This window comes from Chenopodium album, chromosome 10 (genome assembly GCF_948465745.1).
Source record: "Chenopodium album chromosome 10, dcCheAlbu1.1, whole genome shotgun sequence".
Classification (NCBI taxonomy): Eukaryota; Viridiplantae; Streptophyta; class Magnoliopsida; order Caryophyllales; family Amaranthaceae; genus Chenopodium; species Chenopodium album.
This window is the reverse complement of record NC_137843.1, coordinates 22,791,132-22,863,220: the sequence shown is the minus strand read 5'-3', so window position 1 is coordinate 22,863,220 and position 72,089 is coordinate 22,791,132. Positions and strand designations below refer to the sequence as shown.

The 72,089-nt window shown below is 36.0% G+C and overlaps 4 protein-coding genes and 2 pseudogenes across 5 annotated transcripts; 3 read left to right on the top strand and 3 right to left on the bottom strand.

Moving 5' to 3' along the window:
* Nucleotides 1-17,989: 17,989 nt before the first annotated feature.
* On the top strand, nucleotides 17,990-21,841 carry LOC145565061 (uncharacterized). The gene is made up of 3 exons (XM_081625170.1): nucleotides 17,990-18,823; nucleotides 19,010-20,457; nucleotides 21,262-21,841. The coding sequence occupies exons 1-3, from the start codon at nucleotides 17,990-17,992 to the stop codon at nucleotides 21,839-21,841; spliced, it is 2,862 nt and encodes a 953-aa protein (XP_081481296.1).
* Nucleotides 21,842-22,269: 428 nt separating this feature from the next.
* Nucleotides 22,270-24,037, top strand: LOC145563811 (GDSL esterase/lipase At3g62280-like; annotated as a pseudogene).
* Nucleotides 24,038-24,604: 567 nt separating this feature from the next.
* LOC145563810 (F-box protein SKIP28-like) lies at nucleotides 24,605-26,281 on the bottom strand. The gene is made up of 2 exons (XM_081624232.1): nucleotides 25,875-26,281; nucleotides 24,605-25,448 (listed from the first exon to the last, which is right to left on the bottom strand). Exons 1-2 carry the CDS (start codon nucleotides 26,175-26,177, stop codon nucleotides 24,885-24,887), a joined length of 867 nt encoding a protein of 288 aa, XP_081480358.1. The 5' UTR covers nucleotides 26,178-26,281; the 3' UTR covers nucleotides 24,605-24,884.
* An 18,948-nt stretch (nucleotides 26,282-45,229) lies between these two features.
* LOC145565060 (uncharacterized) lies at nucleotides 45,230-46,038 on the top strand. The gene is made up of 2 exons (XM_081625169.1): nucleotides 45,230-45,850; nucleotides 45,997-46,038. The coding sequence occupies exons 1-2, from the start codon at nucleotides 45,230-45,232 to the stop codon at nucleotides 46,036-46,038; spliced, it is 663 nt and encodes a 220-aa protein (XP_081481295.1).
* A 2,078-nt stretch (nucleotides 46,039-48,116) lies between these two features.
* Nucleotides 48,117-49,150, bottom strand: LOC145563809 (21 kDa protein pseudogene; annotated as a pseudogene).
* A 2,719-nt stretch (nucleotides 49,151-51,869) lies between these two features.
* Nucleotides 51,870-65,065, bottom strand: LOC145562356 (phosphoglucomutase, cytoplasmic-like). Of its 2 annotated transcripts, XM_081622609.1 has the most exons (19): nucleotides 64,958-65,065; nucleotides 64,794-64,885; nucleotides 63,056-63,137; nucleotides 61,020-61,075; nucleotides 59,226-59,339; nucleotides 59,084-59,146; nucleotides 58,864-58,983; nucleotides 58,361-58,461; nucleotides 56,428-56,487; nucleotides 56,230-56,329; nucleotides 55,983-56,140; nucleotides 55,815-55,910; nucleotides 55,325-55,388; nucleotides 55,076-55,157; nucleotides 54,809-54,984; nucleotides 53,761-53,837; nucleotides 52,535-52,667; nucleotides 52,312-52,428; nucleotides 51,870-52,223 (listed from the first exon to the last, which is right to left on the bottom strand). In XM_081622609.1, the coding sequence occupies exons 2-19, from the start codon at nucleotides 64,872-64,874 to the stop codon at nucleotides 52,152-52,154; spliced, it is 1,752 nt and encodes a 583-aa protein (XP_081478735.1). In that variant the 5' UTR covers nucleotides 64,875-64,885; nucleotides 64,958-65,065; the 3' UTR covers nucleotides 51,870-52,151. The 2 variants fall into 2 exon arrangements, with proteins under 2 accessions (XP_081478735.1, XP_081478736.1); XM_081622610.1 differs by lacking the exon at nucleotides 64,958-65,065 and having other exon boundaries at nucleotides 64,794-64,951.
* Nucleotides 65,066-72,089: the final 7,024 nt, after the last annotated feature.

Here is a 72,089-nt window from a genome sequence, read left to right as displayed (position 1 = left end):
AAAGGCACATACCCAATAACCATATTTCTTGCAAAGGTTGTCAAGAAGATCCATGGCAGTTGTACCATGATTGTCCTTTACCTGTTGCGTAACCTCACTATCCATGAGTAAAGTCTTGGCTAGTTGTAGGTTCTTCCTTTTAAGTGCTCGGTGCAAAGGCGTATCACCTTGAAAATCAGTTGTATTTTTAAAAACCCTGATGGATGGATTCTTCAAGAATTCCTGGTACTCTTGGTAACTTTGTAAATTGATGTGATGCAGAGGAGTGTCATTTTGTACACGAAAATCTTCAAGAACATATTGACAGTTATCAATGAAGGAAATTACAGCCATTGTATCACCTCTTAAGCATGCTTTAATCCAGTTGAAGGGTTCTATTTGGATCATTGATAGGTTCCTTAACAATTCCATAAGCCATGATACATTTGTGTCATTGGCTTCATCAAGGGCAGTTTTTCCCTCGTTGTTACGAACGTTAATGATCCACCAGAATTTGGCTAGTAATTGCTTTGCAGTTTCCTCTTTATTCACAATTAATTTATCATTAGTATGCAGATTACAACTTAATGCATAATTGCTATTAAAAATCTTAACAAGGAGAAAAGTAGAGAACAATAATTATTAATTAATAGAACACTACCAACTAAGTTAATAATCAAATTGCATCTTACTTAATTAATACCTAAAATACCTAAATCGTCAAGTCAAAAAGGTTAAATCGTTAGTGAATGTGGTATTATTAAATTACCCTAATTTAAAGATAATTATAAGTAGTGTTTTCTCCTTTGTCTCCAATCTTGTACAGAATAATTAATAATACTCCTTCCTATTCTTTTTTAATTGAATCATTTGGGTTTGACACAAAGTTTAAAAATGAATTATATAATAACAAAAATACTCATTTGACTATAAACAAAGGACAAAGAGTAAAAGTGACCTAAGAAGAGTAATTATCAAATGCGAGTAAGAGTGAAAATGTATTTGGTGCTTGAACACAAAAAGTGTATGAAAGTATGCCCATCATATAAATGGTGATTAATGTGGGACTTGCCAACTTCCCTAAAAGGAAAATGGTGCAATAAAGGAACAATAATGTAATAGAGGAAATACATAGTATTGGTGCTATGCTTTTACCTGTACAAAATTTTAATAGATAAAGCATTGTTTGTCCGTCATTGCGACGTAGAATGCTAAAGTCGGGCTCCTCCAAAATTCTCAAAAATTTTTCTACAACTTGAACACATCCTGTAGCAACAGCAACAAAGAGGGGGCTTTCACCATTTTTGTTACAAATTTGACATAATGTTGAGTTTCTGTATAAAAACTGCAATGCAATCTTTTCATGTTTTGAATATAAAGCCAAGTGCAAAGGTGTATCTCCTCTTTTATTCTTTGATTTCCAAGGAGGAAAATTAGACTTCTTCCATGATTTATCAATTAGTTGAAAGTAATGAATATTCAACATTGGTGCCACAAAATGGTTATCATATTTGTTAAACCTTGCTACAATGTGCAATGGATTGTCACCCTCATTCTTATTTTCTTTGTATATTAATTCCCTGAAAGCTTTAGCCTGCATAGTATGTATTTTGAACATGAAATGACAGTCTATTGTGCCGAAACCTTCTATTTTTGCCCATGGATGGAGCACAGTGAATCCTTTTTCATCAATCGTTTCAAATAATTTTGAATACTTCTCTTGCAATAGTTTTGTAACAACACCTGATGAAATATAAAAACGATATAATGTCAAACATTTGTAATTAGAACAAGACAATTTCATGTGTCATTACCTAAACATAAATTTTATATCATGCCGTATTATTTAATTAATGTGTCGTTAGTAAATATCAAGTTTAAAATTTGGGCTACAATCAAAGTGAAAGTCGCATTATAAGTTCAACTTTTAATGAGTCTATCAAAAAACAAAAAAAAAAGTTCAACTTGTAATGAGAATAATGGGTAGAGTAACTTCTCAGCCGTATTAATTCATTTATCCCTCATTGTTTTTCAAGATGAGAAAAATTCCAATATGGATCTTTATTAACAATGTAAAATTTAACATTAATCTAATCCCTCTATCGAATCATTAATATATTAAGTTATATGGGATATTATGAAAATCAAAGCACACATTACAGACAGGAAAAAGGTTATGTGTGTGACACATTACACATAAATATGACAAGATCTAGTTGAATAGTTGAATCCTGTGAGTGGATTTCCAAGAAAAGGTTTGCAAATGCTATTAACTATTGTACTTATTCGATTGGATTTTGGCAACTAAGTTTAATTATTTAATTATTAGCTTAAAAAAGAAGTTGAAATATTAGTTTATCTAACAACACTTTTACGAAACATATGGAGTATCTCCCTTATTTATATATTTTAATTAATAATATTTAATCAAAGTACTACATTTGTCCCCAAATAAAGTCTCATTTTCCTTATAAACATATTTTAAGAAAGGATATAAATTAAAACAAAGATAGCAAAGTTTGGTAAATTTAAATGAATAATAGTAGGTGGTGCATTGATGTTTAAAAGTAAATAAAACAATACAAGATATTGAGGTTTGTTCAATTGATTAAAACTTGATAAAAAAATTTATCATTAAATTGATTATAGGTTAATATTTAAGAAAAAATTTTAATTGAGATTTATTTAGGACAAAGAATTAGGTAAATCTTGAGCCATGCTCAAAATTTTGAATTATTACATAAATATGAATTTAGTCGATATTGATTGGTTACCTATTGCTATTATTGTATAAAAACAATATAATGTGAAATAAAATGTACTTTGTAATTTAGAGCTGTCAATTCAAATATTTGGGTCAGGTTTGAGATGGGTCAATGTGGATCGGGTTAATTAGGTCGAGTTAATTTGGGTTAATATCATTACCTTTGTGCGTTGAGTTCAGGTCGGGTCACGTGGGATCATGCATCATATCAGGCTTGGGTTAGGTTTAAGTCGGGTCAATAACATGACGGGTTAAAATTTGGGTCGAATTAATAACAGGTCGTATTAAATTTGGATTTTAACAGGTTATAACAGGTTAGTAGAATTCTTGAATTCGAGTCGGGTTTTGATTCAGGTCAATAATTTGTGTTTTTTATTCTAGTCAAGTAAGGTCATGTCGGGTCGGGTCTTGAAAACTTGGGTTAACTTGGGTCTTGGGTTGCTTTTAAGTTGAGTCGTATCTTATTCGGGTTACCAATTTCTTGAATTTAAACACGTCGAGTCATGATCAGGTTCATATAGATAAACTTTATCACTTTTTTTTTTCTTTTTTTTTTTTTTTTTTTTTTGGAATAAGGAATTTTATTACCAAAGAGAAACAATTACAACTTACAAAGAAGCTAAGCTTTAAACCCCAAACTATGAAAGCCCAAAGGCAAAAAACCACCCAAAAATCCCAAACTGAAAAAGGCCACCTTCTAGGAAGTAGCTAATCACTCGTTGAAATAAGCTAATAGCTATAATTTGTTATCATAAGGAGTAGTATGTATTAACTATTGAACTTCTCATAATAACTCGTTGGCACAAACACACGTACAACTGCCACAAATTGTCATTAAATTCATTTAATATTATCTTATATTTTCATTTGCGCAGCAAAGGTCATATTCTAAGTAGAATTAATTTAGAAGGGAGAACGTAACATTATAATTGTATATGAATAAGGTGGTCGTAAATAAATTTAGGATTTTTTGTGAAAAACTACCTTTTATATACAACCTTTTGTGAAAAACTACCTTTTAAAAAATTTGTTGTAAATGACTACCTCTTTTTTAAAAAATTGTTGTAAATGACAACCACTTGCCGGAATCTCGCTGTTGACTCACTTTTCCGACGTTGACTAGACCACTTGGCAGCTTTTTCCCGTTTTCTACCACCCCCCCCCCCCCCTTCTCCTCCTCCCTTTTCTAGTTTTCAACCACCCCTACCCTCTCGCCATCACCTCCCCCTCCCTTGTCTAGTTTCTGACTACCCCTACACACATGCCGACTGTCGTGCTTGTTGCCCCTCCGCCTCCCTTTTCCAATTTTCGACCATCCCCACCCCCTGCAGCGCTCCTTTTCCGACCCTAGCCCTCTTTACCCCTTTCCCTCGATTCTTGATTTTCGGCCACCCCTCAAACTAATTATCAATTTCCAGTCAAATTTCATCCCACCCACGCATTTCTCACCGTCGAAATCCTGCCCACCCTCCTTCGACCCCCTCGAAAACCAGAACCTTTCCCTTCCTTTCCTCAATTGTTTGGTATTTACAATAATTAATTTTTAAATTTGGTTGTTGCGCTATTGTTGTTAGTGTATCGTGGTTGGGATGGTGGTTAGTATGGCTGCTACTTGCAGCTTGATGGGGTGGTGGTGTTATTATTGGTGGTGTCAAGAGGTAAAGATGGAGTGTGGTGGTGCGGTGATGGCATGGGAATGAACTTAATGATGTTGCTTTTTGAAGGTCGCGGAATTGCGAAGCGATTGAGGGCTTGTGTTGGATTCAACGGGGTGGAGGCGGTTTCAAGTGGGGTTGGATTGATTATGGGATGCGTGAGGGCGATTGTAAGGGTGTTTTGAGGTGTTGTGGTGGTGGGGCGGTGGTGAAGATGGCGGCATTGCTGGTGGTGCATGCATAGAAAAAAAGAAAAAAAATGAAAGGTCATGTGACCGGCACGTGGGTGGTCAACGCCGAAAAAGTGAGTCAACGGCCAGATTCCTGCAAGTGGTAGTCCTTTACAACATTTTTTTAAAAACAGTTTTACAACATATTTTTTAAAAGGTAGTTTTTCACAAAAAGTAGTTTGTAAAAGGTAGTTTTTCACAAAAATCCATGAATTTAAGGTGATTTAAAATTGGGTTAGGTCAATGTGGTTGAGATAGAGATGGGTCAGGAACAAGTCAGGTTAAATTTGGGTCAGGTTAATAAAAAGTCAAGTTGAATTCGGTTCAGGTTAGTTATATGTTGGGTTGAATTCGGGTCGGGTTAAATTTAGGTTTCGACGGGTTAAAAGAGGTTGGGGTCAACTTGGTTCAAGTCAATAATTTATGGGTTATATTCTGGTCGAGTCATCTTTAGGTCGGGTCATATTCGGGTTCGGATCTCAAACACTCAAGTAAACTCGTGTCTAAGGTTAATCTCAAGTTGAATCATATCGAGTTCGGGTCACCATTTTCTCGAGTTCAAATAAGTTAGGTCATAATCAGGTTCAGTTAAATTTTCCGGTTTGAGTCAGCTTTTGATAGCTCTCCTTAGTATGATATACTATATATTTTCTCATTAAGAAATTAAAAGTGTGATAACAAGAAAAAACATATTGATGTATTCAAATATTGAGATGTAATTAATTTAAAAAGTATGCTGAAAAAATAATTTATGATTAGAAAAATTGGTAAAAATAATCTCAACTTTCACCCATTCGCTTAAACAATTCCAATTTTGGATTATTATTTAATAATCTGAAATTTAGGTCATGTTCACTTTTAATGGCCCCAATTGGCCACCTAACATGTTATAATAGGTAACTTGACACGTGTCAACACATGATTGAATTGGTAGAAAATATTTCAAAAATAAGGAAAATTTGCGAGAAAAGACCTTTTTAATATGACTTGTTTGTGAAAAATGACCTTATATATATATATATATATATATATATATATATATATATATATATATATATATATAAATAAATAAAAAAAGTGGCAGATTGAGACCTTACTTCAAAAAAAAAGTTGTGAGATGGGACTCTATATAAAAAAAAAAATTGCGATATGGGACCTTTTGATGGATTTTGGCATGGTGGAGGTGATGTTCAGGGGTCGGTGTTGGAATTTAGCTAAGTGGAGGTGGTATTCGGGGTCTGTGGGGGATTTCGATGAGGTGGTGGTGATTTTTGCTCGGGGTGAGATTTGGGCCTGGTGAAGGTGTTTTTTTGAGGGGTTTGGTGTGGGATTTCAGCGAGGTGGAGGTGGTTTTTGAAGATCATTATGGGATTTAGGTGAGGTGGATGTGGTTTTCGAGGGTCAATGGACAAATTTTGTCAAAAGGTCCCATCTCACAAATTTTTTTTGAAATAAGGTCCTAATTTGCCACTTTTTTTTTATAAGGTCCTTTTTTATAAACAATTCACTATAAAAGATTCTTTCTCGCAAATTTCCTAAAAATAAATATACAATAAAAAAATATACAATGCCCCTTCCAACTTGGGTAGCTCCCTTAACCTGGCCCCACCTGTCAAAAATGGCCTTCACAACATCCCCAACAGTCAAGATTTCCCCCCTCCCCAATAGAAAAAATGCTTCCCCTCCCAGCTCCACCCTCGAAACCTACCTCCTTGTCCCACCCTAAAAACAACCTCTTTCCCCCACCAAAAAATCCGTACTTTCCCCTACCTAGCCACATAACCACCCTTACAAAGCCCAAACCCTGAAAATTGCCCTCCTTCCAAAGCATCACCCCTTAAAACTGCCTCCACTCTTTTCCAATAACCCTCAAAATAGCCTCTCAAGCCACCCCTAAAATCCCTATTAACCACCAATTAAAATAGTAGAAAAGAAAAAGGGTACAAGAAGTGGAAGGGGTTATTGGCTGAAAAGGAGAGGGGTAGTGTGGAGGGAGCGGTGGTTGGTTGGAAAGTGGTAGAGGACGTAGCAGTCGAAAAGGGGGAGGGCAAGCAATGGTTGGCTGAAGAGGGTAAGGGAAGGGGACTAGTGGCCAAAAAGGGGGAAGGACGGGGCTGGCTGAATAGAGATCGGAGGGCTACCATTTATTTTAAAAAAAAAAAAACAAAAACAAAAAACCTTACCCGTTCATTAGGTTACTACTCAACTAGGACTTATAAAAGCAAACAGGCACTTTCTAAAGTTCGGATTATTTAAAAACAAACAGGCATCTTCAAAAGTTCGGATTATTTGATAATAATCTTCTAGTGGGGTAATTACTTAAAGCAAATGGGTGAAAATTGAGATTAATTTTACCAAATTTTCCTTTATAATTTCATACCACCTCTATTTTCTAAGTTATACCTATTTACTATTCATAAGGTCAAAGGTTTCATATTTTGACCATGTATACTAATGTTTATATAAGGAAAAACATTATCAACTCAGTTCTTATTAGATTTGTATTTTTTTTATGAATTTTTAAGATATCAACTTTGTATAATTTTTACTAATGTACAAATAAAGATATTAATGGTCAAAACCTCAATATAGTGCATTATAGATTAGGCATAAAATGCAATTAGAATTTAGCAAAACAAAGGTAGTAAGATATTGTGTGTCAAAATTGATTTATAAAAAATGTAATAGATTTATTATTTCGAATATAGACTAGAAAATTAATAAAATAAATTGGGTTTATGAGGGAAAATTCCTACCAAAATATGTTTTTACTAATTTTAACTTTGAATGATTTGCTTTTATAAATGCTTTTATCTGCAAAGTTCGTTGCTCTCAATGGCAAGGGAGAACATGGGGGTGGTTTCTCGACGGTGAAAATGGGGATAAGGGCGGATTTCAGTAGTGATGGAGTGAAAGGGAAAGGCCAAAAGGGTGGTTTATTAATGATTATGGAGGGGATGAGGTTGGTTTTATGTGTAGGGGGAAGGGAGGGGGTTCACTATTTTCGATAATTGTAGAGGTCGGGGAGGGAAATTGGGTGCTTTTTCGTGGTGATGGAGGGGAGGGATGGTTGGAGAAAGGTGTGATAAACAGGGTGGTTGTGGAGGGGAAGGTGATCAATTAAAAAACAAATGTCATTGTACAAAATTATTTTGAGTTTGGGTTGACGGGTTGTCTCAGTTCATTTTAGACCTAATAGAACTCTATTGTGTATACTTCCTTTATTTCTTTATTACATTCTCAAATTCCTTTTATGGGGACCAAAATGTTGTGCTTATTATATTTAATTAAAGGGTAAATCTAAATTAAATAAGGACTTTTTGTAAAAAACTATCTAATAAAACCTAAATTTTTTGACAAACTACCTGATAAAAAAAATGTTATAAGAAAATACCTAATAAAAGGTAAATTGTTGTAAAATACTACCTATGGCCGGATTTCTTTCATTGACCAAACTTTCCATCTTTGACCTACCTTTAAACACCCTTGAAACCACCACAAGGGTTGGTTTTCAAGGTGGTTTATTTTCGAGGTAATTTAGGGATATTCCGAGTTCGTGGGGGTAGTTTTGGGCTACAAAGTGATAGATCCGGTGATGTTTTGAGGCGAGTCAGCGCCGGAAAATTAGGTAAACAATGGAAATCTGGCGACATGTAGTATTTTACATTATTTTACCTTATTAGGTAGTTTTTTACAACATATTTTTTATATTAGGTAGTTTCTCACAATATCTAGATTTTATTCGGTAGTTTTTCACAAAAAATCCTATAAATATTCTAATTAAGGGTCTCAATACTACTCATAAAAGTTTAGTCATATCTTTAAAAAGGGTAAATATGTAAATAAACATTTTAAGAACATAATCGTATCGACGCTACTCATAAGAGTTTAATTATATACTTTTAAAAGATAGTGATTTCTTCTCCTTTGACATCCCTTATCAATCAATAATTATATATTAAAAGACACACCAGCAATGACACGTGTCATCGTCTGGTATGTCCTTAAATATGTACTCCCTCTGTTTTTTTTATTTGCATCAATTTGACCGGCACATCTGCCAAGACCCAACTTTGACCATTAATATCTTTAATTTTCTATTAGTAAAAATTTTAACAAAATTATATTATGAAACTAAACATTACGACTACTCTAATGATATATTGTATAATAACATTTATTTATTTATAGAGGTAAAAAAAATTAAGTCAATCATGGTATGTGAATAGTACAAAAATCAAAGTGATGCATTTAAAAAAAACGGAGGGAGTATATTTTTTACTTTCTTCTATTTGCTTGGAGAAAAATATTCTTTTAAGTAAAGTTTAATGATGAGGTAAAAAAAGTTGACTAAAACGTAATTAACCTTAATTGTAAAACAAATATTTATTATATAGATCTATAATTATAGAAAGAATAAAATAAAATAACTTCTTTAGGAAAAATATCATACTCCCTCCGTGTTTTAATAAGTGTTACAGTTTGACCAAATACGCATGCCGAGACTTGACTTTGACCATTAATTTATCTAATCATATGTTAATAAAATTATAGAAAAATTGATATTATGAAAGTATACATTATAATGAATCCAAAAATGTATTATACAATAACATTTGTTTTTTATATATTAGTAAATTAATCAACTCAAAACCATTATGTGAATAGTGAAAAAAGTCAAACTATAATACTTGTTTAAAACACGGAGAGAGTATACATAGTAGATTATCAACATAAGATCTTTAGTACTAATTTTTGTTAAGTAAATTACCTTGATAACCAATATTTACATAAGAACATAAATCAATAACTATATAATTTATTGATTGATAACCACTAATTATTATACAAAATTTCACCAAAATATTATTTAAAATATATTGATACCTAATTAGAGTTCATATCAAGAGAAAAGTTGAATAAGAAATAATATGTTGTCGGGATCATATGTAATAATATTATTTTAGGTTGCACATTTTTGGATGAAATAATAGAGTGATTTTAATAGTGTGTACAAAGAAAAATTATTCACAAGGTTATTACATAACTTTAAAATTTTGCATTTAGTTAACAAGAAAAATAACACTTTAACAATACCACACTGAAATATATAAAATAACCATATGCTCAAATGCTTAACTTTAAAGTACTCCCTCCGCTTTTAAATAATTGATCCACTTTTCGTTTTCGGTCATTTTTAAATTTGCTCCATTTCCTTATTTGAAAGTCTTTTACAATATTTAATTCATTTCTCTCACCTAGTGGACCCAATATAAATCGTATTTTATTAATTTCATATTATCTTTCCTTCAATTCTCTCAACTACTTTTGTTTTTTACAATTTTTTATTCTATCTCCTACCCCACTACCTCCATATTTTATTATTTTCTCCAATTTCTCCTAAAACTCCGCGCATAGAAAATGAAACTAATATTTAAAACGGAGGGAGTACATATTTAGCTAATCGATCTTCATATGACTATGTTTCATTTTAGTAAATGTTTCGGTAGTTTAATTCACGCTAATTTTTGACAATTATTTTACATTGATTAAAATAGTTGTGAATTGATAATAACATTGAAAATTATCGTGCATGGAACAGGACCTAAACTAGTTTTTGAATAAAATATTAACCACGATATATCTTTTTTTATAATTTTTAAATTCCCCTACTCCACTTAAATATTTTTAGAGAAAATTGTGAAAAATGACCTTTTAAGTAATCGACTTTTTGAAAAAGGACCTTTTAAGTGAAAACTTGTGAAAAATGACCTTTTAAGTTACATTTTGTTTGTATGGGGTACTTGGGTGAGCTAGCGTGGTGGTCTATGTCGGAGCTCCGACGTTGACTATCACATGTTAGTGACGTGACTTTTTTTTATAAAAAAAAAAAATCTTTACAAAAAATAAGTCACGTGACTAACACGTGATAGTCAATGCCGAAGCTCTGGCATTGACCATCACGCAAACTCACCCAAATACCCCATACAAACAAAATGTAACTTAAAAGGGGGAGGGCACCCTAGTTGCTCTTCTTGAGGAACAAGAAGAGTTTCTCTAGTGGAAATTGTGTAATAAAAACGCTTTGGGAATTGTAAACAAATAGTATTATAATCTGAATATTTGTTGGATGTGGGTTCCACTAATCTCGCGAGGTGCATCATTGTAGACAACATTAAACGGTAAAATTAACAACGTTTGCTCAACATTTTTCAAAGTTATTGTTGCCCCACAGTAGAAATTTCATCATTCATATTCAACTATTCAAGGTTATTTCTCAATGTCACCGGAGCAAACCAACAAATCTGATCCGAGGATCAATCGGAGAAGTCGAACGAAATTGTTGTGTCGCTGTATGTAGTAGTCTCCAGATTTGAGGTGGGCTTGATTATTCCAGATTTGAAGGCTTGTCTTTCACCTCCACCGACAACACCATCACCTTCCTCTTTCGTCTTTCACCTCCAACGACAACAAACACCAACACCATCTTCTTCCTCTTTCGTCTAAATCGTCTCCACCAACGATAACCACCATCATCAGCGGCGAACATAGGCGGATTTGCCGCCAAAATCAAATTAAAAACCCTATAAGAAAGGGTAAAATTTATGGCATGGTCAACCCAAAAAGGTAAGGGTGACCGTTCTCCATTGAAGCTTCGCCGCTAAAACTCGAATTCCTCCATTGAATGGCGGCTTCGCCGCTGGAATTTAACGAAAAACCCATAAAGAAAATATTGAAATTAAGGGTATGTTTAACCCTTTATGGATAGGTGTTAGACACTTCTGAGCTTTCTCTCCTCCATTGAAGCTCCTACATACGAAGTCTGCATCACCGCTGCAAACGACACCTCTTTGGGTTCTCCAAGTTTTGTGAACAGAGATGGACCTCTAAAAGGGAGTAGGTAACAAGGGGGTAAAAATTACAAGTTAAAACACTTAACATTCTGTCAAAATTGAGATTTAACGGCTTTTGTCAATGAAAATATGCAGTCATACAAAAATGACAGTTAAACCCTCATATCCCAGCAAAAACGGACCAAATTACCCCCATGAGAAATGCTCCTTTTTTATCAAGAAGAGAAACTAGGAATTACCCCTTAAAAGGTCTTTTTTCACAAGTTTTCACTTAAAAGGTGCTTTTTCAAAAAGTCGACCACTTAAAAGGTCCTTTTTCACAATTTCTCATATTTTTATAATCAAGTCAATTAATTTGTCTAAAATTATATGCCAATCAAAGTGAAACACTAGCTTAAAAAAATTGGAGGGAGCAATAACAACAATACTTTGTACATCCTAAAATATTTGACATAGTCAAAGATGACATACTTTCTTTGTTTGTCTTTAATCAATTAATCTACCAAACACTATGTGACGGTCCAAGTGTAAATTTTACTGAAAAAAAGAAAAATTAAAGATAACGAAGGAAGCGATTATTTCTAAAAAAACAATGAGTAAAAATAAGACAAACCTGGACATCTAGGTGCAAAATGAAGAGGGGTGGAACCATGTTTACCACTGAGACTATAAGAGCCATTAGACATCAATATCTTTTCAGCAACATCGTTTAACCCATTTTGTACAGCAAGAAAGAGTGGACTATTCCCATATATGTCTACCACGTTACAAACCTCTTCTATATCATTATCATCCATTGACAATAATATTGCCATCGCACTCTCTTCATTTTTCTTTTCAATAGCCAAGCGCAACGACGTCTTCAGGGTCCGTGAAACTGCTAACCAGGGCTCGTTATCATAAAATCGTGCTTGCCGTGGTCCTAGCCATGGTTTGCCCATGTCAAGGATTTGTCGAACGAGTTCCACACTTTTCGACTTTACCATGGCGGGGGCTAGAGGTGTTAATTGGGATAACCAAGTGACTAGGTCTGGTTAGTTATATTTTAAAGTTGAATCATGTAAAACTATTGTGTTCATATAAGTTAAAATCTTAATCATGTTGTCTAAGGTCAGATAAAATTGGGTTGATCATGTCAGTTTTTGACACCTTTAGATGGGTCAATTAATAAGATCCGCTCATACAACTTTTGAGAAAAGAAAAAGGGAAAGTTGGCATTTACTACCACAAATAAGGCCATTTGAAAATTACTACCGGTAGGGAATATTTCAAACGTCCTACACTTGAGCCCCACAATGATCATACACTTAAGTATGGTGGCATCCAAAGGGAAGGAAGCTAGAGCGAAAGAGTCGCCAACAAGTTTTAGGAAGTTGTAAACCGTTCACAGAGTGAAGGTTACACCCCTTCACGATCCATGAGATCGCTAACTCCATAGTGGTCTGGAACCATGACTGGATATTCGGGGATGAAGGTATAAATCCAACCTAAAAGAGATTGAACCTGCCCTAAAAATAAACCTCTACTTTATTCTTCTCATATTCATGTGCGCTTTCTGACTAACATACAGTTAATACATTAATCCTAAACCTGTTTAATCTATGTTGGTTGAATATTAATGCACAAACAAATCAATTATTGGCGATCACTTAAATTAAAATCACATTAGCCTAAATAAAATTATTAATTATCTTATTAAGCGTGATTACAAGTACAAATTCCCTTTAAACCTGCAAGGGAGGGCGTGATCAACCAATAACATAATATATCAAGCAACATAATATTATATTGATAAAACAAATCATCATCATCATCATAATCTCAATCTCAACAAAGCATAATATTAGCAAGATCCTAGGCATGATACTAACAAGATTAATAACAAATCCTAACATGTCACTAAACATTAAAAGAATCAAAGCTTTATCTCTAACATGAATCAAAGCTTTATCTCTAACATGATACTAGCATGATAGAAGAAAATAGGAAGCAACCTAAACATAATATTAGAAACATACATAATATTAGAAATATTAGTTATTACCCTAAACATGATACTAAGAATCATAAAGACTCCTAACATGATACTAGTATTTAATATAATCTAAACATGATTTCTATAGAAATAAAGCAATAAAACAACTTACTTTGTTACCTCGTATCTCTTTCTATCAAAACAATACACGCGTTAGTAACTTCAAGGAAAATATCAAATCAAACAATTAATTTAAATAGTTGAAATAGGGATTTGGGACCAAACCCTCATAAATTATCAACCTTTCACGTCTAGGGTAAAGGCAACTTCGAGCTTGGCTAGGTGTGTCTAAGTCTCATGAATGAGGAATATTGTATTTTGAAAAGGAAAGGTTTAGAAAGAGGGAGAAAGAACAAGCTATTGCTTAAGAGAGAAAAGAGAATAGAATTAGATGATTGTTGATGATTGTAAACGAGGAAATACGACCCTATTTATAAGGAAAAAGTCCAGAAACGATCAGAAAAAGATCGAATTTGATTCGGAGTAAAACTGCTTTCATCGTGGCGCGACATGCTCCATCGTCGCGCGACAGGGTCCATCGCCGCGCGACAAGTCCATCGTCGAGCGACAGGTCCATCGCGACTCGATGGGTCCTGTCGTTACGCGATGGAGAACGCGTTATCTAAAATTCGTATGGAATCCTTAATCTAATTGAATTAGATTAATTAGTCCGCACTTATCTTTTAAAATTAGATTTATTCTTTTTAAAACACTTGTTTTATTCCAAATAAAACTCTTTATTTTCTAAAAGATATAATTACTAATCCTAATTCCACTAGAATTTAAGATAACCTTCTAGATTGTTCTAGAAGATTAAAATCAATCCTAATGATTTTAAGAAGGATAATTAATGGGCCCTCCACTTGATCATTGAGTCGTATATAAAACTCTTTTAAGGCCCAATTTAGTGTTTTGACCATAACTTCCTCATTATTTATCGAAATTGGGCTTATAATATATCATTGGAAAGCTCTTTTCGAGCTCAATCCAACTACACTATTATTGGACCCTTATTATGGACCAACTAAATTGGACTTAACATTTTCAAAAATAGAGTACGAAAAAAAAAGAAATATTTTCGAAAACAGAAAGAAGTATTTTATTAAAACGACCACATCACAAGACTTTTCACATTTCACCTTGTTCGATAATCAAATGACGTGAAAAATATTCATCACTGGGTTTGGTTTTTGGGGAGACACAATCAGGTGTCTACATTACCCATTTGCAATCACACCAATTACTCCCTCTGTGTTTTAAGTGTTACACTTTGACCAAACATTTATGTCAAAACACAACTTTGACCATTTATTTATTATTTAATTACATGTTAGTAAAACTATAGGAAAATTGATATTATGAAATAGATTTGTATTTAATATATTATTAAATTAATCAAGTCAAAGTCATTATGTGAATAGTGAAAAAGATGAAAGTGTAATTACTTATTAAAACACGAGGGAACATTGGTTTTGTGGATAGTAATTTTCAAATAATGGCCCTATTATGGGGTAGTAAATGACAAATTTTCCAAAAAAAAATTATCAAAGATTTACGCTTTACTATCTAGTCTCTACACCTTTAACTTTTGACAATAACTAACTCTAATTTGACTAGTTTTTATGATTTATATACATGGTATACGAATAAAACATAGTTAAATGATCAATGTAGAAAGGGTTCAATCTCGTATTCTCGTATTTTGGGTACTATTGTCATTCATCAAATTTGTTTTAACCAATTAATTTAAGTAACATCCATCCATACTGGTCAGTTATTGTGATTATACTATTTTAATGTTGAAGTTCGGAGTTCTTTTGAATAAAATATGTCACCTTCAGTGCTATGTATGCATGTGATTGTTTAGACCTAATGCATTATGTTATTATTCATAGTAGACTTCCAAAGTTGACGGTATATTTTTATCATTGCCAGACATTTAATTTGTCTTTCTTTGTTTTTAAATTATAATATGAGCTCATATTACTATGTTAATGTCAATTTGCTGATTTCAAGCTATAATTAAGTTATCGAAACACAATACAATTTTGAATAACATATGTTACATAAGAAGTTTAATTTTTTATTATCAACTAACCAAATTAATGTAATTAAAACACATTCATGCTTTTGGAAAGAAGAATTCTCTAGAGTGAGAAAAAGTCTTAGTGAGAGAATTTTCTCTGTTTAGGTCTTAGGGTTTTAGTTTCATCACTTTCTTTTCGTGGCTTCAGCTTAAGTTTCTAGTTCTAGTATGGCGCAATATATTCAACCTCATACCTTTATTTACCCTCACATTATAGGAGAGGAGTTCGTTAATATTCCATCTTTTGCAGAAGATGATATTATCAATTGGGATTGTAGTGTTATAGGTCGAGTTTGGGACGACCGTGAATTTTCCCTTTCTTTAATTCAAAGGCTGGTCTCTCGTTTCTGGCATCTCCGAGCTCCGGTTCGAGTTCACCCTTATGGCCAGGACTTCATATTTAGCTGTGGTACACAAGAAGATGCTGATGAATTAGACACTCGTGGTTGGGTACACTTTAAAGGAAGTCTTGTGGTTCTTCAAAGGATACGTGACTATTCGGTTCCGGACGCCATGAATTTACACTTGGTGAACATGTGGGTTGGTGTTCAAGGGCTTCCTATTCGCTATTCTACATCGTTGGTGGCGTCAGCGGTCCTTGCTCATGTAGGTGAGGTCACCATGGTTGACGACAGTAATGGTCAGCTTCCTATCCCTTGTCCTCGTGTTAAGATTCTAGTCAATTTATCCTTGCCTTTGATTGCGGGTTGTTATTTTCCGACACGTGAAAACCGTGTCACATGGGTGCGTTTTAAATACGAGGGTATTTTTAGATTTTGCAAAAAGTGCGGATTTGTCGGACATGGTAAGGACTCGTGTGGAAAAACTCAACAAACGATCACTCACCATTTGGAAGCCCGATTTCGTAGGTTTCACGAATGCGGCGCTCGTGTGTTATATGGCCCTACGGACACTAGTTTATACTCTAATGCTATTCGAGGCATTTTCCCGACCCCTTCGGTTTGGAATACGGAGCTTTGGTTCGGTTTTCACATAGAAGAGGACCCCTCGGAATTTCCGGCGGATTCACACCCGTCGGACTATGACAGCTTTGGTACCGGTTTTCCTAGATCTCCAAATGACTCCAGGTCGGGTTCCTCGGCTCAATCTCGAGGCAGAAACACGATTCCGGGGTTGTTTCCTCCATTATCTCCAACCGCTTACCGTAGTTCTATTAATGAGGTTTGGTGGAGGGATTTAGGTATTAATCGAGCTGTTAATGAGCAATTAGAGGTCCTACTCAACAACAAAGGAATGCTGCACGTGTCATACATGCAGGAGCTAGGGAATCAAATTGGCACTATATGGGAGGTTGGCATACCTCCCCGTCACGTGGTGATGATAGACCACGTGTGAATCATCTGTTTAATGCTGTCATGCGGCGCCGTAATTCTTCAACAGCTGGTATTAGGATACAGGAAAGGTTTCAGCCAAATCCAATTCCCAATTCTAATCCAAATCACGTGAGCCCAGAAGTTTCGGGCTGGACCTTGAACTCTCAAATAATTTCTTCGGAGATTAGTTCGCCACTTGGCAGATCTTTTGATCAATATGGTTCTATGTTTGGAAATCAGTTGGGCCAGTCCAATTCTATTAGCCCAATTCAAGGGGAGTCTGGATCTGGCCGACTCATTTTGGACCAACAAGTTCCCTCGGTTTCACCTGATGTGCCGTATTTCTCTCCTCCTCCTCTTGGCCCAATGGGGCCCATGTTTGATGATCCATTTGGGCAGGGCCCAAGTAATTGGAAAGGTCCTCAGGGCGGTTCGGAATCTTCTTCTGAGTCTGCTCCATCGTTCTCTGGTTCTTTCCCGACGGATCGCACGGAACACTCAGGCTATGTTGCGGCCTCACCGGTGGAAGCTTTCTCATTTTCTCCAATTCAGAGTCCCGAAGTTTCAGAAGTGGCGTTAACACCTTCGCAGCCGCAGGATCCCGAGGTGGTGGACAACCCAGGAGCTCTAAATTTGGAACGTATGCCGCCGGTTCAGGAGGTTGATGAAGTCGTTCCGATGGATTGCTCCCCTCCGGCATCCCCTCCTTCACAAGATATAATTGTCGGTAATCAATCTGATGATGATGGGGATTCACAAAGAACAAAATCGGATGTGGGGGTGAAGCCAAAATCGGTTCGAATATTTGATAGGGGTCGAGGTATGATGCGGTGGATGGCAAATAAATGCCCGGCGAAGCGCGGTGGTGATACTGTAGCTCCCTCGACGCCTCCTATCCCTGGTTCTCAGCAACAAAATGGATGTTCTTCGAGTTGTCTCCCCTGTTTGGTTCCGTTCAAAAAGCTCAGGGGTGGTGATGTATCTGATTCAGACTCTGTGGTAGCTTCTTCGGAGGGATCGGTGGTTTCCCCTAAAGGGCCACCGCAGCAACAATGAAGATTGGAGCGTGGAATTGTAGGGGTATTGGGCAAGCGGACACCCCTAAAATTCCTTATTTGGTTTCGTTAGTCCGCTCTTTTGGTTTGGATGTCGTGTTTCTCATGGAAACCTTAGCTACTGTAGATAGTGTTGCTCGGAAGTTAGCATCTTTTTCCTTTTTGGGTTCTTGTGGAATAGATGTTGTGGGTCTTAGTGGGGGCTTGTTTGTGTTTTGGTTTGCTCCGATTGTTTTGGAGCCTGTTTATATTTCTCAACATATTATCCTATGTAAATTGATGATGGGTAATGAAATAAAGCATATAATGTTTGTGTATGGGGCCCCGCACTTAAGTGATAGATTATCTGTGTGGAATACTATTTCTTCCTTTATCCATTTATACCCTGATATGGCATTAATTGGAGATTTCAATCAGGTGGAATACCTTTCAGATAAGGTTGGTGGTAATAGTTACATCCCGAGACGCCTGGAATTCATCCAGTGGCGTTTGGATATGGGATTACAAGATATTCCTTTTTCAGGACCCTCATTTACTTGGACAAATAATAGGTCTGATACTAATCCCATTTTTGAACGACTTGACAAGGCGTATGTTTCCCCCGCCTGGCTTCAATCTTACCCCGAATCCTATGTCCTCCACCAGCCTATTCTATTTTCAGATCATGCAGCCATTGTGTTTTCTGACTCTAAGATCTCATATTACCATGTTCGGCCTTACAAGATTGAGAATTGGTGTCTTTCCGCTCCGGAAATTGTTTCGATGATTACACTAGTTATTTCTCAATTTATAGCTGGTTCTCCGATGTTTTCGCTATCCCGTAAACTGGAAGTAATTAAGGGGAAAATGTTACATTGGTGTGTCTCTAACAGGAAGGCTTGGGGTATAAATTGGCGTTCTTTGGTCATGACTGTTCTTTATGATGCCTCAGCTCTATTCTCTCCAGTTCAAAGGTGTCATTTCCTTAATTCTCGTCATTAGCGGATTGAGGAGGCTCATGCGGCTTTTATGTATTAGAAACAACGAGCTAAGGCTAAATGGGATGCGGTGGGAGAGTCTCATTCTAAATTATTATTTTCGTTGGTCCAAGCTCGTCGTCGTAGGAATGTCATTTTTTGCCTTAAGAATGGTAATGGTGATTGGGTTTCCAATTCGGCTGATATTCGGTCCACAATAACTTCTTATTTTAAGGATTTATATCAACCCGTTTCTTCTCCCCCACCGATCGATTCTTCTTGGTGGAAGGATATGTGCTTACCACGAATTTTGGCTGCTAATCACCGGTTCCTGTTACAGCCTTTTTCACCTTCCGAAATTCGTCACGCGATGTTTTCGATTGGAGATGACAAATCTCCAAGGCCAGATGGTTTCTCGGAAGCTTTCTTTAAACAACATTGGGAGGTGATGGGACCCTGGGTGATAATAGCGGTTCAATTTTTCTTTGCACACGGTTACTTGTTGAAGGAGTGGAATCGTACTTTTTTGGTCCTGCTACCGAAAGTGGATAGACCAGAACAGGTCTCTCAGTTTCAACCTATTGGGTTATGTAATGTTCTATATAAGTGCATTTCGAAGTCTCTTACTATTCGTCTGAGGCAAATTCTTCCGACTTTGGTTTCAGATTTTCAGCATGCCTTTATTCCGGGTCGACAGATGTATGATAGTAGTCTCATTGCTCACAAGGTTCTTTCTTTTTTGAATTCTTCTAGGGCTAGGAAACGTTTTTTTGCGGCTTTAAAATTGGACATGAACAAGGCCTATGACAGGGTTAACTGGGAGTTCCTCTTTCAGGTCTTACATGGGTTTGGCTTTCCTCCCCATTGGATTCATTTAGTAAGGCAGTGTGTCTCAACTGTTTCCTATCAGATCCTTATCAACGGTGAGCCCTCCTCAGCTTTTCGGCCCGATTGTGGTCTTAGACAGGGCGACCCTTTATCTCCTTATTTGTTCGTGTTATGTATGGAGGTGTTGTCTGCAATGTTACGACGGGCGGAAGCTAATTCTCTTTTCCGAGGAATTCGTGTTTCTCGAGGAGCTCCTTCAATTTCCCATTTGTTTTTTGCTGATGATTCCCTTCTCTTCTTTGAGGTGAACCCTTCGGCTTGTGATACTTTGTTGCAGATTCTCAAGGATTTCTGTGATAAATCAGGCCAAATGATTAACCTACAAAAATCATATGTTAAATTTATCCCGAATACTCCTTCGGACTATACAGAATTTTTGGCAAGGAAATTGCGGCTTCATCAGGTTGAGTCGTTGGACTCTTACTTAGGTACTCCTGTTGATTTTGGACGAAATAGGATTTCTGCTTTCGGGTTTCTTGTGGACAAGATTTCTCAGAGGTTGTCGGCCTTTTCTAGTCTTGGGCTTTCGGCTGCAGCTAAGTTGGTGGTTATTAATTCGGTTTTAGTTGCGTCTTTTAACCACATCCTTTCTGTCTTTCATGTTCCGTTAGAAATCACAAGGTGTATTGATAATATGTTTGCTAGGTTTTGGTGGAAATATTCTCCTAATTCTAAGGGTATGGCTTTTCGCTCGGCTTCTCTTTTACATCTTCCTAAAGGCTTGGGGGGACTGGGTCTTCGTAGTTTGGAAATCTTCAACTCTGCCCTACTTGCTCGACAATGCTAGTGCCTCAGGCAGCATCCCCAGCTTTTGACCTCCAAGATTATTTCGGCTAAATATCCTAGTCTCCTCTCTTTGACTCCGGACAGGTTGCGTCGCCCGTCTTGGGGATGTAGGAGTTTGATTTGCGGGGCTTTGACTTTGGCTTCGGGTTTAGCTTGGAAGGTGGGTTCCGGTTCTCGTGTTCGTTTGTTGGAGGACTTCTGGGTTCCCGGGGGGTTGGTACAATTTAAAGCTAGTTTGGATGAGTCGGATCTTCCGACTCATGTTTCTTCTATCATTAATCTGCGTTCTAACGCGTGGGATCCCTTGAGGATTCACCGGCTGTTTGATGATGTTACAACCAATCGTATTTTGTCCCTGGATCGTCCACAAAGTCCGATGGACGATTTTGTGTATTGGAAATTTAGTAGGGATGGCAAGTTCACGACTAAGTCGGCTTATGCTATGTTGGTTCGCCGCTCGTTGGTTTCACTCCCCAGTGCTCCAGCTTCTGAGGGTTGGTGGAAGTTTTTTTAGGGTCTTCCGCTTCTTCCGAAGTTGAAGATTTTCATTTGGAAGCTCCTTCATAATGCCCTCCCTTTGTTCCATTCTCTTGCTCAGAGAGGGATTCCTGTGGATGATATTTGTGTTCTATGTCGTAGGGGGCTGGAGACAGCGTCCCATTTGTTTCGGGATTGTCCTGCCGTGGGCGGTGGCCTAATGGAGGCTCCTCCGGGGTTTGAGAGGGCAGGTCCGGCTATTCTCTCTCTGGAGGAGTGGGTCACCGTACTTATTTCTGATTATGTCCGGAATAACTCATGGGATTCTTTGTACTTTTTTTTGGCCAGGCTATGGGCTATTTGGCTGACTCGCAATCATTTGGTTTTTCGTAGTGCGGTGTTCTCTCAGGCTACCATTTCAGCACTGATGGATGACTGGTTTCTAAGGAGTAAACGGGCTGCATATGTTTCTTCTCGTTGGTTTTCAGTTTGTCGGTATCCTCTTCATCCGCAAGGAAATGGTTCTTCTCGGTGGCTTAGGGGCTCGGTTAATGATTCCTTAACGGTTTGTTTGGTTTTAGATGGGGCTTGGGACAGTAGGACTTATTCGGCTGGGACGGGCTGGATTTTTCGACAATTGGATTCGGATGTTGTTCAAGGTGGTGGTTCTCGGGCTTGTTGGGCTTCGTCTGCTCTTCAGGCAGAACTACAAGCTTGTTTCTGGGGCTTCAAGCGCTTTTAAGAAGAGGGTTTCTGCATGTGTCTATTTATTCTGATTGTGCTCAATTGGTTGATCTTCTTTGTAATGCGGTTGCGGAAGATATTAGCTGTGCGTGGCTCCTTCGGGATATTCGGGCAATTATTGTTAAGTTTCAGGCTTGTTATATTCAGAAGGTGGATCGCTCTTGGGTTGCTCCAGCCCATTGGCTTGCGGGACAAGCTCGTTGTCGGCATTTTCTTTTATGGTCCTTTTAGTTGGTTTGGTTTTGGTTCTGTTTTGTTTTCTTTCTTTGTTCTATTTGTCAAAAAAAAAAAAAAAAAAAAAAAAAAAAAAAAAAAAAAAAAAACTAACCAAATTAATGTAATTTAAAATTTATCAAATAAATTACCAAGAAACGAAATAAAAAGGTGAGATTATGCTTAGCGTAATGATAATAAGCTTATAAGAAAATGAAGATTAAGATGAGTGTAATAATAAGGTGTTATATGATCATGCTACTTATTGTACTAACACTCTCAAATGTTGTAAATGTAGCAGGAAGTCAAGAAAGGCCTCTTCTTATTAATTTGGGAGACGCTAATTCAGATACCGGAGGCGTGCTAGCCGGTGCTGGACTTCCCATTGGCCTGCCCCATGGAATTACATTCTTCCACAGGGGTACCGGTCGATTTGGTGATGGTCGTCTCATTATTGACTTCTACTGTAAGTATATGTACACGTACACCCGTTGTGCACAAGTTTTTGCCATTCAATTTCTAGTTTCGAAAATTTATATGAAGTAATGTAACAATATGTTCCTGCAGGTGAACACCTTAACTTGCGTTATCTAACCCCGTACTAGGATTCACTTAAGCCTAATTTTACTAGTGGAGTCAACTTCGCCGTTGCAGGTGCAACCCTGCTGCCGAAGTATGTTCCTTTTACCTTGAGTATCCAAGTTCGCCAGTTTATTCACTACAAAAATCGGTCATTGGAGCTTATATCACACGGTAGATATGTACCTTACATTTCTTAGTAATGCTCATTTTGTTACATAACAAGTATATGTTACATGGAAGTTTCCTAAGCTCTAAAACTGATATATATTTCATGCAGGAGCAAGGGACTTGATCAATGAGAAGGGATTCCGTAGAGCACTTTATATGATCGATGTAGGACAAAACGATATTCTACTGGCCCTATACGCATCAAACATAACCTTTGAACCAGTTGCTCAAAAGATCCCATCCTTTCTCGAAGAAATTAGATTGGCTGTCGATGTAAGTTCTTAACTTGTGCATTATGTGCTCTCTTCATCAGAAATAAGGTGATCTAAAATGACTTGATTAAGATCTAGTTTGAATGTACGTAGTCTAGTCTGGTATGGTTTGATTATAAAAGAAGAAACCATGTAATAAATCTTGTAAACAAGAATATATTGTTTTTGGATCAAATTTAGTAATGAACTAGACATAAGGTGAAGCTTAGCTTTTGTTTTTGGACAGCTTTCAAGCTCACTCTAAGGTGAATGGTTAAAAATTGCAGACAATCTACCAATATGGTGGACGAAAATTTTGGATCCAAAACACGGGGCCTTTAGGCTGTCAGCCCAAAGAACTTGCCCTGCATCCTCATACTGATGATGACCTTGATAATATTGGATGCTTTCGTGTTATAAACCAAGCAGCAACAGGCTTTAACGAGGGGCTTCGGCTGCTCTATGAAGATCTAAGATTGGTGTACAAGGATGCTGTTATCGTCTATGTCGATGTATATTCTATCAAGTACAGCCTATCTGCCAACCTTGAAGAATATGGTAATAACATTCAGAGCTTAATCTTAATCCTGGCTGTTTTAATCAACAAATTTCATCCTCATTTTTGTTGTAACCAACCTAATAGATAGAAATCTTGCTCTTTCACTGTCATTAGTTAATGATACGGTGCATTGTCTTAGGATTCAAAAAACCATTTACTGCTTGCTGTGGTGGTAAGCTTCCAAACAACTATGACAGAAACGCAACGTGTGGACAGCCAGGCTCTACGATCTGCAAGAATGTGTCACAGTCGATAATTTGGGATGGAGTTCATTATACTGAAGCAGCTAATCGCATTGTAGCAACAAAGATACTGTCAGGAGAATATTCTACCCCACAAATGAAGCTTGAGCAGTTCTGGGATCTGCACTAGGAGCAAATCTGAGCTGCACCCATAATGTATTTTCTTTAAAATAAAAGCTTTTTTCTTCTGTATTCAAGCCAAAAAAGATTTATGAATTCCCCATAAGTAACGCTATCTTAGAGTTTGGATAAGAGGATAAATTATCGAAAATCCTACAAGCAATTTGTTCAGTGAAAATGAGAACCAGAAGTTTAATCCATGAAATTGAAGTTATCAGTGGAGCTAAGCAAATGCCATTAATTTCAAAGTTTCACAACTCTACTAGTGTTAGTTATCGTCTACCAGCAGTCATTTAAACTGCATAAATTTTAGAAGGCGAAGCCACCAGTCCAAATACACGGCGTCAATGATTAAATTTTGATAACTTAAATGGCAATTTAACATAAGCAATGGCAAGTATGTACTCACTTAGCTTGGTCAAGAATCAAAATGAGCAGCACAGCATGTTTAACCAGACAATGATTGCAAAGCTCATCAATTATGTAGCATAAATTCAATAAACAGGTCTGTTAAAAGAAACCCAAGAAGTCTAATTGCATAAAATTTGATTTTAAATCACATGATAACACTTAATCAAAAGGCTACTAGCAATGACAAACTATAGATGGGTTTAGCTAGTCAAGACTTGTAATAATTATATTGTATCACAAGTGCTACTGAGATAAAAACCTGCAAAATCTGAAAGATTTTGAATGGAAATACACTATCATAGCTTACAATACTGATGTGTTTTGTCGGACATGTTTTAGCAGCATCTATCATCTATGAGTTAACTGTTAAGTATTGTAAAGTCTAAATTTCTCTGCAAATAACTACCGTCCTACATTATAGTAATGCTAAAGAGTAAGTTGGACGAAGGAAAAACCTGCATTTGTTTTCTGTACATCTTTGGATTATACAAAGCATTATTCTTGCCCATGTGTGTGTAACTTCGCCTGACAAACCTCGCATACAAATCCTTGTGAGCCAAGAGGATCAAGTTGCTCATCAGCATGTTGAGGACAAAATGGCTTGTTACAGTGATTACATTTTGGAAGGCGAAGCCAGCAGTCTAAACAAACCACGTCATTGCATATAGTTTTTCCTTGATCATCCTCGTCTTCGTCAGAAACGCACCTGCCACAAACTTCACACCTCGGTATGCACTGGATGCAGCCAATGCATTCAGTCTCCTTAGGGCAATGGAAGACTAACTTGATCTCTCCGCATTTAGGACATAACTCTACATCGAACATTCTGGCATCCTCGTCTATGCTACGAAAAGAGGAACTCCAGTATTTGTGATAGAACCTAGGCTTGTTTTCTGAAGTTTTAGTGATACAGGACTCCAGTATCAGAAGGTGTTCTTTCTTGATATTGTAAATACCATTGATCTTTATCCTAATTAAGCCGGTTGATTTCGCAGCTAAAGTTTCTACTGCCCTGAGTACTCCTTCTGGAGTTAATCCAGTACAATCAGGTACATAGACCTGAAATATATAGCAAATCAAAATTTATACTACGGGATTTATAAACTTAGATATTCAAAAATTCATTAGTCTAACCATTAAAATGATGATTAAATTAATATGGTTTACATAATTTTTCAAACAAAACCTCTTAAAAGAGATGGTTTATCACATTATAAATTGAGATGATCATATTAAGAACAATGCAAGAACACAAGCTATATTGCATTTATAACAAGTATTGTAGCTAATCTTATTTTATATAAATAAAACATCCTAATACTCGCTAATTGATCGAATTCTCTAAACAAACCCGAAACCCCCTATTACCTGAAATCAAATCAGGTCTACATCATTTGCTTTCTCTTCATCAAATGAATGCCTCGTACTTGTTAAATGAAAAAGCTTATTAAAAAAACAAAAACCAATAAAGGTTATAAAAGTTACCTTAGTAAGAAGTGGATTTGCGATAACAACCTTCAATAATCCATCATCCGTAATCTTAAAACAATTTAGCAGAGCCAAAGTTCGAAGCCTACCATGAGCTTTAGAGGTAATGTTCATCAAAATTCGATCGGTAATGCGTCTACTTAACGGCTTTTCCACCACCAAATTGAGCCATACTAAAACATCATCTCTGATAGAATCTCTAAGTGACTTGCAAACTAGGCTCATTTGCAGGAGTTGCTGTAATGAAAGATAGGCTAACACAAAGTACAGTGCTTGGTGTGGTGGTTCACCTACTTCCATCGCTTCTATTCTATGCTATGTGAAAGCTGGATAATTTGATTGAATTGGAAGGTTGGTAATGGACTAATGGAGAGAAGAGGGATAGGATGAAATAAGAAGGTAATGTTTTGGTCCACACGTATAGTTATTAGTTGATGAACAAGGATGTATAGTTGAACGTGATGTCGTTGACATACTTACTATTTTAGGATGTCTAGAAAATTAACAGATAATACTTAAATAATACTTTCTCTGTTATTCTAATGTTACAACATGGGGTTGGACACGGATTTTTAGAAAAATGAGAAATATATACAAGAATAAAGATAGGGACTCATGTGATGAAAAGAGAGAAAGAGAGAAAAATGTAGAAATAAAGAAATATTGTAATATTTGTAAAACTTTCTAAAATGGTAATTATTGTAATATTAGGGGAACAGAGGAATTAATAATTAGAACATTATTTTTAATCGAAGGTCTGTGAATTAATGGTTTAGATTGACTTTCCATCCCTTTAATATGACTTAACCTGAAATAGACTCAAATGACTGGAAACTCGAATGAGATCCATAGAGAATCAGCCAAATAGAAACTAATCTGAACGACCCATTTGACACTCTTGATCAATTATCCCTAAATTAAATGGAGTAATAAGTATAACCATATTCAAAACTTCAAATTTTTCAAGTCTCTTTGGTTAAGCAACATTCAAATCACGCCTGGCAATCGACAAACGTAAACATTGTGGCAATTAAAAGACAAGATCACAAGAGTAGAAGTTAGATTTACTTTAAACAAGGCGTACAAGAAGCCACGTCAAAAAAATTTCATCCTCCACCTTGCACAATCTAAAAATGCAGTCCAGATGAGGTTTATACAAGGCCTCCTTTATCTGGCGAAAATTCGATTACAACACAGATGCCATAATTTTCCAATTATTCAGCATCACACTGATGGAGATGTGAGCAATTTAGGAATGCGGAATTGCCAACATCGTTCATTTCGTTGAGGAAGATTATGGTAGAAATTGGATACAAAAGCATAGACATCTTTACTGTTACAATATCGGAAACATATGCAGAAACACACCTTTCAGACATGAGCATTGACGTTTAATGGTTAACATATGCAGGTATCACTGCTGTAAAGGCTCAACTGCTGTTCTAAAGAGGAGGACATAAACCTTGTCGATTGAAAAATACAAGAAACCTCCAAGTGAGTGAGTGACATAAGAGCCGAAGCTTGTGCCCACTATACAATGCCATGCAGGCCCATATGCTGAATCAAATTCCTGAGATTCACATGCACAAAACTTACGATCAGTAGCTGTAATACTGCAAGGTACATTGTGGAATAACATACAAACTTAAGACTATACAAAACTGGAGCATCTGTTAGGGAATAGGGTGTAAGCGGTGCAAGATGAAATGTGAATTCCCTAACGCCTGTATCAACTAGGATTTAGGAAAGTTTCAAACACAGGTAACAAACTTAACAAAGTTTCACATCCCCTGCAAACATCATATCAATCAATCAATCAATCAATCAAAGCCTTAATCCCAAAAGTGGGGTCGGCTAACATGAACCAAATTTGATTATTCCGTGTAGTCATCAACATAAATCTTTCTCCTCCATCCCTTACGATCCAAAACTTCATCCTCACGTAAATCCATGCACTTCATATCCTTCCTCACTCCTTCCAACCAAGTCATCTTTGGTCTCCCTCTTCCTCGTTTAATCCCTCCATGGTCCCACTCTTCCACTCTTCGCACCGGTGCACCCTCGGGTCTCCGTCTTACATGTCCAAACCAACGCAGACGATTTTCCCTTAATTTATCTACAATGCCCGCCACACCTACTTTCTTGCGAATAACCTCATTTCTGATTCTATCTCTTAAAGTGTTTCCACACATCCACCTTAACATGCGCATTTCCGTAACCTCCATCTTTTTAATATGCTCTTTCTTAGAAGCCCAACATTCTGTACCATAGAGCAACACTGGTCTTATGGCAGTCCTGTAGAATTTTCCCTTCAACTTTAAGGGAATGCTGCGGTCGCATAGCACTCCCGTGGCCGCTCTCCATTTAAGCCACCCTGACTTAATCCTGTGGGTCACGTCTTGATCAATGTCACCATTCTTCTGGATGATCGACCCTAGGTACTTAAAACATTCACTCATGGTCAAATCCTTTCCATCCAAACTCACCACTTCATTGCTTGTCCCCCTCTGAGTGCCAAAACGACATACCAAATATTCAGTCTTACTCCGACTTAGCTTAAACCCTCTAGATTCCAACCTTTGCCTCCATTGCTCCAACTTGACATTAACCCCATCCTTAGTCTCATCCACCAAAACGATATCATCTGCGAACAGCATACACCATGGAACCTCATCTTGAATTGGTCTAGTTAATTCGTCTAGAACCGTTGCAAAAAGAAAAGGGCTTAATGCAGACCCTTGATGCAATCCGATTGTAATAGGGAAATCTTTTGTCAACCCTCCGCATGTCCTCACATTTGTTGACACATCCCGATACATATCCTTAACTAGGTCTACATACCTTCGTGGGATACCTTTCTTCAACATTGCCCACCAAAGTATCTATCTTGGCACCTTGTCATATGCCTTCTCTAAATCAATAAAGACCATATGAAGATCTTTCTTCTTTACCCTATAAAACTCCATCATTTGTCTTATCAAATGGATTGCCTCCATAGTAGATCTCCCAGGCATAAAACCAAATTGGTTATCTGAAATGCTTGTGCATGCCCTCAACCTTTGTTCAATCACCCTTTCCCACAACTTCATAGTATGGCTCATAAGCTTAATTCCTCGATAGTTAGAACAATCTTGAGCGTCTCCTTTGTTTTTATAAACCGGGACCAAGGTGCTCTTCCTCCAATCTTGTGGGATCCTTGTAGCCGTCCATATCTTGTTGAAAAGGTTTGTTAACCAATCAATACCAATCTTACCCAAACACCTCCACACCTCTATCGGTACCCCATCAGGGCCAACCGCCTTCTTAGGTTTCATCTTCCTCAGTGCAATCTCCACCTCTACTCTCCTAATCCTTCGCACATACTCCATGTTGATTTCTTCATCACTCATAGAGGTATCTCCTATCACAACTCCATTACTTCCATTAAATAATTCATCGAAGTACCCCTTCCACCTGTCCTTGATGCCCTCCTCTTGCACTAGGACCATTTGGTTCTTATCTTTGACACACTTCACCATGCCAATATCCTTCCTTGCCTCTTGTCTTCTCTTTGCCATCTTATAAATGATCCTTTCTCCCTCCTTGGAATCAAGCTTTTCATAAACCTCCTGATATGCCTTTTCTTTTGCTTGGCGAACAGCTGCCTTTGCCTTACTCTTAGCCTCCTTATACGCTGCAAAGGTTTCATCACTCCTACATTTTCCTAAGGCTTGATAGCATTCCCTTTTTTGCTTAATTACTGCTTTCACCTCTTCATTCCACCACGAAGTATCTCTCTGTACCGAAGTTCTTCCCCTTACTTCCCCTAAGACCTCTTTGGCCACTCTTAGGAAACAGTTCTTCATTCGTAACCAGGTCATGTCCGGATCCACCTCTCCATCCCAATCCGCTTCTTCAATTACCTTTTCTGTAAAAACCTTAGCTTTTGCATCCCTTAGGGTCCACCATCTTATCCTTGGTTCTTCTTGTCTAACTTTTTTCTTCGCCTTCTCTTTCAGACGAATAGTCATTACCAATAGCCGGTGTTGGGTGACCACACTCTCCCCTGGGATAACCTTACAGTTTATGCAACTTTGTCTATCTATGCTCCTTGTGAGCAGGAAGTCTATTTGAGTTGCATTTGCTCCATTCCGAAAAGTTATCAAGTGTGAATCCCTCTTCTTAAACCAAGTATTAGCCAAAATTAAATCATATGATTGGGCAAAATCCATAATAGCTTCACCACCGGCGTCCCTCTGCCCATACCCAAAGCCTCCATGGACACTCTCATAGCCATCTCGGCTCGCCCCAACGTGCCCATTTAGATCCCCTCCAATATATAACTTCTCTGAGTGGTGGACACCCTGCACCACCTCGTCTAGGTCCTCCCAAAATTGTCGTTTCTCTTCTGCATCTAAACCCACTTGGGGAGCATAAGCACTGATAACATTCACAATCTCCTTGCCACATAGCAACTTCAGCCTTATCAACCTATCGTTCTTCCGATAGACCTCGATCACCTCTTTTGCCAACCTCTCATCGAGAACCACACCAACTCCGTTCCTAGCTCCACCATTCCTTGTTCTGTGGCTCGTTTCTTGCCCAACATACCATACCTTATACCCCAAAACCAAGCCTCGAGCTCCTTCTCCTGTCCATCTTGTCTCTTGGAGGCACATGATGTTCACGCGTCGTCTTTTCATTACTTCTACCAATTCTGCTGATTTTCCCGTAAGAGACCCCACATTCCAAGAACCAATCCGCAAACTAAATTCTTTTCTCCCACGCTCCCTCCTGATCCCAACTCCAAGTCCTTGATTATTTGACACCACAATTGGGCAATATGGCGCGTCGCTTCTGGGCGACGACCTAGCAACCCTTACATACTTATCACTGCACCCGGGTCTGGGAAGTGCAGCGCGTCGCTCAGTAGGGAACGCCCCAATGGCACGCCCTTGCTCATTCGACGCCCCTGCAAACATCATACCCTAATGAAAATCATCAACAAGAATCAATTTTGTTTTGAGTAGATGACAAAGTGCTATGGGTAGCCCTTGGTGTAGACTGCATTAATGTTTAAGTATTCAGCACATGTAGGTTTGTGAACCAAACACAAATCAATAACAAGGTTACATAAAGCTATATTCAAGTGCTGAATACAATGTTCTGTATTGTAAAGCACCGATGTCAAAAAAATAAGATTAATAAATTTATGAATGATATTTTCCTTTTCATAGAACAGAAGCATTTTATATAAGCAATAAGACCGATTAGTACTATATGTCTACATGTTTAATAAATATGTGTGTCAAGGGACATAATAAGGCTTTCAGATTATAATTATGTCAATAGACTAAATGTCACATATACTGTAACTATCTAAGACCCTGAGATTCCAAAGAATATAAGAACCAGAACTAATGAATACATGAGAGTAAAGATACATCCCATTAGCATCAAGCCTCAATGAATCCTAAGCTTCCATTCTATTGTCCACTGTTTGAGATTTTTCACTTTGAAACATTGATTCAGCCTTCTCCCCATCATAATTTCCTAATACGTCAAAATCCCAAAGAGTGGGCAAATAATTTTATGACTAAATTAGTACGTCAAGGCTGAGCATTTCTGCTATTACAGACATGGAGAAAAACAACTTTTTAATGCTGAAGCAACCATTCTTTGGCTCTTTTAGTTTTCTTATTTTTACCTCCAGGAAAGTTAGAAAAAGCCATCAGAAATCCTGTTCCAAATTATTTGAATTACATACTCCTGTCAAAAAAACTCAAGATCTAACTAAGAACCAGCTAAATTATAAGGATTCAGCCATTTAATTGTACAAAATACAGATTATAACATCAGAAGCAATGAATATGGAACCTCTATGTCAAAGAATGTTCACTGATCATGGTATATTTTGAAGTAGCTTATCACAGTTATTCTGGCTCAAGTACTCTTGTTAGATAAAGGTACAAGTCCAAGTGTCAAACTCTCAAACTAATATTTTATTTAAACATCTATGTGCCAGGTCCCAATGAAGTGTTCATACCTATGTCAAACATCAAGCACCCAGCACCAATATTTGATTAAAATGAGGAAATATGCTCCAAACAATATGAGAACTACAATCTATCTTTCTTAATAATTTTGGAGACAAAAATTGGCTGTTGGAGGATAGAATGAGCAATGCAATATTTTTGTTTCCAGGAAAGAAGGGATAAGGATAGGTTTGGGTGATATACATATAAATATACAATGATAATCAAAAGTAATGCAGTGCCTCAATTGAAGCGTTTTGCATAGGGGCCACTGGGCAAGTGGGATTATGGTATATACATTTCCCCTGGAAAATAGCAAAACCATCATTAGGTTAGACCCTTGATTTAAAGTGCATTGACAAAGAGCAACTTCACAGAACTTCATGGAGCATATGATCGTGATAAAGTTAACCCAAATGAGGTCTCAGCATTACAACAGATACGAGAAAGACATCAATAATGATAAAGATTTAACGCGGCTCATCTATAATGTATTAACTGTAAGAGGGAGAAAAAAATTATATGGTAGGAGTTCAAACTTTCAAACAAAGAAATATAGTAAGGAGTAGCTAGGGTTCTCAAAGGAAGTCTATACACCCATATCAGAAACAGCAACTGATAAATATCATGGCCTTCTAAAGGGGCTGCACCTGAGCCCCAGCCAGTGTGAATGCTACCCCCCAACCCCAAAGCCAAGGCACACCGCCCCTCGAACACTTGTTTGCTAACCAAATAGCGATAAACCGGTCATGGGTCGCCTGAAAATGCTTCTAAGCAACTGTCCACGATTTCAAGGTATCCCAACATTATGTACAACAAAAGAAAATAAAAATAATCACTAGCATTTCAATATTCTGCCATTACAGAAAGAAACAACTGAAACAAGTGTTGAAATGAAAAATATAAAAAACTCTTAAAACAGCAGAAAAATTAAAATAACAATAATTATTCTATTCCATATAACTTACAGAAACAAAATAACCAACACCCACAAATCTAATAACAACCAAACAAATAAACAGTCCTAACACAAAAATGCTTCTGAGTAGACACCAAAACAAATAAAAACATAAATAATTAATACTACAGATCCAGTTAAGAAATTTCCATTAAAAAAAATAAAAAATAATAAAAAAAAGGAAGAAAGAAATGACCTTTTTAAGAGCAAGAGCAAGGCGTTTGGTATCAACCCTTTTAGTGGGCATTGAATCAAGAAGATCTCTAGCACATTGAAAGGCTTTATTTTGTAATGCAATGGGCATATCAGAGGCTCTAATTCTAACATTAAAAAGCTCATGATTTTGATCTTGTCCAACTGATTTCTTCTTCTGTATTAAACTACTCAAAAATTTACTCCTCCTCTCTAATTCTTCTTCTGCATTAGCCATTTGGGTCACCAACAATATACTCAGATTGTGGGTTTGCTTTTAGTGCACTCCATGTGTTCGATAAAATGCGTGAGTGAAAATGATTGAACAGAGCAAGTCTATTTGAATATTTATTTTATTAAAGAGAGTAGGAAGACAAAGTTCAGAAACAGAAGTCTCGATTTCGAATGGAATCTTTGGCTTTTGCTTTGGATGTTTTTAAGTTGAGTCATTTTCTTATTGTTTTTTTTAAAGCAAATTTGGGTTGGGGATGAGGGTTTGGTAGTACTAGTAGGAGACAGAAGTTCAATTTGACCACCATCATTGCGGTAACTTTCTGCCTTGGACCGAGCTTATTGTCATACTCCCTCCGTTTCCTATTATTTTTTACGTTTGGAATTATATGCGATTATTAAAAAATTATGTAAAATTGAGATAAATTGATATAAATTCAATCATTGAAAATACAATTTTAATTACAAAAAAAAATTGTATAATAGGGTAAAAAAAGTAGGAAGAAAGTAATAATTAGAGGTGGGCATGGGCTAGGTCGGCCCGCGGGCAACACGGGCCCGACACGAAAATGGCACACCAGCGGCACGACACGGCATGATGATTGAGGAGCTGGCCGTGGGCCGTGACGTGAACACAATTTCGAAAATTCGGCACGGACATGGCACAAACCCAAGGGCGGCACGGTACTTTGAACCGTGAGCACGGCACGTGGCACGGCCAGCACGCCAAGCACGACTCGTGCAAAACGGCTACTCATTCGCTGCTTTAAATAAATTAATAATAAAAATAACATATATAATAAAGAACTATAATAATAAAAATAAGAATAACAAAACAAACAATAATAATAAAATAATAAAACAACATAAACATAAATTAATAAAATTATTTAAATGGTATATCCATTTTAAAAGTTGTTCAAAAAAAATATATCGAATTTTAAAAAAAAAAATGTCAGCACAGTGACCGGCCTGGGAGGCACGCCAGGCACATGGGCTAGGGTATGCCAAATGGTGACCCGGCATGGCCCGCCAAAATGCAAGCATGGCACGGCACGAGCCACCACTAGGCACAGCGAGGCACGGCCCGCGGTGGCCCGGCACAGCATGATGTCCATCTCTAGTTATAATGGGTATTAAAAACCCAATAAAAGATTATAAATAATACAATTACACATGAAAAGAGGAGGGCAATTGAGTATTTAAATTGTAAATAAAGGGTAATTTTTTCCAAAATTAATGATTTAAAAAGGAAAGATTATAAATGTAGAGAATTAAAAGGAACATCTGAAATGAACACGTAAAAAACAAAAGGGAACGGAGGAAGTACTAACAATTTTTATAGCTTTATCTCACTCATTTTAATCTAATGTACCACTACTAATCCTTCCGATATCCTAAATCTTACTTAGTTTTTTTTTTTTTTTTTTGATCTAAATCTTACTTAGTTACCGTAGCTACTCAAATTTTAAGAAAAAGTTTCAAAAAAAAAATTAGAAAAGATAGTAAAAAAAAAATTCAAATTTTGGCCGCTCTTCTAAAAATAAAATGATCGTTTGATTATCCCAAAATAAAACAACACTATATGAAACCCGTGCGATACATGGTTTGTTTGAATTTTTTAAAACAAATTTATTTTTTTTGTATTTAAGTGCTAAAATTTATTATATATTTAGATAAATTTCCTAATATAAAAAGATAATATTTAATATTTAAATAATTTAAACTTAAAAATCTCATTTGCCAATTTTGCTTACGTGGCATTTGAATTATTTAATTCTAAAAGAAATTAATAACCTTTTATTTAATTGACTGCAACTAAAATTTATAATCATACATGACACGCTATGAAAATTAATTCTCCGTGGCTCTCTAAAAACTCGGGAAAAAACTCCACTTTATATATATACTAGTTTTGTGCTCAGGCGCTGCCTGAATTGTCCAAAACATTTTAGCCTTGAATGTTAAATACGATCACATAACCCCGCTTGATAATTTAAAATATTTAGATTTACGATATCATATTGCTTATATTTATATAAGTGTACTTTTTTAGTTTTATTTGTAAATAAATACCTATAATAAAACACTAAACAACATTATTAACTTGATATATTTTTATTCCACTTAAATTATTTCTAATGAAGTGAAAGTGTTTTTACCAAACCAAATGTTTTTTTTTCTTCTCATTTTCTATTTTTTATTAAAATATATCATAAATGGATCTCATTTTAAAGAACTTTTTTAAACGAACTTTATCATGAAAATAGTAATGAGTTATAAGATATTTATTAAAAGTTATAATTAATTTTGTATATATGAAATTTTAGAAGTATATCGATAATAAAACACTATACAACATCTTATCTTAAAAAAATATATCCAAAATTCACTTAATTAGCATCGTATGTGTCACAATAATACCTATTTGTCGCCTAAGACCTACGTAGCTCGACACTGGGTGAAAAACTGAAATTCAAGTGTCTATATCTTGTGGTCTGGCTACGAGACCAGCTTTATATATTAGTGATATGATATATTAGATTTGACAGGTATTAGTTCAAAATAAAATAAACAAACGATAACCTGTTTAAAAGGTTGAAAATCAAACACTTATCGTATTATGAATGGTTATTATTTTTTAATTAAATTTTTACAATTTTCTTTTGATAATAATGATTTTTATTTTTGTAAAAAAAAATAATCTTATTATGGAAAAAAAAAAACTCCCCCGTTTGGCCCTTCCCTTTAACCCACCTCAACCTCCCCCTCCGCCTCCCCCCCACCCCGACCCCACTTGCTCGCCGAACTACCCTACTGTACTCCACCCGACCGTACTTGATTGCTAAACTATCCCTATCCTGACCCCCGATCCCTACCCTATTTCAATTCCATGAGGTTTCAACAATGGTGGAGGCCAGGTGGGAGTAGGGTTTTGATGCTCGTGGAGGGGTACGCGTGGGGGTTTTGAGGCTTGTGTAGGAAAGGGTGGGAGGATTCACCTAGTGCGTGGTGAGGTGTATTGGAGTTTTAATTTGGTGGTGGAGTGGGGTGGAGTTCTAGGCCGGTGGGGGTAGGCAGTGCCACGTTGTTACAATCAATAACATACTACCTCCGACCTCCATATTCTATTACTTGTTCCGCTTTCCTTTTATGGCCAAAAATTTATTATTCACTCCATTTTCTTTTTTGGAAACTTTTAATGTAATATTACTATTTTCCTCCTCACTACTCGTCTCCTCATATCATATTTTAGTATTTTTATATTCTCTTATCTCTCCACTACCTGTATTCACTCTTGGTTTTTCATTTTTTTTTAACTAACCCCGCTTTTATCATAAAATAATGCTCCATCCATTTCATAATGTTAGTCTCATTTATGTCGATGCAAATCTTTGATTGTAAATACCTTTAATCTCACACTAACAAAAAATTTTCAAAATTAGATATTAATAAAATACTCATCGAAACGAATAAAACTATATCTTATATGACTATGTTTGTTCTTATATAGAGAGAAACTTAGAAGACCTCTTTCAAATTTTTAATAGTAAAATAAATTCTAAATGTGACTAACATTAGGAAACGGAGGGAATACTTTTTACTATTTCTTCTAAGCTCTCTTCACCTTAAAAAAGTAATATTCAGTAAATATAATTTAAGTTTTAATAATTTTAGTTTAGTAAAAAGGTAAGTTAAGTAAAAAATAATTTCAATTCATCAGTATAATTAACTTCAGCTCATGATCTCAACCTAGATGACAACAAATGGACTCATCGTTGGAGTTGGAAATTTCCACGCACCAAAAATCCAAATCTTCCTATGGAAAATCCTACATTTATAATAGTATTAGTACCCACGACATTTATTTATAGTTGTCGCTTACGTGGGAGGCACTTGGCAAAAAACTGAATTGCCAAGTGTCGATGTTACATGGCCTGGCTGTGAGACCGACTTTATATATTAGTGATATGATTAGTTGCCACGACATTCTCCATAAATAGCGGATAGCCTCTTGTGGCACTTGTATTCTATGCAATAGTCTTAGTGAGACGATAAACCTCTATTCCTAACAATCTAAAATGCTGTCTCATTAAAGACGTTTGGAATATTCTATATATGGTTAAACTATGATTAGGCTGTACCATTCCCTGAAATGATTTAACAGAAGCATTCATGAATACAAAATTGCTACTAAGAAATTTGGAGTATTAACTTCCTCATTTGGAGTATTTGGAAAGAGCAAAATTCCATCATGTTCTAGCAAGACTCCTTTGATATACCGAGAATTTACCACCGAGCGCATATTACGTTCACTAAGTGGCATTATAGAACTCTCACGGATACCTTTTGTCTCCTCGAGGTCTCCTATCCAGAGACTCCCCCCCCCCCCACACCCTGTAACACTCCAATAATTCTCTCTTTAAACCTGTGAGTACCCTGAACAATATCCAAGAGAATTACTGACGTGCTACCACCACGTATTCAAACGTTAAGGCTATATCAGAAATTAGCAGCGGAAAAACTAAATCAGTTATAAATAAGTTTCAAAACCATCAAACAAAACCAAATTAAGTCTTACAACTTAGAACCATTAAGGCCCTTATTCAAAACTCAAACCAGTAGAAGTAGTATAAAAATGAAATCGAGTTTAAATAACTTCAAAAGTAAGTAGCAAAATAAATTGTGAAAAGCAACCAACACTCCACTCAAAATCCACCACTTAGATGCGAATGCTGCGTGTGTAAAAACCTGTGGTTAATCTGCTCCCCAATATTACAAGCGTAAAAATTGGATCGTCACAGGGTCATTGAAAGGTGAAGGTCATGACCAAAGAAAGACACACAAAAGCACGTAATCAGCAAAGCTAAGTACATACCGGCTACGAAATATAATAAGAAATCCCTAGCATGCTACTAACATTCAATCATCGCACACAATTAAATTATAGACTCAACACACAACTCAACTGTCAGTTTTACTAAGACTTCACTAGTTAACAGTACTTAAATAATTTCATTTTATTCATTGGATTAAGCAATAGACAAGGTTGTCCATCCCATGCTCCATTTGAAACATCAATAAAAGAAAAACTCCATGCCTCCTTTCGGAAACATCAATAAAACATCCAACGACCACGGGTGTGACTCCGTGACCGTAGCTAGTATGAGATCTCATCTAACTCCTAGTTTTTGAAAAGTATTTGAAATAAGAGACTCGTAGATCAGACGACCTCTAGAAAAGTGCACGGCTAATACCCCGTGTACCCCAACCCCTGATTGTTATTACTCCAGATGTGCACAAATCCAGAGTTTTATTGCTCATCCATCTTTGCACTTTACGTGATTTACAAGTTTAGACTTGGTGATGACTCATATGCAAAACAATACAATCAATCCAATATCAATTCAATCAAGTAAAATAAGTTTTCAATTTCAATTCTTGATTTATTAGTGACAAGTAATATTTATTATTTATTCCTTTAACTACCCGGTGTATAAACAGCTTGAGTGCATAAAGCACCCCATAATCTTAACCTCGTCTTATAAGACTTAAATTCTTCCTTTACTCATTCTATCTCAATAATCATGAACGAGTAATAAATGAATCATTTCACCAAATCACATACCTTTGCCTCTAAGCGCATCTTGCATAATTAGTGCATAAATAATACTTGCAATATAGAATAGTGCACAACATACGGAAATCACAATGCATAACCAAACAATTTAAAAGTCTTCTCTATACATGATATTAAGTTCTCGATACATCCCTAAACATGCATCTAAAGGCAAGGTTTCGTAACTCGTACGTACCTTGTATAAACGAGTTGGTTGGCCACTTTAGGAACTAAAAGTCGCCGTCTACAAAGTCCTCTCCTATCCATACAACAAGAATTGAATCAACACCCAAGCAAATAAATTTACAGCAATACCAAACTATTTTAAAACCTCTTAAACCATCAAAATAATGGCTTTAAATTGTTCCCATTAGTCAAAGTTAATAATATAATATTCCAACTATAAGTTTATATGCTAAAATCATGAAAATATAGCGTATAATACAAAATTACAGCAAGTTTAACTTACTAACATATGCTGAAAATTTGTTTTATTAATAGTTTTTGCAATTCAAATAATCTATACTTAACATATTGCATAAATAGTTGTTTAAAACATATACAAGCATTCTAAACCTTTATTTTTGGCTCAAAACTAATAAAAATCAGATTATATAAAATCTGAAAAATAATTTAAATTATAAATTTCAAACTTTTAAAGATCTACATTCATAATTCAATAGTTAGAATAGTGTATTACACATTAAAACCTTAAAATCCTTCAAATAAACAACATAAAACTCCAATTTCACAAATATATAATCTGGAAATTAATTTTAAGTATAAAATTGTGGGTTTTGTCATTATGAAATTATAGTATTGATAATTAACTTGCTTAACACGTTTTCAAGCCCTAAAACATGAAAAATCAACATTTAAACCCTAAATTATACATAATATAAAATCTGAAATTTTGTATCATAAATTAAACATGTCAAAATTCATAAATTCATAATCTTTTAAACCCATGTATATAATCAAATCATAATAATAATAATTTAGAACAAAATTTAAACAAAGATTGAAACTTTAATCAATTTAATAAAATTAAAAATAAAAAAAAATTAAAAAAAAGAAGAAGTAAAGAAAAGGGAGGAAGAAGGAGGCGAACTGCATTAGGGCTGCGGGGTGGCTGGTGGTTGTCGCCGGTCAGCAAGGTGGCACTAGAGGTGGGTGCGTCGGCGGCTGGGAAGCAAGTAAAGGTGAGTTCTTTTTTTTTTTCCCCTTTGTGAAGCCGTGAAAGAGGGAGAGAAGTGAGAGTGAATGAGTTTTACGTGAGAAGGGAAAAGGGGGGAGTTTAATATGGGGAATTTAGATGTCATTCTGGGGATGGATTGGCTAAGTTTATACAAGGCCAAGATAGACTGTGAGATACAAAGAGTGCACATAAGTGATACTTTGGGTAAGTCAGTGTCCTATAGATGTTTAGGGAAACCTAAGGGTTTTGGGATTATTTCTGCTTTGAAGGTTAAGAAGCTGGTGAATAAGGGGTGTCCGTTGTACTTTTGTTGTGTCCAAGATTTGAGTATGAGTGAGAGTAGGCGGATAGAAGATGTACCCATTGTGGGTGAGTTTTTAGATGTCTTTCCAGTTTAGATTTCGGGAATTCCACCTAAAAGGGAAGTCGAGTTTACCATTGACTTAGTTCCAGGAGCTGCACCTATCTCAAAAGCACCTTATAGAATGGCACCAGCTGAGATGAGCGAGCTGAAGGCTCAATTGCAGGAATTGCTAGATAAGGGGTTTATTAGGCCTAGTGCATCACCTTGGGGAGCACCAGTCTTATTTGTGAAAAATAAAAATGGGAGTTTGAGGCTATGCATTGATTATAGAGAATTGAATAATGTGACTATGAAGAATAAGTACCCTCTACCTAGGATAGATGACTTGTTTGACCAGTTGAAAGGGGCAAGTGTGTTTTCAAAGATCGATTTGAGGTCTGGATACCATCAGTTGAAGGTTGCAGATAAAGACATTCCAAAGACAGCCTTTAGAACTCGTTATGGGCATTACGAGTTTACAATCATGCCTTTTGGGTTAACCAATGCACCTACTGTAATACCCCGTACTTTTATACATATTTAATTTAAAATATGTATTTTGTGAAGTATTTAAATAATTTAAAATGTTTTATTTACAATATTTTAATTATTTATTTTAAATAGGTTTGGAAATATTTTATAAAAGAAAAGTTAATTTAATTAATTATTTTATTAAAGTTGGGGTTTAATTTAGGAAAATTTAATTTTAGTAAAGTTTTATTAGGAAAGGGATTAGGAAAGAGAAAAAAGGGAAACTTTAGGTAAGAAGGGTTTCTAGAGAAAGGGGTAAAAATATTCAACACTTGGAACAAATTAAACTTTGCCCAAAGTGGAGAAAACCCAAGGTAAACTTTCTCTCTCTTCTCCTATATTTTTCTCCTTTTTCTTTCTTTCTTTTTCCCCTTCCCCTTGTTTTCGATTCACCACCGCCGGCCACCACCATCACCGGTGGGCCGCCGGCCACCAGCAGCACCAGCCGGCAGCGGCGGCTACCACCAGCAACTGGCAGTGGTGGCCGGCCTGCTGTCGGCTGCTCCTTTTCTGAAAAAAAAAAATTTAATTTGTTTTAATTTTTGTTAAACCTTAGATCTAATTATTAAATATGGGTTTTGTGATTGATATTATGATGTTTGATAGATTATAAGTAGTATGTAATTTAATTTTCAGATTTTAATTCTAATTAAAAAGCCCCAATTTTGAAACCCTAGATTCATAAATTATTAATTATTGAAGGATTATGATTTAGGGTGGTTTAAACCTTTGATTTAAGTGTTTTAAAGCCTAATTACAGCAAGTTTTCATTAAAATATAATGCTGAATTTTTAGTAGTACATTAAAAATCAAGTTTCTTTAAGGAATTTTAATTACCCATTAATTGGGATTAAAGTATGATGTTTTAAATATAATTTCAGCTTATTTAAATTGTATTATGAGGGGTTTAATAATAGTATATATTGCTGAAAATTTGTGTAGAGAGGATTTCAATACTCTTTTATTATTTTAAATTGTAGGAGACTTCGAAGTGAGTAATTTTTATTAGTCGTGGCGATATTAAGATCGTATTCAAGGTACGTTTGCGTACTTCGCATAATTTTGATGATGTAGTAGCATGCTAGATGTGATTAATTGATTACAAGTAGTATCATGCTAGATTTGGAATGGAAATTGTGATTTGGTTGTTATTGGTGATTGAATTATTAAGCATGATTTATTTGGAATGGATTAATGGTTGGAAAATAATAGTTTGGAATGTTGAAAATGAACCACACTTTTATTTGTGGTATGATAGAAAGCATGTTTAATTAAACTGAATGTTTAATTTGGATTGGAATATATAAAGAGAATTTTATTATGGTTCATATAATTTTTATTGATGCTATAAGCATGAGAAATGAGCTATGTAAGTGTCTACGTACACGAGGAATAAATTGCATATTGGTGCCTTAGTGCATTTAAGGTGTTTTTAACACCGAGGGATAGGATTTTTGGCGCATTTAGCGTCTAAGGTGTCTTTGACACTGAGGTAGATTAAAAAAAAAAGGTTTCAACATTAAATATTATGTGGTCACTAATTATTCAAGAATTAAATTAAAATGTTTAATTGTTTGAATAATCATGATGTTTGATGTTGTTATGATTTGAGAGTCATCACCAAGTTTAATAAATTTTAAAGAACGTAAAGTGAAAGAGATTACACACCAAAACTCTTGGGACGTAAATACCTTGAGTATGAACATATGGGGGGAGTTATGGGGTTTTATATTTAACCATAACTTCTACTGGAGTACAAGACGCTGTATTTTCCTTTTATTATTATGTGCAGGAATTCCGGCACTTACGAGTGGTTCTTTTATACTGGCACGGTTAGCTCCCGTGTTGGTACCCCTTTATTGGGGCAGGTTAGGGGGGAAACCCGTTCGATGCGTAATCAAAACTAAATAAATTAATAGTTACTTAGTTGATAATTTTTGTTGAATGTTGTGTGCTTGATAAACAGGTGCAACAAGGTAAGTTGTGTGTTGATAGGTAAATGCATGTTAGTGTGTTTAATTACGCTTATGTACTCAGCTTTGCTGTTTGTGTGTTTGTGTGTTGTTGGCCTTGACTTTACCTTGGCCCTATGATAACCCATTTTTAATGAAGAGTAGTGGAAACAAGTAGAGAGAAGCTTTTTAAGTGATGAAGCATATTCATGATGAGCATGAGTGAAGAGCAAATCATGCTAGTTTCCATAAGTTTATGATGTGTTATTGCTTTATTTATATTATGACATTTCTATTGCGAGACTAACATGAAGGTTGTAATTGGATTGGTTTGTTAAGGGCCTACAATGGTTCCAAGTTATAGGTTTGACTTTGTTTTACTTTGGTTTGACTTTTCTTTTGTGAGTTGACTTTTTAAGTTGAGTCATTTTAAAATATTTTAAAGGGGAGTCTTCCTCTATGTGTCTTTGATAGTTGCCTTAGCCATTTTCACGGTGGCGGTAATATCTTAGATTTTCCTATTTAAAGTTTTAAACAGGGCAAAACAGGTATTTTAAAAGAAAGGAATTTCTAGGGTGTTATACATATTCATGGACCTAATGAACCGAGTGTTTCATGAGTACTTGGATAAGTTTGTAGTTGTGTTCATTGATGACATATTGGTGTATTCGAGGAATGAGGAAGAACATGCTCGACATTTGAGAACTACCCTTGAAACTATTAGGAAGAACAAGCTGTATGCCAAGTTTTCCAAGTGTGAGTTTTGGTTGGAGAAAGTTGCATTTCTAGGGCATTACATTTCGAAAGAGGGTGTATCCATGGATTCTGCAAAGATCAAGGCGGTTAGTGAGTGGCCTACACCTAAGAATATGACTGATGTTCATAGTTTCTTGGGATTAGCTGGGTATTATAGAAGGTTTGTTAAAGACTTTTCGAGGATATCCAGACCCATGACTACCCTTATGAAGAAGCAGACTAAGGTTGAGTGGAATGAGAGTTGTGAATCAGCTTTTCAAACCCTCAAGGAGCGATTGACCACTGCACCAGTGTTAATATTACCCGATGGGAGAGACAGATTCGAGGTGTATAGTGATGCCTCGAAGCATGGTTTGGGATGTGTCCTGCAACAGAATGGAAGGGTGATAGCGTATGTATTGAGACAAATGAAGCCACATGAGGTTAATTACCCTGCGCACTTGCAGATTTTGTGTTCGCATTTAAGATTTGGAGACACTACCTCTACAGTGTCTCTTGTAAGATCTTCACGGACCATAAGAGTTTGAAGTACATCTTAACCCAAGATCACTTGGATATGCAGCAATGTAGATGGCTAGAGTTTCTCACAGACTACCATGTCCACATCCTGTATCACGAGGGAAAGGCGAATGTTGTTGCAGATGCCCTTAGTAGAAAGTCGAGTCATAATGTCAATGCTTTGATTGTGGCCAATGAGTTATGTGAGGATATGAGGAGATTGAACCTTGAGGTTATTAACCAAGGAGAGTTAGAAGGATTACTGAGTGCCTTAACCATACAACCATCCATATTTGAGGAGATTAAAGAGAAACAGATGGAGGATGAGTCATTTCAGAAGATTAGGGGTCGAGTGACTAGTGGTGCGGAGACTGAATTCAAGATTCACGAAGATGGGAGTTTGAGATACAAGGAGACATGGTGCACACCACAGAAGTGTGAGGATATAAAAATAAAAATCATGGAGGCGTGCCATAACACACCATATTCAGTTCACCCTCGGGGAGATAAGCTGTATAAGGACTTGAAGGAGTTGTATTGGTGGCCGAATATGAAGAGAGAAGTTGCTGAGTTTGTATCCAAGTGTCTGACGTGCCAAAAGGTGAAGATAGATCACAAGAGACCCATGGGAAAGGTGCAACCATTGGAAATACCAGGATGAAAATGGGATTCTATATCCATGGACTTTGTGACAGGTTTACCAAAGACTCGCAGTGGGAATGACACGATTTGGGTGATTATGGACATACTTACTAAGTCAGCGATGTTCATTCTTATGTGAAGAATGTAGTTCGTTTGCATGGGGTCCCCAAGGACATAGTGTCTGATACAGATTCGAGGTTTCTATCAAAGTTTTGGCAAAAAGTGTAAGAAAACTTTGGAACAACCTTAAAGATGAGCACTGCCTTTCATCCTGCAACAGATGGCCAAACTGAGAGAACAAACCAAACCATGGAGGATATGCTGCGAGCCTGTGCTTTAGATTTCCAAGGGAATTGGGAGGATCACCTACTTTTGATCGAATTCTCCTACAATAACAGTTACCATACAAGTATCAAGATGGCACCTTTTGAAGCATTGTATGGAAGGAAGTGCAGAAGCCTAGTGTGCTGGAATGATTATAGTGAACGTGTTACTTTGGGGACAGAATTTATTGAGGATATGGTGAGCAAGGTGAGACTGATTCAGTCACGAATAAAGGCAGCACAAGATAGGCAAAAGAGCTATGCTGACTTGAAGAGAAGGGATGATGAGTTTAGTGTTGGGGACAAGGTCTTTCTAAAGGTTTCTCCAACAAAAGGCGTGATGCGATTCGGCAAGAAAGGGAAGCTTAGTGCTAAGTATGTGGGGCCGTATGAAATTCTTCAACATGTGGGAAAAGTGGCTTATAAGTTGGCTTTTCCAATGGAGTTCGAGAAAATGCATGATGTGTTCTACATTTCCCAACTAAAGAAGTATGTGCCTAGTGAAACTCATGTGTTGCAACCAGAGACTATTCAACTAGATAAGTCTCTAACTTATGAAGAAAAACCAGTCAAAATCCTATATCACAAGGTGCGTACTACTAGAAACAAAGATGTGAAGATAGTGAAGATCCTTTGGTCTAACCAAGAGTACGAAAAGGCTACTTGGGAGGACGAGGAAGAGATGAGAAACAAGTATCCCGAGTTATTTGATGAGGTGAGTTACGAGGGCGTAATTCTTTTCTTTTAAGGGGGGTAGAATGCGATGTATTTTCGCGCTTTTTACCTCAATTATGCTATTTATTGCTTGATTTTGCATGATTTTGCTTATTAATATACATTATTTGTGTTTACATACAATAGAAGTATGTAAACTTTGGCCAAGTACGAGTTCATTGCATTTAAAGTCCAATTTGTTGAGTATAAATGTTGAGAATCAAGTAATTTATAGCAATACAAAACACAAAGTTTGAATGGTTTTGGAAAAATTATGGTTTTTAGGTTAAGTTTTGAGGGCGAAACTTCTTTTAAGAGGGGTAGATTGTAATCCCCCATATTTTCAACTTAATTATAATATATTTATTTATTATTCATACAAATATTTTATGTCGATTTCATTGAATAAATTATTTTTTTTTAATGAAAAGATTTAAGTAAACTAATATGTTTCTGACTAATTTAAAAACAATTTTAACTTAATAGCCCAAAACCTCAAGTTTTACTCCTAATCTAATTAGGAAACCCAAGGCCCAAATAAAACCCCCAAAAACCCTCTCACCCTTTTCCCCTCTCACGTAAAATTCATTCACTCTCACTTCTCTCCCTCTTTCACGGCTTCACAAAGGGAAAAAAAATAATAATTTATTCAATGAAATCGACATAAAATATTTGTATGAATAATAAATAAATATATTATAATTAAGTTGAAAATATGGGGGATTACACACCCATTCTACCCATCCTCCTCCATCTAACTCCATCATGATTTCTTTGGAGGCACCACCCCTCAACTTCCACAAACTCAACTTTAATTTGACAGCTCGGTTCTCAACAACTTGGCAACAATATGAATCATTATCAGAGATAGTAGTGGGACACCTTCTGGAGTGCTTACCTTCAATCTCGGCAACACCATTGTCTTTATCGGTGAGGCAACAGTTCTTAACAAAGGTATTCCTTCGGCCCTTGAGCTCAGGATATGAATATTCATATTGAAGGCACTAAATCTCCTTGTCACCAACCTTCTCAAGGGCGCGCACTTGGCCAATTCCCTGGCAGATTCAGCTCATCATTAGGGACATATGCACTCTTCTCACCAAATGATATGTAATTGAAGCATACATCTTATTTTTTGAGAGACGAATCGGATAGCAAATTGGATAGCTAATGTAGGCCATTTAGTTGGTGGTAGCATGGACATTATTCCTTGTAACAACTCTAGTCCCTAATGCCTCCTTTGATACAATAGGAGTTCCCCTCGTGAGGAGGGTCTCCTAATGCCTTCTATTTTTCTTACTTTTATAAGGAAAAAAAAAATAATAACTAAGACTCATACATCTAATAGGTACGGCCCTCAAGTTTTGTTAAGTACTGTTTAGCAATCACAACCACCCCAAGCTTAATCCATATCCTTTCAATTGTGTCAAAGTAAAGCACCTACATCTATACTTTCTAAAGTCAAACCAACTTATTTGACTTTGATTATATCACTTTATTATTGAATTGAGCTCTGAAACAAAACTGATACACTAAATATGAACGCCCTACCACAATGAACTGCTCCCTTCTTTAATTAAAAGTATGTCCTTTTTCATCTTATTCCCTTGTGAACTTCTTGCATGTCACAAATGTAGATGATTAATTATTCTATGTATGAATATTGAATATAATTACAATCATGATTTCATCACTCTCCGATAATCACTCAGGATGATATAGAAAAAGCACGGTAATTAAGCTTGTTTATTCTTATTGTGCATCTGTGCTTTCCCTAAATAGTAACGTAGTTAATTAGTATAATAAACTAAATTATCATCTATTTATGCAAATAATACTATCCTATTAGTGTTATTATTTAATTTAAACTTTACACCTAAATGTGAGATATAGTATAGTTGCACCAATGGTAGAATAATGATCTCTCTACTTATCATTATTGTTAATTGGTTGTACTTATCAGAACTTATCAGAATCTTTTTTTTTTTTTCTCTAATTCTATAATACAGTTTAGTGGTGTTTAGAATAAAGAAGAGTACAATAAAATTAAAAATAAAAAGGCCTGAAATTTGCTAATTTAGAAAGTGAAGTTACGAACCTATAGAGTTAATAGATGAAAAATTGTGACCGTGTAAAACATACTTCACAATATGTCGATATTTACATTACTAAGCAATATAATACATTATCCTATAAGTCTATAACTAGATGTGTTAAAAATCATCAATTGATGTGAAAATACTTCGACCTAATTCAAAATGAACCGATTTAAAATTTAACTGTATATATAGTTGTAATAATTTAGCAAAACTCAAATTAAAAATGACTCGATCCAACTAAACATTATCAGAACCCGACATATGACCTGAATTGACACCTCCTCCTGTAAAATCTTCTATGCATTCAAGCACATAAACACACAAACAAATACTCACTCCTAAGTTGTATGCCACTGTAGTATATTCCAAGACTCTTTCACACATATTAATGAGATTAAATAACACGACAACACAAAGTCACGAGTTCGTTACAATTATAATCCTGTAGATTTCCAACGTACAATAACAACCTCTAAACGTTCAATTCAATCCCACTTATCATCATCTTGTGTTCACGGAGGCTGCAAAACTATTAACCAAAGCAAGGGCGTTACTAGTGTACTCCTTCACGATCACTACCTTGTCAAACACTTCGTCTTTCACCGGACACTCCCCAACGTCCTCGAACCCGTCCGTGCACGTATCCTCATTGGTTAGAGCCGCGCTCATCCACGTCTGGACATTACTGAGCTGGAACCTTACTGCCTCGGCCGAGGAGGACTCGGCAGCCGAAGCTACCTGGCTCATCTCCTTGAGTGATTTATGTATTTGGTCGACAGCGTCTCCGAAGGTGGAGGAGCAGTCGTGTAGGGCGGAGGTGGCCCGCGGGTCGGGGCCGTAGTCGGCCCGTTGGGTCATGTTGGTGAAGAAGGAGGAGGCGTGGCGGGCCCGGGATAGGGTGAGCCCGATTGAGATACGGGCTAGTTGGGCCGGGTCGAGACGCACTGCATTAGCGTAGCGGGAGAGGGAGGTGTAGCATACGTCGGGGTAGAGGGTGGTGTTGCAACTCGATCGAATGAAGTCAAAAGAAGTGGTGGTGGCGGGCGGAGTGGCAGCGGAGGTGGGGAAGGAGTGTGTATGGTGGAGGAAGAATGTAAGGAAGAGGAAAATAAGTTGAGAATGCATGGTTGTTTAGAAGGATGAGGTTTTGTTTGTTTTTTGAGAGTTTATGTATTTTAGAGGGACAAGAAGAGTTGGGCTAATTTTGGGGATTGGAGCATTTTATACATAGAATTTTATATTTTTATGAAGAGAATGTGAATGTAAAGTGTCGTCTTTCTTTGTTGTAATTTAGTGGGGGTTGTATGAATAACTTTTTATGTGATTATGTTGGTAGATGTTTTCTTGTTTCTTGTTAATGTTAATTTGTAATGATTAGAAATAACCATGTTTTGCCGATTTAAGAGGATAACAATTGAAGTTTTACAAACAATTCCAATTGTGCAACTTTAATGATGTGATACCTTTCTAGCTCCCGTGAATGATCTTCAATTCTTCACGGATTATTGTAATTTGGGTCATTATATGTGGTGGTCAATTTTATAGATTTTGATCGTAAATTCTCACTAGGAAGAATATCAAGAAAACAATACTGATGCTTCCAAATAAAAAAAAAAAAAAAAAGAAATAAATAAATAAAATTAAAAAAAAAACAGAAATAATATTGAGATTTTATTAAATTTTTTGAAGAAGATTTGTTAAATTTTACTAACTTAGAAAAAATGTAATGAACATATAATTTGATATATTAATGAAATATTAATCTACTTTATGTCTCTACAAGTAATTAAGCTAACTTAATTGTAATTTGTAAATGAGGATTTCTCATGAACGCCCGTTGAGGCAACTCACTTGTAATGTCTGGCTAACAAGGCTGGTTACCCCAACGCATCATTATAATTTCAAAGCTGAAACACGGTCATTGCCCAATGTCCATATCTACTTTTATTCCATATTACTTACAATTTTTTTTTACGAAACATAATCATTAATATACAAATGTAACTATTGATATCATTGATTGTATATTTGTAAAAATTAGAAACAGTTAATATATATTTGGAAAATATTCATTGATAGACTCATCAACAACATTTTACATACTAACATTTGCTTTCATATATAAGAATATAAAAATGGTCAAAGTGAAGTGAAGTATGTAAATAGAGCAAAAAGTCAAAATTTTGTGAGTAATCTAGGGTGAAGATTGTAGATTCTTATTAATAAGACTGATTCAAGGTAGATGTTAAATGACACTCGAGCATATATGTTAAATACGGTTCTGGGCCGCACTCGTAAACTAAGAGAAAGTCCACTTTACAAGTCCAAGGAGGTTTCATCCCCAAACCATATAGCAATGGAAAGAGTAGCCCATTAGCCTTATAAATTGTTTTACTCTCTCATCTTTTATCAATGTGTGACCTTGGGGCGTTTACTTCACAAATCCAAAGAGTTTCCATCCCAAAACCATATGGCAATAGGAGAAGTAGCCCTTTAGTTTTATAATTGTTTAACTCTCTCTTCTTTTATCAATGTGGGACTTCTAACCAGTGTTATTTGGTGGGATATATTTCAACAATATACCATTCTTATTGAGAAGTAGGGTCTGTTCTCATTGACTGAAATGAGCTGAACTGAACTGAATATTTTATAAGAGAAGGAAATTAGGAGTTGAACTGAACTGAACTTATTAGAGCTGAGCTGAACTGAACTGAAAATAATTGTATGAAAACAAGCCCTACATCTTAATTATTAAAAAATAGTTACACCATATTGACTTTCACATTTATGAATACACAATTTTGACCATTAATATTGTAAATTATCTACTAGTATATTTACTTGTATTTCCTAAAAAAAATGATGTTTAAAAGATATTGGGACTAACTCAACATACTATTTATATATGGATCTTGCTAACGAGCGCCCCAGGGCGTTAGTTAAGGAATAATTCTATTGGTTGAAAAAGTATTAAGTTAGGAATGCATGATAAAATCACGCGTCGTTCGGTGTAATTAATGTTAGTTTTACTCTAATATTTCCACTTTTAATTCTCTTATCTAACGCCCTGGGGCGCTCATTAGCTTTTGCCTTTATATATTAACATATGTGTATATGTATTAAGAAGTCAAAGTTGATATTCAACACAATTTAAAATATTAAATTAGTATGTTTTTGGTGAAAATTTGATTAGTATGAACATTTATACACTTTGATTTAGCTCAAAAGATCATGTTGAGTTTGTTGATATTTCCAATCATCCCTCTATTGCTACTTGGTCACCTGTTTGACTTTGTAATGGTATAATGAACATTGAAGGGTGCATGTAATCTCGAGAAAGAGTCCGTTAATCTCGGCATCATCATGCACTCGCTTTGTCACTTTAGTGTTGTGGGCCTTGGTATAACTGCTTTCATCGACAGTTAAAAGTTTTGACAATGTTAAATAGACAAAAATAGTACAACTTTAATAGTTAAAAGGAGACAAGTAATCCCCACTAGTGGCGATATAGGGTGGGATTTTCGGTAACCTTTTCCCGACTCTTACTGAAACCAACCATATCGTTTAAGATATAGTTCGCGATACAAGAATGTCACTCTATCCCAGGGCAAGCAATCAAACAATATGAATAATAAAATGCAATTATGGGTCTAATTTAGTGAAGAAATCATTTTTGATCCCTGTCCTTATCTCCCTCATCGAAGAACTCGCTCCCTATCTAGTGATTTTTCTATCCGTGGGAATTCTATGGTTCAGAAGGATTTAATGCAAATGAATTTCCATTCTCAGAGGCATCTCCATAGTCATGGGTGTTTAGTGAATTTCTTGACTAATTTAGCAATTTCTGCACATCTGCAGGATGAGGTCAAAACTAATCATGGTCCATAAACCAGAAAAATTTTAAGATCTCGAGCCAGGATAGAAAAAATATAATAGGTTTTTTTTTATAAGTAATATTTATTCAGAGTGATCGTCTATGAGCTCAGCTCAAGCACGAGAGGATTCATCTCTACTAGAGTTGCTTGTTGCCAACTCTGAGCTCAAGTTCAACAACGACTCTCCTTTCTTACAAAAATATCCTCAACCATAAAAGCTGAATTTGAGCCAGAAAATATGGTAGTACAAAATTAATATTGCCTCTTATGAAGACTAGAGAGGACTCAAATTGCAAGGGATGTGACAACCAGCTGAAACACTTCCCGCTTATGTAATAACAGTTGGCTCTGACCTCCCAGTGAATTCTTGCATCTTAGAAAGCTTGAGAGCAACATCAACCTGCAACGGAGTGCATAGTACATCTTAGAATAACAAAAAGGGAAAAATGTAGTGGCCAAAGTTTACATAAAAAATTAAGCAATCTCACAAGGGGTTTAAGTGCTTCCTGTGAATCTCTGCTGATTTTTGAGGAGTCGTTTACGTATTGCTCAATGTACACACGAACTGTGGCTCCTTCAGAGCCAGTTCCAGAGAGGCGGAATACCTGAATTAATAATTGTCACAATAAAAACCAAAGCAAGGCATCAGACTTTGTGGAGAGCAGACAAAAACTGTTCAATTTAATAATAAATAAATAACAAGCTCTTTACCAATCGCGAGCCATCTTCAAACAGGTAGCGAATACCCTGGTGCTTTGAAACTGAACCATCAACAGGATCAGTGTATTCAAACTCATCAGCATCCTTCACGTTGGCCACAGTGGAATTAACTCCCTTCACAATCCTGGTCAGAGCAAGAATTAAAGAAGCTTCAGAATTCATATAACATAACCAGACCTTGAACATCAATAATCATAGAGTTGATGCACAGCATTTCAACAGCAGTTCCAACGTTTTGAGAATATTAAGATTTATACAAAATTCATCATGTAACTTAAGAAGTTGAGTTAAGCACTTATTAAGCATACTTTTAGAATTGTATGCACTTGAACACAAATAAATATCCTGGCAAAATTTATGGTTAGATTATGTATGGGTCAATCAGCTTAATATGAACATCAGGCCAAGGGATGATAAAGCCACAAAAGAGTTTTGAAGTAAAATTGATATACTTCTTCATACTGGAAACTAAATTAAATAAGTAGTGACTTACTCCATTGTCTAAAGTTCTACTCAGATATGTGCCTTTATGGGTACTTTTAGAGGGAAAAAGGTATATTGAGTTCTATGTTGTAAGGTGTTAGAGGGTAAAAGAGAAAAAAACTGTATATACTTTGATAATGGTCAAACAATTAATAAAGCAAAGATGAGTAGAACTAGAAAAAACTGAGTAAAGTAAGAAGAGCTTAGGAAAACAAATTAGATGATCGCTAAATTAATACGTCCTTTTTTTTGACAGAAATTAATACTTCCTGCTGGAGTATAAAGTACTAATCACCTAGGGAAAAAAATTAAATTAAAGAACTAAAAATCTAAAGCTAATTAAAAACAATTAATTACTTTCAACGGTCCAAGGGACTGAAACCGATAACCCTTGGCTTCTATTTTACCCTAATTGTGGTTTCTTTATCTCCATTGATTGATGACTTAACAATCAGATGCAATACTGCATTCCATACTAATAATTTCCATGTATTCAAATGAACGTATAGAGCCCCATAACCATCTTTTCCCCATGGTCAAATCCAACAGACAATTGTGATTTGTAACGAATTTGGTACTTTCATTAGATGGTTATAAAAGTTGTCTCAAAGTGAATTTTGATTCATAGATCAATAGTGCATCCAGCAAGATCGAAAGAGTAACACTTATAAATCCAATCAAAGCCAATGAACTCTAAAATGACTTGAACAAAAAGACAGTAAACACTGGCTTACTTGTTAACTTCAAAGAGATCAGACTGCAGATTGACCAAATGTGCCATAAGTTCTTTTGCACCACCAGCATCAACATTCTGAGGAAGCAAATTTCAGTATTAATAATTGATGTAAAAATGATAAACAAGTTGGTAATGCTTAAGCTTATACAATGTATACATAATACTCCCTCCAATCAAATTTAATCACTGCAAGTTCAAAATTATGTTAGTAATTTAAAATGGTATTTATTTAATACCTACACAAGAACAATTGCAGGGGTATTTTAAAAGACTAGTGTTTTGACATTTAAGTGGTAAATAATACTTCAGCCGTTTCTTTTTAGTTGACATGTAACGTTTCACTTAACTTCTACTGTAATATTTGAAGGGAAAGCAATAAAAGATGAGATTTTTAGGGAAGTAGGCAGCTATTTCATTGATTAAAGGTTGAGTCTTACAAACAAGGTGGCTTGAGGCCACTACTCTCTCTCTAGTACCTTGAGGGTACAACTCTCCACACTCTAGGAATTACAATTTACCAGCTACCTAGCACACTCCTACCCCCCCTTTACTTATATGTACACAACCAGCCAAAAAGAGAAAGGGGCAAAATCGCAGCTGTCACACTGAGAGAGGATGCTGCCAGCCTTCACAGCAATCATTGGCAGCTCACTGATTTGGTGGCTCATTCCCTGCTGGTCGTTGTTGCTGTCCTTTCTTCCTTCTGCGCTCATAGGTGACCCAGCCCTTGTTCTTGTTGCTCAAGGCATTCGTTGCAGTTTCTTTAGTCACGTTTGCCAATGCATAACTTCAACCATTCATATCTTTATTTACCGATAAGCAAAAATTATGAAAAGTTGATATTTTGTAAATATATATCGTGACGAATCTAACAAGATCCCACATGACTACATTTTTCATTACGTATAAAGCACAAAACACGGTCAAAGGGGAGTGTGTGAATAGTGCTAAAGTCAAAACGCGTCAACTAAAAAAAACGGAGGTAGTATAAAATGCGAAAAGTTAGCGGTGGTCAAACGGCCAACAATTCGGAATAGAGGAAGTACCTCATAATCATATCTAGTGTAATAGTGCCGACCATAGGTAGCCCAATGCTGACGAACAATGTCTTCAACCGTCACAAGGTTTTCTCCATTGAGTTTATCCTTGTTCTTTAGAGCGAGAATAGATAGCCATGCCAAAACAGCCCAGATCCCATCCTTCTCACGTACATGATCAGAGCCTATTCAGGAAGCTCAGAGAAATCATTCTGATTCCTTATGAATTCATTAGACATCACATATGAACAAGGACTGTAGAAGATAAAAGCATACCAGTTCCAAAACTCTCTTCACCACATACTGAACAAAATCCAGCATCCATCAAATTACCAAAAAATTTCCAGCCAGTGGGCACCTGGAATTTAGTGAATCACCTTTAAATGCTTTCTAAAGGAAAGGCAATGCTCACTATTTACTTTAGAGATTGAAGAGCCTATAAATTTTATGAAGTTGAAGAAAGGAAAAAGAAGAAAACAGCTACAGAAACCAGTTAAAGAACTAAAGATAAGGAGCTACAGTCACCTCAAAGAACTTCAAATTAAGAGCTTTTGCAACAACATCCAGAGCAGCAGAAGTAGGCATGCTCCTGAAAAGTCAATGCAAATACAGAGATACTTTAACAAACATAATGGTGCATCATTGGACAACCAATTCAACCCAAAAAAAAAAAAAAAAAAAAAAAAAAAAAAAAGAAATTACAACATATCAATAATTAATAATACGTCATGTTGTCATCACCAATAGAAGATGGGAGAGGAGAGAAAAGGTACTCGGTAAAAATCAGTGTTGCTAAATTTGTTACATCACTAATAAAGTGAGTGATTTTACCGTGTTAAAAAAACTTAAGACCATCTAAGATGAAAAGACAGAGGTGAGTACACACAAATACAAGATTACAACGATGCTACAACCACGGGGGCCAATTTTACAGAACCCAAAAGGCTGGAGCAAGATGCAAGAAGTCAAGAACAAACTGTATGAATAAAACAGAACTAGACACCGTTAAGCATACCTAGCAACTCCCTTCAGACCACCAGAGAAGTATGGAATTGCTTCTACAGCATTAGCAGCAATAATGGCAACGGAATCCGAGGGGGTCACAAAAAACCTAGGAAAAAAGGTAAGTTAGATAAAGAAGTTTCTCACAAGATATCTGCTCACTCTAAGATGTAGAGTCTACCTTTTACCCAGTATCATATTACGATCAGCATCACCATCGGCAGCAGCACCAAATTCAGGCGGTTCACCTTCTGTGTCCGTTTTACCCAAACCCATACGTTGGACTAATTCCTTTGCATAAGTCAAATTGGGATCAGGATGCCCTCCACCAAAATCTTTCTATACGGATGAAAGAGTGTATGTTATATAATGTACTTAAACTAGATACAATAGTTCAATAAAGACATATATCACAAAAACCATTTGACCTTTGGTGTACAGTTCAACAGTGAACTCTCGTTTGCACCAAGCTCTTCAACAAATATACGCTTAGCATAAACACCAGCAACTCCATGAAGGGCATCATAGCTAGAAATTAGGCAGGGGGAATCCCAACACAAAATATTAGCACAAATATAGCAAAAGTTTACAAAATAAGTGCTTCAACATTATCTAAGTACTCCTACCAGAATGAGAATTTTGGACATGCGAGCAGCTTTTTGATAGCTTCGAAATCAAATATTGACCTGCTCATGCAACACAAAGATTATACATCATTATCCAAGTTGATGTTCAAGCCTAACTTTATATAAGACAGCCAATTTAAGAATCAAAATATAAAAATTAATTCTTCCCCCTTTTCAACCCCTTTGGCCCTTTCCACACATATTGCACTGTTTACCATTCAAGGAAGTTTCACAAATATTGCAACATATGCATTTGGGGATATCCAATGTTTCCTTTCACACTATAAATTCCAACATAATCTTATTGTAAACACCTAAGTATGTAACCTACTTACATTTTTAGGGTAATTCGCATGGATTCTGTAGTTTCTTATCACCTTTTACCCAATTTCTAAAAAGTTGTGCACTTCCCATGTAGCAGAAATTTTAGATTGGAGGAAGTAATATAATATATTATAGAGAAAAAAAAAATTCAAACTAATCCTACAGCTGATAGAATATTCAAACACAAGAAGAGTTTTCTTTACAATAAAAACAAACCTTTTAAGTTAACATAGAAGTAATTTATTTTAGAACTTATTTAACTGAAGGCCTAAAGCACTAATTCACCCTGAGGCCTAAACCACAGACTATGATAATTTAGAATAATCCACAGATACTACAATACAGAAAGCTCTTGATAGCAGATAGGACATCCAATTATCATTCAGAAGTATGTCTCCCCAAGTCTAACACAAATTTATGTAGGGCTATGATGGGAGGAGGTTGCATCAGCCGGCAACAAAAAGCCTAAGCATGCAGACCTTTCAAAAAATTGTAGCTCCTATCTCAAAATATATTTTTTTTTTCAAATTATAACTTTACCTGAGACAATTATCAATTAGTTAGCCTTGAAATTACAATTTATCTTAAATAAAGTGGATAATTTTCACACTCACACCCCCAGAATTTCACTTGTTGGAATCCTTGGAATCCAACCTTTTAACCTTCAAGACTTCATCAATCATGCACCTAAGGCAAGGATAAGCCCTCACCTAGAATTATATTTGGCATATCAAAGCCAGGGCATAGAACTGTTCCCACTTCCCAGAAAGCATTTAGAAGCTTAAAGCACCTTTTAATAGCTCCCTAATGCCTAGATAGAACAGACATACTGCCTGTAACTCCAAAAGTGTTCACCATAAGTGAATTGAAGCAATGAAGTTTAAGTCCTAAAATTCATTTATACTATATTTGGATAAAGATATTTGGTAGGAAAGGGATGGAGAGAAAATGAGGGATACAAATTCCTTATTTGAATAAAACATAGGGCAAGTGAAAGGAAAGGAAATGGAGGGGTCCATTTTTCTTTTCCTCTTATAAACCAAATCCCTCTATTGTTGGAGAGATTTGGAAGGAAAATGGAAGGTCACTCTATCCCTCACCTTACCTTTCTTTTCCCTCTTTTGCGTTCCCCTCCCTTTCGCTTCACTAGTGTCATCCAAACATAGTGTTATACATTAAAGACAACAGTAATACAAAAGCAAGTTCATATAGCTGATTTTAAAAGATACTCCTGTTTTCTTTTACTTGCAAGAGTTGCAACATAGCCTCATGGAACACACTTTGATGAAGAGATTAGATGATGCAAAGGGACAAATAAATCAAAATATTTGTTTACACATAATACCTAACCTTTCCCAATTCCCTGTTTTAAATATTACATTGATAAAGTCATTCATTTATTTTCTCTAATTACCTAATAAAGTGTGTGCCTTGAGGCTATGTTGCAATTAAAAGAAAGTTGAGGAAGTATTTTACAGAAAATTAAAATTATAAGACCAATTTCCTGCTCTCCCAATTGAATCCATTGAAAACCAATTGATAACAAGAGAAAACATAAAATAAAACGTAGAAGGCACATGCAGATTGTGAAAGCCAGCTTTAGACTTACTTCATCAACTTGACATATGTATCAGTTGAATCAAAGACTTCAACCTCAAATTCACCATCAGGCCCTGAGAAGCTAGTTGTGCCTATTTTAGAGATATCAACCTGGAAAGAACAGGAACAATTTGATATATGCTAAAATAGCAAGCTATTAAACTAATGTACTGTTTGGTTGGCAGTAAAAAAAAAAAGGCAGTAATGGTATTGGATATGGAATTTTGTAAGGATAGTCCCAAGCCAATGTACATGGCAGCGCTTGTCCACCCCTAAACATCTATTTTTTATTCACCAATTTTCAAAATTACCCATTGTTGAATACTTGAATGATAATGGATATTTATACAAGAAAAGACATGTATGGGGTTGAAGTTTTAATGCCATGGACGTTGACAAGTGGCTTTCTTTACAAAACTACATAGAAATCCATTACCATTCCGCCATTTAAATCCACCTAACAATGGGCCATTCAAACTATATTTGTCATGTACAATAAGTTGAAAACAGTACATCAGGCAAATCTTCAGCAGTCAAGTACTCCTTTATGGTAGTTGTATTCTCATAAATCTTGTCAGTAACTCCTTCTGGAGCAGGTCCTCCATTTTTCATATTGTACTTTATCCCAAAGTCCTGCATAAATGGAATATCAAACGACAATAAATATTGCACAATTCTAGATTCCTAAATCCACCAACAATGAGCTATGCTACAACTGTAGGACAAGACAAACCTCAGTAGGACCTCCAGGATTATGACTGGCAGTCAATATAAAAGCCCCAGATGCCTTAGATCCCTACAATAAAATCCAAAGAATTAACATAACATGAACTGTTTCGAAGAACTCAGACAGCCTGCAAATATGTCAAACTTACATCTTTCCCAACTCTTTCACGTATCACAGCTGACACAGCAGGTGTTGAAAGCAGTGTGTTTTGACCAACCCAAACACGTTTAACTCCATTTGCAGCTGACATCTTTATAATTATCTGTCGTTTTTCCCAACAAGAAGAAGCAACATCAAACAAAGATATTTTATGTTACAAAAACTGTTTCCAAAAATAAAAACGCAAGGCATTCACATTTCACAAAGAATCAGATGACAGAGATACACATTATAACATCATCTAAGCTCCACATAAACAAGCCTAAACTGAAGTGATTCAGATTAACATACTTTGAAAATCATACAATGCCCCATATAGTACTTTATCATTCATTTACCAGAATACCACAGATGGAGTAGAGTTGGTGTATGAGCAAGAGCAAGGGACACTTAAGGAATTCTCATTTCTGATTTCTTTACACAACACTGTTCAATATAACAGGCTAGAAAATTTCTCAATGACTACAATAGGTTTTCTTGAAAAGGCTTAAAGGCCAAGGAAATTTACTGAATGCCTGAATGAGGATTAAAGCTACATACTTCCAAGTAAAAAATCTTATTAAGATATGTTGGATTTTCTTTTGGTCGAGCAGAAGAGAATTTAAAGGCTTCCTTTGACCAAAATTAAATTCTGTTAAAGCTTGAGTACAAGAAGCCTAGTGTTAACAAAATAGTTTCATTTTTAGAATTCATCCAAGGAAACAGCTAAACAATATACAATGAATGAAAGCTTCAAAAAGATGCACAATTTTTTAGTAGTTGCATCCTCACAATGGTTAACTGTTTCCTGGAATTGTTTTTCTTTTCCATCTATACACCAAGAATAATGTCTAACTGTCTATAATATAGTTTCAATTTGACTATTTGAGTAGGATAGAAAGTTTGATTTTAAGCAAATTCAACACACTTAAGGTATATTTACATTTTTATTCGGCAGATATACAGGTAAAGTACTTGTCATTGCTACAGTAAAATGAAGTTTACTTGCAATGAGAATTATTTTTATTCTAAAACCTACTTGTGTATATTACAGACTAGATGGCTAGTTACCGAGAAAGTAGTCCTCATTTCTGTTGAGTAGAAAGAGAGGGAAGGAGCATTTATTAATGTCACATTGACTCTACCATAGACCCCTCTATTTGTAAGAGTTGATCAATGGTAATAAGATTAACGCATGGTAATTCGTAATTTATACCAAATTGTTCAAGGTTGAGCAGCAGGGTGTCCAGGAGTACATGAAATCAAAAACCAGACAAAGCTAAAGCCAAACAAATAAATAACGGAAGCATTTCCTGACCTAAACAACAAAATATTATCTAAGCTCTTCCTCAAAAATTGGAATCATGTATGAGATAAGGATATAAGAAAAGAAGTAGGGAAAAAGGAAATCATATAAGCTCTTCCTATAACTAAATAAAATTATTCTCTGTTTTTTTTTTTATCTACTATTTGTCAAAATCTAGGACAAGGTACGTGCAAAGTAAGGGATCAATGTTTTAGTTATCAGGTAGAAGTTATGGCTAAAACATTAGTGTAAGCAGTAGGTTATTCAAGCCTTCCAGGAGATAACTAAGCACCTAAGAGGAGAAGAAGAAAAAAAAAAAAGGAAAAGCAAGATCTGGCTTGAGGTTTATGTTAAATTTATGAAGAAATTTGGCACAATCAATATGTACTATTCCATATGTATTTAATAGTTAATACCAAATGTAAATCAAGACCAGTGAGAAGAAGACAAAAGATCGTTAAAAACAATAAGTCAGTACAATATGGTTAGCAAGCAAACCTGGATAGCTTCTTCAGAGTAATAGCGTCCATCGCCAGAAACAACAAGTGTTTTACCTGCATTGACATGAATTAACCAATGAATCAACTGACTATACAAAAAGCCCCATATGCACTCTGCATTCAAATTGTGACTCTACCTATGTTGACAAACAACAGATTCACTATGGCTCCATTTGCTTTGACGGAAAACATTTTCCAAGAAAATGATTTTCCCATTTCCATTATTTGGTTAGTTAGGATGGAAAACAATTTTTCCAAAGGTGAAAAATAGTTCTCCCAAGAGTGGGAAATGTTTTCCTTACAAAAAGAAGGTATGCCACATTTTCCTCCCTACTCATTACATCCCTCACCACTCCTCTCATCCATCTTTTCCCTTCCACTCCAAATTTTCCCCTTCCTCTACAATTTTTCTTGTGAGGAAACAAACAAAAGAAAACTATTTTTACAATTGTGTTTTCCCTTGAAATTGTTTTCCGTTAGAACAAACGGAGCCTCTATCAGTTGAAGAAACCAGAATATATAAAATACTCTATTGAACTCTTGATAGATTTGATGAAGACTATTGTATTTATCATAGAACAAATCACTCCTCTTTAATATCCTAAGCGTATAAGATGAAAAGGTGACTATATAGCACACCCTTTAATCCTTGCCAAATTACACTTAGATTCATTCCCATTACCAACATTTATTACCATCTTACCTATTACAATACAGGTCATAAAGGATATAAAAACAGTCCAACATCCTACCCTTTTTAATGCAGGTATGTTTTCTCTTGGAATCATTTTACTACAAAGCCACAACAACTTTCCCTCGAGAACAGTATTAATAAGTATCATTTTCCAAATAACTTGTACCTTGTTCTACCTTCAAAACAACACACTAGATCGCACCTCATGAGGTGATACATTGATGTGTTCCATGCATGGTACCTTCTTTCATGGATGGTTCTTCTAACTCTCTTGAAAATTCTTGAAGGTACTAGAAGCTTCTTGGTTGTTTATTGGAAAATGGCCAGTCAGGATTCTTTTTTGTATTTTTAAGTTTGTCATTTATTTTACCGATTTTTATAAGATGAAATTTTACATACCTAGTTTAGGGCTCAAGAGAAAATTCAGATCTCGCACATCAGGTGAACTGAGCATTGCCTAAACCAACTAACCTCAATATCGTGAGTTGAAAGGGTTCGACCTTGTAACCTTTAAGTAGGGAGGTTTTGACCTTGTAATCTCAAGATTACAAGGTGAAACCCAACCAACTAAACTAGTAAGTTTGGTTGTTTGATGTGGAAATTGGTATCAAAGCATTAGGTCATTATGTTGCTCGACTTATACACTTATTTTTCTTCCCAACAAAGTTGTCGAACCATTGGTAAATTTTAAAATGAACGTCTCTTAGCCTAATTCAACCTCTAATGTTGTAATTAGCAAAACTAAATCACATTGCCTTCACAATGTTTCACTAGAACAATAATCTAAAAGGTTAGCAATTACTTTAATCACTCTTAGCTTACCCTTAGCTGAACCTCAACAAAATGCAAGTAAAAACAATTGAAATCTAAAAGATGTTGATAACCACATGGAATTGTGCCACAGTAGAAAACTCAGCATAAGTACAGACAACATTAGGTATTGCTATGTGTAAGTTTGGGGAGGGTAACACAAAGCAAGGAGTTTAATTTTGAGTAAGGAAATGCTATTGTCAAATACCAAGGTAATAGGGGAATACTATTATTAGTATTATATTGCTATAATTGTTCCCCCATATTACCTAGATTTATGTTATCTTCAATTTTACACAACATTTTTATAACATGACAGTACCACCACAATGCTAAGTATTTAGCATCATTAGAATAATAAAATTGAAGAAAACAAAATTTGATTATTTTCATAATATGCCAGTAACACCACAATGCTAAGTATATAGCATCATCAGAATAATATAAAAATAATGAATAGATAATCTAGTATCAAAAATAGGAAGTCAAGCCACATTGTAAACAGCATAAAAGGAAACTATTGAACCCACCTTTTATCTTCTCTGCTGTGAGGGCATTGAATGTGGACTGGACAAAATTTTCCAAGTAATGAGGTTGTGCAAACACTTTGACCTGGATGATAGACATTAAAAATAAGAAGGGCATCAAATAAGAATGAACTTTCAACTTCTTTTCCCCGAGCAGTAGTTACTATAAGAACTACTCTAAGAACTTTCTTCTACAGAAACTTCACCAAACTTGGTTTTTTACACATAAAAAAATGGAAAGGTCACAACTCTTACGGATGAAATATATAATGGCATTCTTGACACTAAAGAAAGTATTTTACATCCGTTCAAAAGACCAATGTGAATACATCAAAACAGGCATATAAAATAAGGAACATAAAAATATGAGGCATTTTCTTTTAGTTTCAATTATTTTTCTCATATAATCTATAACCTGATCATATCATGCAAAAATTTGATTTTAATCCTAGCTTTACCCCTTTTCAAATACACATTGTTTTAACTTCAGCAATACATAAACAAAGGGTATTAGTTTAATCATTTTACTAAACATGAAGTGCGTTAACAAGTACTATGTATACTAAGGGTCAACAGATATTGACAATTATTTTGAACAAGATAGCTGATTTTTTTGAAAAGATCCTTTTTATGTTAAATGAAAGACAAGAAGGCAATGCTCCATACCTTAAGCTATCAATATTATTGTTAACCTACTACTCCATACTAGTGTTACTTTATTTTGAAAGCAGAAACAATTCTTCATAAGTCATTACTAAAAATCATCTATATAAAAACTCAAACCATTAACGTACTTGTCTCATCCACATTTGATCTTTCTTTTTTTTCCTTTTCGTTTATAAATAAATTTATATCCAGGACTCTTCATATGAATCTAATGACATGCTTCTTAACATAAGCATATTATTCTTATCATGATTTTACTTCTAACAGCCCGTGCATCGTAAAGGCTTTTACGTTCATTATAATTTACTTCATTTAAGAATGAAGTGCTGTTAAGCTATACTTTTCTGCTTCATGTCTGTTAGATTAGTCACGATATATAGGTTACTCCATATAATTAAGTAAAACTCAAAACCATACGCATGACAAAGCCATAGCAAAGCCCCATAATATTTCTGCACATTGATACTTAAGGTGAAATAGAGATTCGATAAGAGAAAATGGTATTTATGAGTATAGAACTCGAAATCGATATCATAGGACACCAACTATCCGAACACAAGTCGATCCCACCATTACGAATTTCAATGAAGGTTCACATGACCGCGGTCTCCAATCTCTTAACAATGGAGATGCAACAAATCAGATAAAATAATCAGGTCAATAAGAAATGACACAATCACAGACATCAAATGTCACCATAATCATACAGTCAAATGATGTCAATCAATCCAAGCTAATTTGACAATGATTTAAAAGTCAAATCCTGGTCCTAACAACATTCTAAATGATACATAATCTAATACATCATCAATCAACACAAAACAATGCCACTAATCAAAACACCAAAAATGCTAAAATCACAGCATAATTCAGATGTAAAATGGATCTGAAATTGATCGGATGTTACAACAAATAAGATCGAACAATGCAAAACAAACCAAAACCAAAAACAAAAACGCATTGGATTCAATCGAAATTAATTTTTCCAAAATTAAGCAAACAAAATCAAAAAAAAAAAAAAAAAAAAAAAAAAAAAAAAAAAAACCAGGAATCAAAGATGAAAAGAAAAGAAGACCTTCTTGCGAAGACCGGAAGTTCCAGGTTTCTGGCCATCGTAAGGCTTGGTGGAAATGCGAGAAACTTTGAAGATCGCCATTGATGAGTTCACTGAGAAGATGAAGAGGTTAGAGAGAGAAATGGAAGATAGGAGAGAGAAGTAGCTAGAAAACGTAAGCTTACAGTTTTATGATTTCGAGAGGTGGCAGAAGGAGAAATTATAGTGATGTCACATGTAGTTCATTGATTTGATTATGTAAAGGTATAGCTATAGCATAAAATAGATCGGACAAATTTGGTTTGTCTATTATTCCGTTTTTATATGGTTCTTAAAATTAACGGTTAATTATCCATGCCAGATTGCCAGGTGATGGAATACAGTAAATGAGAATTACTCCATTTAGTTTATTTATTTATTTATTATTTTTTTTTTTTTTTGAAATAAGAAGACGGGAATTATTATTACAAATCAAGTTCCACCAAAGCTAAAATATTTTGGAGGAAATGCATCCATACAAACAAGTTCATCATTACCCCTCGTAGCTCATCTAATTCTCATCTAGCAATTAGATGAGCCACTGTATTCCCGCACCCTTTTAACATGAGAACAAACGAAAAAAATCAAACAAACTAAACAAGCTCTTAATATCATCATACAGTAGAAAAATTGGAGCACGACCTTCCTTGGCATTGCCAATAGCTTTCGAGACATTGATTGCGTCTCCCTCTACCCAAACATTCTGATAACCAAGGCGATATGCCACCTGAAGATTGAATTTGGCTGTTGCTGCCTCCGTGACATTAGCCTCCCACAACACATTCATCTTTCTCACAACCGCAACAACAAGTTTCCCAGATATGTCGCGAATGGACACCCCAAGACTAACAAACAAGTCGTCTAAAATATGGGCATCCACATTGATTTTCACCACTCCCCCGGCTGGAGGGGTCCAAGAAGATACTGAAAGCACACGCCCTATGCGAACAGAAGGCGAAAATATTGTTCTTGCGCAGCTGCGGTAATCCTCAACGACGCGACAAATAAATCTCTCAACCACCGATAATGTGTTGAAGACCTCTTGCTCATACACAAACTTGTTGTGGCAGAACCATAAACCCCAGGCAATTGTCAGAATTCTGCCAACTTCTTTAGAGTCCACCTTGCTAGCAAACTAACACACCTTTAAAGCAAAGGAACCAGGAGGGCTGCTGGCAATAAGATCAACAAAGTTATAGTTGTTCCACGCCATACTAGCTTTGTTACAATCGAAGAGAACATGGCAAATAGACTCTACCTCCACTCCACAGCACACACATAATTCGTCTTGAGCAATATGGCGACGATACAAGATTTCTTTAACTATTATGTGTTCTTTTCAAGCTAGCACTGCCATACAAAATGTGCTAATTTCGGGGACCATTCAGATTCCACGCAAGTTTCCATAGCTCACCATTTTCAATGTTCTCAATATGGGAGCGACAAAGAGCACCAAGCCAATACCCGGACCTGACATTGTACTCCCCGTCTTTCAAAGGCCACCAAAAAACTTGATCTGTAGGCAATGATAAAGAGAGAGGAATTTGGAGTATTTTCCTAAAGTCTTCGGGGGTGAAAAGATCATTCACAATATCCAAGTTTCAGGAACCCTTTTCAAAATCGATGCACGAAGCCACTGTAGCCATGGGGTCATAAGTCACTCCATGCTTGAATGTGGGGAACAAACCACCAGGGAGCCTACAATAAATTATCCCAAATTTTTACATTAGAGCCATTTCCAATCCTCCACACAAGGCCCTCAAGAAGGAGCGCCTTTGACCCCCCCACATGCGCCGCTAAGTATAACTCGGATCATGAACCCGATAAGCCTCAAGGACCTCAGAATTTTTAAAATACCTTGCCTTCAACACCTTGTGGGTAAAAGAGGTCGGACAAGTATGAAGACGCCACATTTACTTAGCAAGCAACGCTTGTTTAAAATTTTAAAGTCACGGAAACCCATACCACCCATGGCCTTGGGTTTACATAGCGCCTCCCATGTTTGCCAGTGCATCTTGCGATGTATGTCCGAAGACCCCCACCAAAATCGAGCAAGTAGGGAGTGAATTTCCTCTAACAAACCATCCGGGATCTTAAAAACAGTCATCATATATGTAGGAATGGCTTGGGCAACCGCTTTAATCATAATTTCCTTCCCGGGCCTTGACAACAATTTTTCTTTCCATCCCTGCAGCTTCTTCCATACTCTTTCCTTCAAACAAGCAAAAATCACCTTTTTAGATTTTCCGATGATTGTGGGAAGCCGTAAATATTTTTCATGTTGCTCCACCTCAATAAGTCCAAGAATATTCACGATTTCAGCCCTCTGGGAGACAGAAACACTTTTGCTGAATACGACATATGTTTTGTTCAGATTCACACTTTGACCAGATGCTCTCTCATACTTGCTGATAATTTCAGCTATCATCGAGCATTCTCTAACAAATGTTTTTGCAAAAAGAACACTATCATCCGCAAAAAATAGATGTGATACTCTCGGGGCCCTGTAGTAAATTCGAGCTCCATGAATCAATTTTTCCCTAGCCGCTTTTGCCAACAAAGTAGAAAAAGCGTCAGCCACAATTAAAAACAGGTAGGGAGAAATAGGGTCACCCTGACGTAGTCCTCTAGTCGGAGTCACATTGCCTGAAATGCTGCCATTAATTTTGAAGGAGAATGACACGCTTGCGAGGCAATCCATAATTTTCCGAACCCACATATTATCAAACACCAACTTGTACATCACTCTTTCCAGAAACGACCATTCAACACTGTCATATGCTTTTTTCATGTCCAGTTTCAGGGCTATCGATCCATCTTTGCCTCCACCCCCTCTCTTCATAGCATGAAAAATTTCAAATACTATAAGAGCATTTTCAGTGATAAGTCTCTTTGGAATTAACGCACTCTGATTCACAAATATAATGTCCCCTAAGAGATGTTTCAACCTGTTCGCCATAACTTTTGACACTATTTTGTAGAGAGCATTACAACAACTAATGGGTCTAAATTCCATAATGCATTTTGGGTTGTTACATTTCGGAATTAGAACCACACAAGTTTTATTTATATTACTAATATCAATCTGACCCCTCCACCATAATTTCCCATAATGACATATTTCACTACCCACAATATGCCCAAATTCTGAAAAAATAAAGCATGCATACCGTCGGGACCCGATGCTTTGTTGGGGTGTAACTGAAATAGTGTTGTTTTGATCTCTACATCTGTCGGCTCGGCATTCAACTTTGCATTCATTTCTGGACTTACCAGTGTACTCATCTCTGCCATAGCTTCCTCGAACCCATGAGGATTTTTCGACGCAAAAAGAGTCGAAAAATATGAAGAAACTAATGTTGCCAGCTCTTCTTTCCCCGATCTCCAATTTAATTATCATTAACTTCTAACAAGCCATTAATAGATTTTTTCTACTTTCGTTGACTGCTTTATGATGGAAATAGGAAGTGTTTTTGTCTCCATCGCGAAGCTCATTCGATCTCGCTCTAGCATGCCAATAGGATTTTTCTTATTGGTGTAAAATATCAACCTCATTGGAGAGATTATTGCACAACTCAAGCATTGCGGCATCGGTGTCATTACTTTGTGCTTCTCGCAATTTAGCTTCAGTAGTTCTGTTCTTCTTTTTTATGTCTCCGAAGCTTTTGACAGCCCAAGTAGCCAAACTCTCCGCACACCTTGCTACTTTAACCGGAACCTATTCATTGCATTTGCCACAACTTCACCACAATCTGGCTTGGATAGCCACAATGATTCCAACCTGAATTGTTTTATTTTACCCCTCTCTTTCATAGTAGATACCACTTTGTAACACCCCAATAATTCTCCCTTTTCCAAACCACTTACTTTAAATAAAAATAGAGGAGAACCATTGGCATGTTACCGCCACGTGTTAAAACGTTAAGACTTTATCAAAGTATCGCAGCGGAAAATCCAACTTAAATCTTGAAATAATATAATTTAGAAAACCAATAAGTCAAACGTTACAAACTGGAACCATAAATTCCCTTATTAAAACCAAACCAATATTCAAAATCCCAAAACATAAATGAAATAGTAAAACATAAACAAGTTCAACACAAAGAATGAATACTCTCAATCACACCAATCTCTTGACAATGCGTATGTCAAATCCCCGAATTTCACATCATCAAGCTACCTGTGCGATACTGCTCCCCAATAATACAAGTGTAATAATTGGATCATCACAGGGTCATTGAAGGCAAAGGCCATGACCAAAATAAATACACACAAAAGCACGCAATCAGCAAAGCTGAGTACATACAAGCTATAACGTACCAAACCTAGCATGCTCAATTAATTAAAGTAAATAAACATACAACACAAATTCATTAAGCAAGACTCCACACTTAGACAATTCAATTGACTCAACATACTTACTAACCAATTACAAACACTTGACTTATTTAATTTGATTAATATAATTTGGAGTAAGCAATAGACGAGGTTGTCCAACCCACCAAATCATTTTGGTCCCAAAAGACCATTTAAAATAAAAGTTTAGCAATGCAAGAATGGGCGCGACTCCATTCTCACAAAGTTAGTCTAGGATCCCATATATCTAACTTTCATTATAAAATAAAAATGTAATTACCAAAAGAGAAGAGGACATGTTGATCAAACAAGCCTCGGAAAGCCACGGGTTACCACCTGTAGACACCTAAAAGTGTCTCCCCAAAACCAAACCCGATGATGAACAACCTTTCACCATCATTATTGGTCGGGTTGAGTATTTAATCTTTGGAGTGCTTAAATCCATGTTTCCATTCAATACATTTCATAAACCAATCCATTTCCTAGCTCATTTCCCTACACCATAACTTGTTTTCCGCTTTTCGTGTCCACATCACAAAATCGAGAGAAACTGATTTTTTGGCCCTATAATTTTGATCCAATTATTATTTGGTTGGATAGGCCTTGAAATAAGATTTCCAAAAATATATCATAATCCCAATTTCGATTTAAAATGAAGAAGATATGAGGAAAATACTAAACTCGGCCCAAAACCAAACCCGGCCATATCTTAAAATATAAAATTATTTTGACCTGATTCTAATTGTGTTGAAAAGTAGACTTGATAAGCTTTCCAATGATATATTATACGCCTTATTATGAGTTACGGATCAAAAGTTATCGTAGTTTTGAAAACGCGTAAAAAACTGGAATTACCGCGCAGCAGCTAAAATGCCGCGACGCGGCAAAGGGTGACGTGGCACGGTGCTTATTGTCGTTACACGGTACTCTACACCGTGTCACGGTGCATTTTTTGTGTTTTTTCCTCCTTTCCTCACGCATTTCTAATAAAAAAAGTACACCATGACACGACGCCACGTGCCGCGCCACGGTGGACTTTGATGCGTCACGGTATTTTCTGCCGTGTCACGGTACATGTGTCGTGTCACAAAGTACACCGTGACACGACGCCACGTGCCGCGCCACGGTGGACTTTGCCGCGTCACGGCATTTTCTTCCGTGTCACGGTACATGTGCCGTGTCACGGAATGTTTCCGTGTTTTCTCCGCGTAAAACCTACACGCGTTTTATCTTTTTAGGGCAATTATTTTGCTGCGTCGCAACATATTTTGCCGTGTCACGGCAGACTTTGCCGTGTTGCGGCAACCTCTGCCGTGTCACGACGCCCCAAAACTAGGGATTTATCTTTTTAGGGTTCCGTGTGTTCCCTATACTCATTTTTCTATAAATACTCTCCTCCTTTCTACAATTCGAGACACCAAATCATTCTCTCTTCCTCTCTTCTACACCAAATTATTCTCTCTTCCTCTCTTCTACACCAAAAAAATCATTCTCCTCTCTCTCTCATATTCTAAACCTTAAACCTGTATTTCTAATTACATCATTCCTTCCTTAAGCACTCCAAGGAGTTCATACTTAACCCGAGGTTCCATCCTTAAATCTGGCGTGAATTTTATAATTAACTGAGGGTTTGGACCAAATCAACTCTACTTTTAATTTAATTTAATTTAATTTCCATTTGATTTATATTTTATTGAAGTTACTAACAATTTATTCATGATGTAGCAATTTTAAGGAACGCGCGTAATGTGAGTAATTAATTAATTTGATTACTTATTTTATTATGTTGCTAGTATCATGATTAGGTTAATTTATATTTGATTTGACTAACAATTTATTGTTGAATTGCTTCTAATATTAATGTTTATTCTATTATATTTTTATTGATCACCATGTTGCATGTTAAAGGGAATATGTAATTGAAAATCACGCCTAATAAGATAATTTGGACGACCGGTTTAGGTTCCTTTTTAATCTTGTTATTAATTCAAGTGATCACAAATATTTTAGAATTATGTGTTGCATTAATATTCAACCAATTTAGCATAATAATAGTTTAGAGCAAATTGAATCTTTGTTTGCATGTCTTTGAGATCGCAGGAATCACTTTTCACTATAAGAATCGAGAAGAGGCCAATATGGGCGAATGTGACTCCATCACTCACTTCGTACCATCATTCCCGATCCTCCTTTCGTGGTTCCGAACCATATAGAGTTAGTAATCTCATAGATTATGAATGGGGTGTAACCTTCACAGGTCAATCATTGTTGCCTTTGGTTGTCCCTTAATCGTGGTTGCCTTTTATGATCCGTGAACGGTTTACAAGTTCCTTAAAAACTTGTTGGCGGCTCCCTACTTTCCTTGTCCCTAATCATAATATGTCAATTCCCACTTCCTATGAGTGCCAAGCATATTCACACATGCTTTAACGTAGGCGCACTTCGAACGACGCCTACACCACCGTTGTACCCCAACCCATAATTGTCAATACTGTAGAAGTGCACACTTTCCAGAGTTTTATTGCTAATCCATGTTTCACTTTACGTGATTATAAATTTAATTAATAGCCGACTCATTCAAGTAGACCATACATAACAATCATACATCAATTCACTTTTAATCTTATTTAGGACAATGGTGATCACATCACAAATTGACCTTTAATTCCTTTAAATTCTAAATTATCCAAAATTGTTGAACATAGTCAACCCACCTAGCCATTTCGGCTTAATCCACTTTTACTCAACATACTAACAGTCATGCTTGAGTAATAAATAAAATAATAATAACCTTGTGGAATAATTAATAAATTCATTCCACTTAAACCATTTAATTCCAATCCTTCAATAATCAAAATATGGTTAACAAACCAATCCAATAAAAATATGCTTGTATCAACATTCCATACAAACAATTAATCC

Excerpts from the sequence above, each read along its gene's own strand:
- LOC145562356 (XM_081622609.1), bottom strand. The coding sequence starts at position 64,874 with ATGGCGATCTTCAAAGTTTCTCGCATTTCCACCAAGCCTTACGATGGC. Across the intron at positions 59,147-59,225 it reads GTGAAAGAGTTGGGAAAGAT|GGATCTAAGGCATCTGGGGC; the intron begins GTAAGTTTGACA and ends ATTTTATTGTAG. Across the intron at positions 58,462-58,863 it reads CTGCTGAAGATTTGCCTGAT|GTTGATATCTCTAAAATAGG; the intron begins GTACTGTTTTCA and ends TGTTCTTTCCAG.
- LOC145565061 (XM_081625170.1), top strand. The coding sequence starts at position 17,990 with ATGAAGATTGGAGCGTGGAATTGTAGGGGTATTGGGCAAGCGGACACC. Across the intron at positions 18,824-19,009 it reads CGCTATCCCGTAAACTGGAA|AAACAACGAGCTAAGGCTAA; the intron begins GTAATTAAGGGG and ends TTTATGTATTAG. Across the intron at positions 20,458-21,261 it reads GTTCCGTTAGAAATCACAAG|GGGGCTGGAGACAGCGTCCC; the intron begins GTGTATTGATAA and ends TCTATGTCGTAG.
- LOC145563810 (XM_081624232.1), bottom strand. The coding sequence starts at position 26,177 with ATGGAAGTAGGTGAACCACCACACCAAGCACTGTACTTTGTGTTAGCC. Across the intron at positions 25,449-25,874 it reads CAAATCCACTTCTTACTAAG|GTCTATGTACCTGATTGTAC; the intron begins GTAACTTTTATA and ends TATATATTTCAG.
- LOC145565060 (XM_081625169.1), top strand. The coding sequence starts at position 45,230 with ATGGCACCTTTTGAAGCATTGTATGGAAGGAAGTGCAGAAGCCTAGTG. Across the intron at positions 45,851-45,996 it reads ATCCCGAGTTATTTGATGAG|AAGTATGTAAACTTTGGCCA; the intron begins GTGAGTTACGAG and ends TACATACAATAG.